Genomic DNA, 72,089 nt, shown 5'->3' with positions numbered 1-72,089 from the left:
TCTTGCTGGCTCTCCTTCCCAGAGCCGAAAGAGTGGATTGTCAGAGACCAGTGAAAGGATGAAGGGACATAGAGCGCCCGCTGGTAAATATTCTGGTTTCTTTCTTTTTCATCGCCGGTCAAACTCAAATTTAATGAGTTTCAGTGATCAGTTTTGTTTTTTTGGGGCCACCAAAAGGAGAAGTCGGGGGGGGAAAGAGCACATAAGGGAGAATGAGTAAGCAAAGACACTACCGTGGAAATAATGAGAGTAAGGCTGTGAACGTTAACATGCGTCTTTTGTTTCTAATCCTCTGTCCTCTCTCACCCTGCCTACGCTTGTGGGATATTTATAATGAGATTAGAAATCTTAGTCTCTTGTTTGTTAGGATGTAAACTTAAGATTTCCTCATGCAATAGATAACTGCTGGATTGCTACAGCTGGATTTCTGCTCAGCCTCAATGCTACAAGGAGACACACAGAGCTAGGGACAGCAAACAGCTTCTTCTCACGGACTCCTAGGTCACATGTGTCTTGGTGCCACTTTCTCGTTCACTGATGAAGGGTCCTAGTTATCAGTAGCACGCTCTTGCGCTTCCGACAGGATCTCACTGAACTCACAGATGGACGGCCTCACGTGGGTGTGGACGGTCACCTGAGGCTTACGCCTGGGCCGCCCAGAGGGGGCACACCCACTTTCCTCCAGAAGGCCACACGTCCCGGTGCCCATTCTAATCGCATGTAAATAACCAGGAGCTGTAGCCAGAACAGGGCTCCTCGAGCTTTTTTGAAAGGCCAGATAGGACATATTTTAGGTTTTGCAGGTAGTATCGTCTCTGTTGGAACTCTTCACCTTTGCCGTTGAAGCACAAAAACAGCACTGGGTAATAGAGAAACAAGTGGGTATGGCTGCGTCCTGATAAAATTTATTTATGGATACTGACATTGGAATTTTATATAACTTTCACATCTCATAAAATATTCTTCTGATTTTTTTCAGCCATTTACAAATGTAAAAACGGTTCTTGGTTTGTAGGTAGTACAGAAACGGGGTGGGCTGGGTTTGACCTGCAGATCGTAAACTGCTGGATGTGAACTAGAACGTTATTCCTTGCTCTGCTAAGGATGCATGCCCTGCAAATTAAGTGGCTTCAAACAGCAACTATTTATTTATCTAGTTTACCATTCATTGTTTGGCAGTTTGGGATGGGCTCAACTGGGTGGTTCTGGTTTTTTGTTTGTAGCTTGCATTTATTTTAGTACCCCGTCGGAAAAGCCAGGCATCTCTTTTGTTGCTGTTGTTGTTTTCGTTTTTAAAAATTTTATTAATTTCTTGGGACGCCTGGGTGGCTCAGTCGGTTAAGCGTCTGCTGTTGGCTCAGGTCATGATCCCAGGGTCCTGGGATCGAGTCCTGCGTCAGGCTCTTTGCTTGGCAGGGAGCCTACTTCTCTCTCTGCTTGCCGCTCCCCCTGCTTGTGCTTGCTTGCTCTCTCTTTCTGACAAAAAAATAAATAAAATCTAAAAAAAATTTATTTCTTTTTAAAATTGTAAATCCAGTGTAGCTAACATACAGCGTTATATTTGTTTCAGATGTATAATATAGTGATTCAACAATTCCACGTATCAGTGGGGTGGTTCTCGACTAGTTTCATGCAAGCATCTGTGGTCAGCTTTTGGTCATCTAGTTGATTCTGCTTGTTGGGGTTCCTGGCTGTTGGCTGAGTGACCAAGTTGACTGGGGAAGTGTCTTTCATCACCCCGCAGGCTAGTCTGTGCTCATTGACATGGTGGTTCTAAGAGCAGCCAAAACATGCAAACTGCATTGTATGAGGACTTTTCAAGGTTCTGTTGATTTCATTTTACTCTTGTCTCAAACAAGTCCCATGGCCAAGTCCAGTGTGGTAGGGGACTAAGGTTTGGATACAGGCAACTGCGACAAATTAGAGTTTATTAGTGCCACAACCTACCACCAAAGGCCTCTGCCCTGATGAATTCTATCTCTCCCACACATGAAATCTGTTCTCTCCCTCCTAAGCGGCCCTAAATTTCATCTAGTCATAACGTCAGGTTCAAAGTCTAGGACTTCCTGATATATAATCATGTCCGGAAGTGACTCTTTGGGTGCAACTTCTCTTGATCCCGTGGCACTAAAAAGATGAGTTGCAACATACAGTGAGAAGAATATGATAATTATAGTAGAGGGAATCATTTGAAAGGGGAAGAATGGGAGACACTTAGCAGTTACTTGACCATAGACATTCTGAAACCTGGCCAGGCATCTGTTGGCAGACTCCCGTACTCCAGGGTCCTCCTCCTCGATGAGGGGGAGACTCTGCTTCCTGGGAGTATCTGTCCAGGGTATTGTTGTCCACAGCTCTCTGGGAGTGGTACCCTAGTCCATTGTTTGTCACAGTTTTGGGCTTGGTCCTCCCAGTTGTCATCCTTACTAGTAAGATACTGCTTGTGTGTGCAGCCGAACAACTTCCTTAGCCTTCTTCCTGCCTGTAGAGGGTTGGGGGCCCGGAGGCTTCTTTTTGTTTTGAGCTGACCTGGTCTCTTTCAATCCAAGATGGTAGTGCCTTTCCCAGTACAGTTAAATCCAACATGTGGAGAGCTTTCTATGACTCTGATTCTGGTCCAGAAACTATATCCACAATTCTTATGGAGACAAGCTGCTTTTTACTTGAGGGTGTCAGTCTGCTGGGGAAAATATCCTTACAGATTTTAAAAGCCGTTTTTTGTTTGCGTGTGTCTACTCTGCATGTCCTTCAACTTTTAGAGTTTCTAACAAAGGGACTTAATCTTTACCCTGAAGCCATTTATTACTTTGACAATTTTTCCTGACTGGGGAGATTGGAGATTAGGCACAGTTTACTCCCTAGCACGTCCAGGATCCTCTGTTTTTGCCCTCAGTTCTGCTTACAAACAGAATTTTTTGAGCTCATCTTTCCTAAGAAACCCATTGACAAGTTTAATTTTCTGTGAGGCACTCTCCCTATCCAAGTCCAGTTTGTTAGTTATAGGTAGCATGTTTACTAATTATTGCAGAACTACCTAACCAATGTCGCTATTTTTCCGGCCTGCCAAAGCAGTTTCCTTGTTGTTTGGTAGCGTCTGCCAACAGTAGGGTCCGTTTTCCCAGGCCTCAGAGTTTCTCTACAGCTTTTCCAGCCTCCACCAGCCATCAATTCCAAAGCCAATGCCTCCTATTTTTGGTTTTTGTTACAGAAACACCCCACTTCTGAGTATCAACTTCTTTCTCAGTTACAGTTGTTGCAAAATGAAGCATCCCAAAACTTAGGGGTTTAAAACAATCATTTGTGTCACTTATGACACATGTGTGTTGGGAAATTTGAGCTGAACTCAGGGCAGAGATTCCGTGGTCTTGGCGGGGCTCACTTATGTGTCTATGGTCTCTGACAATTAGAGAAGAGGCCTGACTTCCGATGTTGGCTCGCTACTGAGAGGGCCACAGGGGACAGGGCCAAATGTCTCTCATGATCAAGCTGGCCAACCTGGGCTTGCTCACATGGCGGTGCTGGCTGGGTCTCCAAGATCAGCCAGAGAAGGCAAGCTCCAATGTGCAAGCCCTTTTAAAGTCTCTCTCTGTCATGTTTGCTGTTGTCACATCGTTTAAAGCAAATCATACGGCCAAGTCCAGACCAGAGTGAATGTGGGAAGGAATTATCCAAAAGCTTACGTTGAGGGAGGTGATGAATTCAGAAAGGTGTGAACAAATCTGGGGCATTACTGCAACAATCTGCCAGCCCTTTGCTAAACAGAGTAGACTATGATCTGACACACAGAAAGCCCGCCAAGTTTCTAGAGGAGTTATTCTAGCAAAAGACCTGCCCGCTTGCCAAAAAACGTCACCAAGTTTGATCAAATTGCAAGTTTTGAGTGACTGGTTATGCAGCTAGCTGATACAAACAGGGGAAATCCAAGTTATGGCTCTAAATTTGGTAAATGGAACTTGCCCAGTATCAGGACTCCCTAGATTTCTGACATGTGCTTTCAGAGCTTGAGCACCAAAAATGCACGTGATGGAAAGAAAAAACGGTTCTGATGGTAGGCAAACACGGGAAAATAACAAAATTTAATATCTAACATTTAGAGGGTGTTGATTATGTGCTGGACACTATGCTAGTAGTTTGTCATGGATTATGCCTTTATCTCTTTTAAAAACAGAGAAATTAGGAAAGAAAACCCCAGAAAAACTAGCATTAAGAGAATCTAAAAATTTATGGTTTAGATCTAGGGAGCTTGATCTGCTCTGTATAATGCAAAAGCATTACATTGTAGTGTTGCTAAGGATGAACGGATCTCTTTTCAAACATTGCTGGTTGGAGGTTGAAGTTTATAGTACAGCGTAGACTTTGGGGTTTTTGGTCACTTGTCCAGTTTCCTAGTTGCATATATATTACTGTTTGGGATCGTTTCATAGTTTCCATCTTTGTCATGATAGCAGCTCACACTGAAGTCTTTTCCCCTGGCCTTTACAAGTAGAACATCCTAGTATAATAATTGGCTCTCAGGAAGAGAGCGTATATTTTGATTTCCTTTGCATAGTTCCCATCTGTTCTTTATTGACCCCAAAGTTCAAAAGAAGGAAAAAAACGCAGAGATTTTTCTAGAATAAAAGATTTGTTTTTCATGGTTATGGCAATTTAGAGTATTTTGGAACACCTGTATACACTTCGTCTAGATTTTCCCTTTATGAATATTTTCTCACATTTGTTTTATGTCTTCATGAATATGTATACATTATCTCAATTGATCTATCATGCTGAATTTTTGGAAAGTAAGTTGCAGACATCATGACTGTTCCTCCCTAAATACTTATAACATATGTCCTCACAGTCTCCTACATTAATTTAATACAGATTAATGATCAATTTTGTAATTGTAATTTAATTTAATATAGTCTAATCATCAAACTCAGGAACTTTAACATTAATACAACACAAATTACCTAATATACAGTCTGTGTTTGGATCTTTCCAGTTGTCCTAATAATGTCCTTTAGAAGAAAACAAATAAAACCTTTTATTTCCTATCCAGGCATCATTTCGAAATCACTCAGTGTTTCGTTATTGTGTCTCTTTAGTCTCCTTTAATCTGGACTAGCCGATCAAGATCTTTGTTTCTTCATGACATTTTGAAAAGAACAGGTCGGTTATTTTGTATGACATCCCTACATTTGTGTTTGTTTCCTCCTGATTAGATTCAGGTTATGCATTTTTGTCAGGAGTACTCACTGCGCTATGTTGTGTCCTCAAACCTGTCATGCCATGTCGCACAGCGTCAGTGGGTCCCATTATCGGTGACACTAACTTTACTGCTTTCTTCAGCAAGTGTCTGCTACTCTCTCTAGAGATACCATTCCCTTTGGTAATTAATAGGTAAACCAAGAGGAGATACTTAGAGTCTGTTCCCCAACTAACTTTCGCCCAGAGGTCATAATGTTTACCAATAATTTTTGCCTAAATTAATTATTACTCTGTTTGCTACCAAATTTTTTTTTTAAATTTTGGTTAAGCAGCAATCTTTACCAGTGATTTTTTGTTTAAGTGTAAAAAGGGGATTATCCTAGGGGATTAATACATCTGTAAACAACTAGAAGGGTGCAATATTATTATAGGTGATTAATCTGGAAAGGCAAAAGCGGAGACCAACCCCTCTGAAGAACAAAGATACTGCAGCAAATGCTCTGTGTTTTTCATCAAGCAGCAGGATGGTAATAAGTGACATATGAAGTAAGATGCGCACATGAACCATTTCCCCTGCATAATCTCACACCGCTTTGCATTTATACACAATCATGCACAGTAATAATCAGGAAAATGTTTGGAATGCACACGCACAAAAAAGCTTGGCACCAATATAACAGAAGAGAAATAGGAAAACAAGGGAACAGGTGAGGCATTTAAGATTAGAAAATGTTTGTGTAAAATTTCTAAAGCAACTGATAAATTATGCTACTCCTAGTACTAGTTTTTCTTTCTCCATATCTGGCTAATTTTATTAATATACTATAGCTTCTGATTATTCTCAGTTGCATCTAGTGAATTTAAAAAAGAACAACCCTGCGATAAAGTATCTATCATGTCTTGCTGAATAAAATGTGTATTTTGTACGACCTGAGATTGAAGGCTTTCTAAGCTTCTTGGAGTTTTAAATCAGACAACCCCCCACTTCCTGCGGACACAGTTGCTTATTTGTCATTTTGAGTTTGATTTATCTCAAGCAGCAGCTAAAACTGTATTAAAATCTTCTGTTAAGCATGTAAAACTCTACATATAGAGAGCCAGTAAGTTAAACATCTCTAATAAAAGACAGCTGCGTTCTCATTGGAAGCTAAAATAGGATAGAAAGAGATTTGTTTCTGTGAAGGATGATATGAAAAGTACGAGAACCTAGGTGTCTTCTCTTTACAAAATGGCGCTGATATATAAGGCAATAAAAATATTTTTAATGATTTTTTTAAAGTGCACATAAAGTAACCAGGGAATCTGTGTATTCAGCTATTGATCAGTTTAGTGATGGGCTGAAAAAATCAGTGAATTCACGAGTGCCCTCTGCTTTATTCATTATTTCGCCACGTTGTATTTTTTCCTTTTTGTTTGTATCTTTGAGAGTAACCCAGAATATGAAGTTATAGAATGTTGATGGTTTAATAATAATTGTTTCCATACAATTTCTGAGATTGTTTTCAGCCTCTCGACATTTTTGTGTTGCTCATTTATGAGTACATTTTTAATTTTTAAAATTATATTAGGTAATTTAAATATGAATATTGAATTTTAGCCTTAAAAATATGTAAAAAAAAAAATGCAACCAAAGAGAATGGCCCATACATACTACAGTCAATATAAGATATCTAATTAGGTGTCTTGTAAATACTTCTTCATATTATACCATAATGTACATGAAAGGAAACATGACTTCCTGTTAAGAAACTTCAGATTAGGACAGCATGGTCTCTGGAATTCTGGTTTCGTTTGCCTGATTATGGTGGTGCACTGAAATTCTAGGATTCATTCATTCATTCATTCATTCATCTAGAGCATTTATTTAGTGCTGGCACATGGAGATTGTTCAATTAACAGTCATTATAATATTTTTCATTTTTTAAAAAAGATTTTATATATTTATTTGATAGAGCACAAGCAGGGGGGAGGCAGAGGGAGAAGCAGGCTCCGGCTGAGCAGGGAGCCAGTTGCAGGGCTCGATCCCAGGACCCTGGGATCATGACCTGAGCCGAAGGCAGACGTTTAACCCACTGAGCCACCCAAGTGCCCTTTAAAAGTGCCCTTTAATGTTTTTTTTTTTTTTTTTTTGAGAGAGAGAGTGGGAGCAGGAAGGGGGGCAGAGTGGGGTGGGAAGTGGCAGAGGGAGAGAGAGAGAGAAAGCATCTCAAGCAGACTCTGCGCTGAATGTGGAGCCTGACTCTGGGCTGGATCTTATGACCCTGAGATCATGACCTGAGCTGAAATCAAGTGTTGGACATTTACCAACTGAGCCACCTGAGGGCCCCTGTTTTTAATGTTTTATTTATCTCCACACATGTCCACACACATATTGCTAACATGGACTCCTCGTAGACTGAGATTTAAATTCTATTTTTATAATATATGCAGTATGGTTTCATGTGTATGTCATGCTTTTAAGAAATCTTTGAGGGTGTTCTATGAGCTGGGCACTGTACCAGGCTCCAGAAATACATCCGCGGATAAGGTGGGTGGATTCTCAGCCTTCACAGAGCTTATATCTTTGTGGCAGAGATAGAAAGGAAGTAAACAACATAATCAGAAATTTTGATGAGTGCCACAAAGGAAAAGTGCCCAGAGTCATTGTTCTTGGCAATTAAGTGTGTGTGCACGTGCCCTTGTGTGTTTGTGTGTCTGTATATGCATGTATGTTTTCTGTATGTGTGTGTGTATGTGTTTAGGTATGTGACACCATAGGTGGAGTGGTCAGGGAAAGTCCTCCTTGGAGGGCATGATACAGTCGTGAAGAATGAGAAGAAATCAAACATGTAGAAAAGGCTTGGGACGTTATTCCAGAAACAGTCTTCAGAGTTTATTATGACTTTTAAGATAATTTTAAATTTGAAAATAACAAAAAGCTCGTCTAGTCCACCCAGGGCCCCCAAAGCTCAAGCTACTTGCCTGAAGTTGCATTAGCCAAGCCCAGAGCTCGGGGATGGCTGCCCTCCTTAAAACAGAGTCAATTAGATACGTAGAGACATAAAAGCAGAAAATGATCATGTGGGGTATTAAGGGAATGGAGTTGGAAGCTTAGAAAAACAGATCTCTTGCATCTTCACATTTTCCATTTCATCTAAACTCAGTGAAGAGTTTAAAATTGAATATAGGTAAGTTGGCTAAAAAACTATAATTCTGAGTCATCAACAGCATATCTGAAAGGAGCAACACAGCCCAGCCTGGCAGCTCCTATTTTTCAGATTAGAAATTAACTGCTATGTTGTCAGGATGAAATGGTATGTTTTATTATTGAAAAGGCAGCTCTATTAGCTACTTTGGGCCACAAGGGCCCATTTATTTAATTACTTCTCTAGGACACTAAGTGGATCCCTAGTGACCAGGCCAAATTATTGCACCTTAAACGGTGAGTGACACATTCACTTTGGTGGATAGTAGGTTTCCCTTCCTTTATTTATTTTTTCACTAAATATAAGAAGAATTAGAGGAATCCATTTCTTTTCACCTCTCCTGAAGATAGTTTTAGAGCCAGAAGCACTTTTTATTCACTTTTATTTATTTTTATTTTTTATGTTTATTATTATTATTTTAAAGATTTATTCATTTATTTTAGAGAGAGAGAGAGAGAGAGTGAGTGGGGTGGGGGGAGAGGCAGACGGAGAGAGAGAATCCAAAGCAGACTCCCTACCGAGTGTGGAGCCCAACACCAGGCTCGATCCCATAACCCCAAGACCATGACTGAAATGACTGAGCCACCCATGCCCCACTAGTAGTATTTTTAAGTAAGCTCAACACTCTACGTGAGGATTGAACTTACAACCCTGAGATCAAGAGTCACATGCTCTACAGGCAGAGCCAGCCAGGTGCCCCCCTTCTTTAAATTCATGTTTAACAAAATAATATAATAGATACAGAAATGAAAAGTAAAATAAATCTTCTAACCAAGGAACACAGGACTTGTTTTAGATTCCTTTAAAAATTTTTCAAAATAGATTTTATTTTATAAAGCAGTTTTAGGTTCACAGTACAACTGGGGGGAAGGTACAGAGATTTCTCATAGATTCTGCCCCTTCCTCCAGGCTCCCCCACGGCCAACGTCTTCTGCCAGAGTCATCCATTTGCTATTGTTGATGAACCTACTTTGACACATGATTGTTACTCTAGGTCCAGAGTTTCAATTAGGGTTCACTCTTGGTACTGTGCAGGCTGGGGGTTTTGGCAAATGTATCATGACATGTACCTACCATTAGAATATACTTAATAGTTTCACTGCCCTAAAATCCTCTGTGCTCTGCCTATTCATCCCTCCCTGACCTTTTTTACTGGTATCCACTGACCTTTTTTACTGCCTCCAGGATTTTGCCTTTCCTACAAATGTCATAGAGTTGGAATCATATAGTACGTAGCCTTTTCAGATTGGCTTCTTTCCCTTAGCACTATACACTTAAGGTAACTCCATTTCTTTTCATGCCTTCATAGGTCATCTCTTTTTAGCATTATCTGTATTCCATTGTCTGGGTATAAAATTCCTTTTTTAGAGCTCAAAGCTTTTTTTTTTTTAAGGATTTTATTTATTTATATTTAGAGCACACAAATGAAGGGGGGACCTTGGGGGGAGAGAAGCGAAGGAGGAGGGAGAGGGGGAGAGAATCTGAAGCAGACTGCACGCCCAGCACTGAGCCCCACGGGGGTTCCATTCCACGACCAGGAGATCATGACCTGAGCTGAAACCAAGAGTTGAATGCTTACCTGACAGCCACCCGGGTGCCCCTAGAGCTCAAAACTTAATAGAGATTTTAAATGAAAAGATTTAAAACCAGAGAAGGAAAAAAAAGTTAAAATTATTATTTGAAGTTATTTTTTACAATACGGCATGAAAGAGTAGTCATATTCTTGTAATTCAATATGTAAGAATATATAAATATAAGTACTGTTTTGTGGAATGTTGTTCCTTTGTTGACAAAGTTAAGGAAATGTTAAAATCTCAATAGAGTCAACGAGGAAAGGACAAATAAAAGTTAAGACATCTAATAATGTAAATATAGGTCATGGGTAAATATCATAGTAGAAAAAAATCTATATCTTGAGGATATTTAGTTGTAGCAGCAGACAGCTTTTCAAGCAGATTTTTTTTTTCAGATTTTTTATGGGTGTGGTTGATATTTAAGCTTTGCTAGCCTAGCATCAAGCACCTCTTACTGATGGATTATGAATTTCATCCTTTAATTTTTGACTTTTTTTTTTTTTAAAGATTTTATTTATTTATTTGACAGAGATAGAGACAGCCAGTGAGAGAGGGAACACAAGCAGGGGGAGTGGGAGAGGAAGAAGCAGGCTCATAGCGGAGGAGCCTGATGTGGGGCTCGATCCCATAACGCCGAGATCATGCCCTGAGCCGAAGGCAGATGCTTAACGACTGAGCCACCCAGGCGCCCCTAATTTTTGACTCTTAATTTAACATGCTATAAAACAGTGATAATTCTAATCCTTTGAAGTGAATTTTCATTGGTACTCACTTTGTTTGGGATAAGAAAAGTTTTTCATAGCATCTTTCTTAAGAGATATGAAAGCTTTTCAGACCTTGCTAATTTCGAGAACTTTCCTAAACGGTAATTTGGAGATATTTATCACAATTCCTACCGGGTGAGTGAAAAAACATATACACAGACTGTAAGCCAAACTCTTGGAAGTTAATTCATAAATCAGCAGGGATAAGTGAAAACAGAAATTCTGTGTTTTCACTCTTGGGGTATCATGTTTTGCCTTATAAACTTTCCCTTGTTGATTTTAGTCATGTAGCAAATTGGCATGATTTGTACTTTATTACGTCATAATGTATAACAACGTAGGTAACCGTATAAATTCTATTTCATTTTCTATCTTTAACCCCACTCCCCAATGGTGGAATGAAGGTGATTAGGTATAGTGCTTATGATTAAGAGGCCTGGTTTGGAAGCACAGACACGGGCTGAAGTCTTGACTCTGAAATTTACTGAGTGTGATCTTGGGAAGATAACTTCAATCTGTCTCATCTGTAAAAAAGAAATGAGAGAGAGAGAGAGAGAGAGAGATACATCTATATCATATAATACCTACATACTAAGAGTTTTTTAATGGCAATAAGACCAAATATTAACTAAGGTAGAAAGTTGTTCTTCTTGTGTTATTGATCATAGGTTCCTCCAGCAATAGGAATTTAAACTTTACCTTAAATTATTTAAATGTGTATTTTCCTGTTATTTTTGGACTGAAAGAAAATTCCTTCTTGAGCTTTTTCTCTCATGTGCAGATTTTTGAGGTTTCATCTGTTTGGGGGAAAAACACCTTTGTGCTTCTAATATTATATTCAAGGAATCTAAGTTTTTGTATTGAAAAGGTGCCTTTGTTTGCTCATGATCATGGAATAATCAACATTTTAACTTGAGTATGTGTAGAAGCATCCAAAGTTTAGAACATACATGTTGTAACTTACATACTTGCTGCTTGATGGGCTCCAGCTAAAATTATGATTCAAGTAAAATGGGCCACAACTGTTAATTATTTTAAATATTGGAGTCAAACAGAAAGCCCTGGTCTTTGTGACAAAAATTGTTATGTTAATTCTGACACCACACTGGGGCTTTTTTTTTTTTTTAAGTTGGAAACAAAGCCTACCTCTGTACCACAAAACGCACTGATGTTCTACTTATAATAATATATGAACCTAAAGGCAGGACTGACACCTTCCACTGTCATTGCCTACAAACGCAGTGACTGCTTCTTGAGCTGGTTTCATCATTCCTCTGTAAATGAGTGCCCTCAGGATGCTGGTCTGTTGTACATTGTCCAAAGGTTCTAGGAAGACACTTCACTGATGTGTTTCTTTAAAATACATCTTAGTTGTTTGATAACATAATTTAGATTTCATTGGTTGGAGAAGAGGAGCAGTCCGTTGTGGGGAGACCTCTTTGGGGACATGACGATTAAAACTGAGATGTAAAATTTGAAAAGAAATTAATCAGTCCAAGAACGAGGAGAAGAGCAATTCAGGCAGAGAGAATAGCATGGTTTATGACCCTGAGGCAGAAAAAGATTGACATATTTAAGGATATGGATAAAAGCCAGAAATACTGGCCTCTTTGACCAGGGCAAGACATGAGCCTGCCTGGTTCATGGTAGGCTATTTGCCTGGGCCTTGAAAAGCCATGATTTGGCTTATATGCGGACCTGCTTGGAAGAGGAAGATTTGTGTGCTTAGAAGACAATTGATACATGCTCTGTTCCATCGCATTTGACTCTGGGATTTCTGCTCGTAAGGGATTTCTTTTCTTTTCTTTTTTTAAAGATTTTATTTATTTATTTGACAGAGAGACAGCCAGCGAGAGGGAACACAAGCAGGGGGAGAGGGAGAGGAAGAAGCAGGCTCCCAGCGGAGGAGCCCAATGTGGGGCTCGATCCCAGAACACTGGGATCACGCCCTGAGCTGAAGGCAGACACTTAACAACTGAGCCACCCAGGCACCCCTCTTAAGGGATTTCTGCTTGGAATCGGACTGGCTTATGTGCCAGTCCCATTATAACAGAATGACTTTGTGATCCTAATAACCACTTCCTGGGGTCCACCAGTGATGCTTTTTTCTTTAGTGGCACAGGAATTTGAGGCACAGAATGAAAAGTTAGAGTACCGTGAAGAGGCCATTGATCCAACTGTTGGCTTCCTTCCTTTTGCATAAAGAACGACAGAAAAAAATCTCTCTTTGGAATAGCAGTTGAACTTGAGAGGAAACTTGTATTCAGTTCTTTGCGGTCTTCTAAATATTGCCAACCAGCCATGGCCTTGAACAGAGGCACAGATGATCTAGGTTGTGAGCATATCTGTGAAATCAAACACTGAACCGTGGAAGCCACATGCCCCCAGGAGGAAGTTAGGGCTCTATTATAGGGCACTCAACTCTTTCACAGTAAGGAAATGTAACTCCCAACCCAAACCCAAATACTGTCATGGAAGTTAGTCATAGATCATAGACTACGAATCCCAGAAAAAAGCTAAAAGATGGCAAAATCCAAATCCCCTCGTTTTGTAGATACGGAGTCCCAGAGAGGTGAAGTGACTATCTATGGATAGACATGAAATGACTTGCTTAAGGTCACACAGATTGTTAGAAATGAGCTAGGTTTAGAAGAAAGTGCCCTAATTTCTTTCTTTCTTTTTTTTTTTTTAAGATTTTATTTATTTATTTGAGAGAGAGCGAGCACACAGGTGCGGGGTGGGGGGGGGAGGCAGAGGGAGAAGCAGGTTCCCTGCTCAGCAGGGAGCCTGACATGGGGATGGATCCCAGGATCTTGAGATCGTGACCTGAGCCGATGGCAGATGCTTAACCAATTGAGCTGCCCAGGTGCCCCTCAAGTGCCCTAATTTCTAATCCAATGCCTTTCTCACTAGGACTTACCCCCAAATAACCAAATTCTTATATCAACATTAAAAAAGAAAAAAAATATTTAATACAGAACAAAAAGATTCGTAAGATTATATCTAACCTCAGGTACATTGTTAAAAAGTTACCATTTTGAATACCTGCAATGCAGTTTGTAGCCACTGATGCCAGGCTCCAAATTTTGAAAGTACTGGCCATATCACAGTGATTGCCATGAGTATTTTCTCATAAAATAGAGGATTGCGTATGTTCTGTGACCAGATCTGTACCTTTCCTACGCACCGCACCCAGTCCTTCACTCCTCTTCACGCTCACTCTTATGCCTCTGGTCTCATCAATTTTCTCCTTTGAGAAGGAAAGAAATTCTGTCATTGTTTATCCTATGATGAATTTTGGACTCGTAATTCAGCCTTTTACTGATTTTAGAGATGTATGAACTCTTGAAATAAAACCCACATCCGGAAACTCCACAGAATCTAATTTCAAGAGAACTGGTTATATGGAAGTGTCTTAGCCTTATGGATCATTATGTGTAAAGAACATGGCCTAACCGTATTTTTCATCCAGCCGTTGTTTTTAAAATTTCGGAAATGGACCGGCCATCGGATATGTTTAGCAAACAAATACATTTAAGGTCAAGGAAGGAAATTGAAGCTGGATGATCTTGTTACACTTAGCAATCCATCTTTAGTCGGATTTAGTCCTATTATGTAGCCATTACATGTGCAGTTTTAATGAAGGGAGGACATCACTCACTTCCCAATTGGGCCCAGCGGGAAGATCTGCCCATTTGTTCCCACGGACCGGAGGGTGTATTTGAGGTACAAGCACTCGACAGTTGAGGGGGTTTGCTTCAAAGTGACTTTGACTCTGAACTTCTTCCTTCTGCTGCTTCTGTCCAGGGCAGGGGTTATTTGGAAGTAGTAAAACAAACACACCAGGAAACATGCTCGTGAATATGGTATTAATTAATATTTTCTAACTTCGTGTGGCAAATCCTGACTTCAGATAAATGCAAATCTCTACGCATCTCAGTGTCTTCAGCATATTTTATGCAAATAGTTGTTAAGAATAAAAATTCTAATTTCAAATGAAGAAAATTCATGACATGCATCTTGCCTTGTGGTTTAATCACTGTGTACCCAGGAAGGTATCGACAGTTGTCCCGTGGAAGCTATTAAAGTTGCTGTCCAAGGTTAAATGAAATTGCAGTTTATCAGAGCAGCATTGAGAAAATAAGGGAATCTGTTCATGGCTCTTGATTAATGCCAAGCGTGATCAACACAAGGGGGTTCATTAAGCTATACATCATGTGGGTAATTTCACATGTCATTGTGCTTGCTGTCTGCTTCGAGTGTGCACGGCCCCGAGTTTCAAAGTTGTATCTCTGATGCCCCCGAGTTCTCCCCGGAAGCATCCCTCTTCTTTTGCTGTACATTTTCCATGATGCATCCTTATTTTCTTTTTTGACATGGTAAGCATTTCATATACATTACTTAATATATTTTGGGACAAAAGTATATCTTGGCTTTTTAATGGGTTTCCTTCACACTATATATAATAAAAACTTATTAGGAAACTCTTTTGAATTTTCTTTTCCCTCAATCATATATATGCCTTGAAGTCTGATGTGACATGGAAAAAGCTTTTGAAACCATTAATTCAATCCATGTTATTTTTTAATATTCTAATATATGTGTTGTAGTTAAAATATCACATGTTTCAGTGGTTTATTTTTCAATGACCTTAATTTTACTGGATGTGATGAAGGCTTTATCTGAAACTATAGGCACTGTGATTTTGGCTTCTAGTTTTACTTAACTTTTTCCTTTGTTACTTTACAAAATTAATGTTGCCAATGTTATTAATATTGAATGGAATTTGACAGCTTATTAAAGAAACAAATTTTGTGAAAGTGAAAAATTATGATTTATCATTCCACATTATTTATTTGTTATCTAATATATGGAATTCAATATAATCATGCTTTATCACTCTCACTTAAAAGTAGACTCTCCCAGTCACTGAAGATTTATGAGATGGAATGAACTAGAGGCCGAGATCTCAGCCTTAACATCAATGGTTGTTGCAAGGAAGGACATAGCAGAGGAAATATGACCACTGTTGAATGCAGTCTTAATATTCAAATTTTTGGGTAGGAATTTAGACAGTAAGTTCCATGTCATGTGTCTTTTAGAATCCTGTGAGTGCATATGCCAATTGGTAAAATGGGGAGGTATAATTAATAATTAATAATAATTAATAAATAATTATAATAAATAATATAATTAATAATAAAATGGGGAGAGTCCTAAAACTTCCTAAAATATCCCAGTATGACAATTGTATACTGATGACCATGGCTTGAACTTGGCTAATGTCCTATTAATTTGGAATCCTTCAGGGTTTGTTTAAAAATGGACTCCCATATGGTATCATAATGCTTTTTAACAGTTAAGACCTAAATACACATATGAAAAAAACTTCCGTCACTGATGTGCAAAATACTGAGCTTTTTTGTTGGGGGTGATAACCTTGGGATCTCCCATTCTTGGGAGAAGATTAGAATGCCATTTAAGAGCTGGAGAAATCAAGTGCTAGCTTTTAAAGATACACCTGAATAATGGAATGTTATTTTCATGTCCATTTTTTTTTTGGGGGGGTGGGTTCCTAATGCAATATCTACACTATCCTCAATGTGAACTGTCTGATTATTTAAACTGGGTGTTTGAAAATGTATTTTAATTGGGTCTAAGATCAAATTAGAATGGTATCTAGTGAATACCGAACATTTTCAAAAGCAACGCAACATAGAGTGTTTTCCTTCCTGGTATGTAAAGTAGGAAGGATGTGTTGTCACTCGCCAGCTTTCGTTCACAAGTCCCAGTCCCTGTGAGATGGTTCTCCCCTAAAAAATACTGCTAAGGTCATTCATATAGTCAAGGTCTTCTCGAACACTTAAAAAAAAAAAGTACTGACTGTTTTCTGCTTCCATTAATTGGCAAGGGTTTATTTACAAGACAATAATTAATTATACCTCTGGGAAGCTCAAGAGTCAACATGAATCAAAGCAGTCTTGGTAAGGAACATGGAAGTCTCACGTAATTAAGCAGGGCACTGGAGACCAATTGTTTATAGAATGATTTTGCTGGAGCTAATTGACACTAATTATTTAATCTGATTTTCTTCTTCCTAGTTACTCTTCTATAGAGTCACTGCTTTCTGCTAATGATGCGCAGGCAGCCCTCAAGGTGCTCTATGCCTCCGCTCAGGGTAGCCAGCCTTCTGTGTAGGAATGTGATATTGCTCAGATCCTTTCCTGGCAGGCTACAGAGTGTTGTATGAACAACCACGTAAGAAATCAACGGATGATCCATGGTGAAATCCTTCTCAGGCAGTCATTTGTATGGATGGCTGTTATCGCTCCCTCATATTAGAATAGTTCAGTTTTTACTCAGATTTGAGTTAAATTCATTAAAAAAAAAAGTCTATGCCGTGAACTCACAGTTTCCACACAATATTTTTATGCATGAGATGAGGTGAAGACTGGAGTATGATTGAAAAGAAAAGCAGAACGTTTATGCAGCTGCTTAAATAAAAAGAAATATTCCAATTGAGTATATGGTGAAACTTAGGGTACCAATTACATGCAAACATGCTGCTTTCTAGACAGGACCTACGCTGATGGGTAAACGAAGGCTTGGGAGGCAGGCTGGCTAACTAGGAAGGGGGCAGCATGAATTGCATTTTCCAGGACCAGTGTCTCTGTGGTTTCTGCTCCTGGGCAGCTCCCTCCTCTGAACATCCTTGTTCCCTGACAGCATTCCAAGTTAAGATAATCAAAGATGGGCATTAATTTCCTGGTTGTATATTTTGATTCATTAGCTTCTGAATCCTCCACCATATTTAGCTGTTGTATTTTGTGCAAGACGCAGGTTCTAACTAACCTTCTGTCTAAGAAATGAGGAGAAATGGAATCTCTGCCCCGTTTGTAGTACTGTGAAGGATTATAGGTTTATTTTTGGATCCCTGTTACCCACATCATCCTCTCTGGGTACACCTCCCATCCACCTTTCTGGTGATGTCCTAATCTAGTCCGTACTGGTCTCTTTCCTAAATCATTCTCTCCTCCCGCTCTATTTTCTTTTCCTGTCATTAAAAGTTACATGTTCTGCAATGTATCCCTCAGTCTCCCCATCCTCTCTTTTCCAGAGTGACAGGTAGCTAAGGGGTCCGTGGTTGAGTTTAACATGCTCATTTCCCCATATCATTGCCTGTTTCGGATTTTATCAATACTTTGTTCATTGTAGAGTACCCTAAAGAACTTAGCATAGTGGGAGGATTTAGACATGAAAAGAAATATTTGGGGATATTGTGACGAGTGTAGCGGCAGCTTGTAGAATTCAGAGTGTGAGGACAGGCAGCCAATCTGAGGGTCAGTTAAAGCACCTAGAAGGTTGTGGAGTAGTCAGTCCCCCCGCCTGCAGCAAAGAATTCAGTCAGCATGGTTGAAATTCATCCCTGAGTTAAGTACCTAAATCAGCCAAAGAGACCTCAAAGGCAGTTCTTTTTTTAGAAAATATTATGAGATACAATAATTGCCCTTATTTTATGCCAGGCATGATTCTAATTGCTTTCCATGCTTACCTCGGTGAATCTTCCCAAAAATCATATGCAGAAAACAATGTTTATGTATTTATTTATCTCCATTCTGCGGGTGAGGAAGCTGAGGAATTGAGGTTATGTAACTGGCCCACGTTCACATGACTGCTGAGTAGTGGAGATGAGCTTCAGCGGAAGTGCTCTGACCCCACAGCTGAGCTCCTAACCCTGGTAACCGAAGGGGGCTGGCTGATGTTTTATTCCTGTGTCTTCGGTCAGCGTGGTTCTCAATCCTGGCTTTTCATTATGATCCCTGGAGGGGCATTTTAAAAGAAAACTTCATCTCTGGGGGGCGGGGCCCGGGAAGGGGCGCTTTTCCCAAGCACCCCCTGTCATTCTGATGTGCAGCCAACCCTTGAATTCCTGTTCCAGGCCCTGAAGTGGGAGCTGTTTTCCACCCACCTCCTGACTGCGCTTTGCCCACAGTTTCTCAAGGTTGTGAAAGCATGCCAACGGTCCTTTGGCAGGAAGCAGTTCCTCAGGTAGCCGTTCTCAGCACCGAAGAGTCAAACTCAATAGATCCCAGGTCTCTACATTTGTAAATAGATCAAATTGTGATAATGGTTGACCCAGACAGTTGCACACAGAGGGCTTCCTGAATGCCTCTTCCGTTCCACCACAGCTGTAATTTCAACATTTCTCCTATAGGTTATCTACATTTTAGATCTGACTGATTGTGTTTTGTTGTTTAGCATACTTTCTATTCCTTGTATTTCCTGTAACTGGTTTTTAAGATTTAGACTCTTGATGACATAAGGACTCCAATTATTTGCAAGCATGCTTCATAAATATTTGTTTTTCCTGTTGCAACGGAGGAGCATACATAATACCTAGTCCTTCTGCTTTTAAGGATGGTGAGAATGATCAGGGAAGTCAAATGTTGCCACTCTGAAACCTGCATTATCAAGTTTCCCATCAACCTTTTACCTAATGGCTTTTCGCCATTGAAGATTGTTGCAAGATCAGTTATCTCATCAGAAGTTGCAAAATGCTCATATCCTAAGTCCACCATTCCTTTTGCAATTACTAGCCATATATCTTCTATAGATAGAACTTTTGCTCATCTGAAATCAATTTGTACGGTAAAATGCTTGTTTTTTTTTGACTATCCATTTTCAGAGTAATGAATTTGGTGTCCTGATAATCTTGAAAGGAAATACGCTTTTTGTTGTTGTTAGCATTATAAACTTACAGCTTTCAATGCACTGTTGTGGTAATTCTTGATAATTACATTGTCCCATGTTCAACTGGAAGAACCACCTCAAGTTGGGACTCTATTAGACACTGTATAGCAATCGGATAGCCTAGGCACATTCTTTGTTATTTCTGCTCTAGCCGCGGAATCAGCCCTGGCTCCCTTTCTGTGGGAAATGGTATTTAAAGGTCCTAATCTGGGCCTTAGGGGTGCTTATTGCTCCTGGCTTATCACTGGCTCTGAATCTTTTTGTTGGGCAGATATGATACAGTTTTAAGAAAGAGAAAAATAAATTATGAACATTCACTCATATTTCCAATCCCAAAACAAAATTACACATTTTTTAAAATTTAATACTCTTGATTTTATATTTGTATCTCTTTTCTCTTAACTGAAAATCTGGCTTCCCAATAGTGTTAACATAATCCACGATCATTTATTTGCTTTGTCCTTCTCTTTTTCTCTCCATTTGTATATGAATATGGATGTTTACATGTGTGTGAATATATATACGATGTTTTTACCAACAGCTCTTTGTAAGAGACTCTTAAACTGAAAGCAGTTTCCTATTTCACTGTGGTTCCTTTTGTCTTTTTGATCTGTACTGCTAGAACTGTATAGTCAAATTCTTTGTTTTAAAGTCATTTGAAATAATCTGGTTATGCCTCCAAATTAATAAATGGCTGTTTGCAATTTTAAAGGATTCCCCTTTTAAAAAATCATTTTAAATTATGTAAAACAGTTACATAGTTCCCGAGTCAAAACCGTAGAACAACTCAGAGCGGTCTGACTTTTGTCTTAGTCCTCTTCTTTTTCTTCCTTTCCCAGGTGGGTAAGTATTTTTGTTTTTTGGGTTATCCTTCCATGGTTTCTTTAGCAAATACACACACACACACACACACACACACACACACACACACACACACACGATAGAGTGCCCCTCTCTTCTTACACAGAGGTAGCCTGTAACGGGCATCTCCTTCCATCTCCTGCTCGTTTACCTAATGATATACCCGGGGCTCCTTTGCTCGCCTACCGTGTTTAGGGGTCTGTCTTATCACTTGTCATAGGTGTATCGTATGGGTTTAGGGGTCTGTCTTGTCATTTGTCATAGGTGTATCGTGTGGGCGGCTACATCAGGTTGCCAGGTCTCCTAGTTCCTTTTTTTTTTCTTTTAAGTTCTCAGTTTATTAATCCTCTCACGAAGACTCTGCAAGCCACCACAGAGAAAGTCACTGCAGAATCTTTACTCCTTCTGTTGTCCTGTCTCCAGCTCACTTCTTGCCAGCACCAACAGTGGCTTTTGCAATCCCCCTGAGTTTCTTCATTCTGTTCTTGCATTCCTTTCACTGTTTTCTTGAGGTCCTTTTCTTCTCATACAGGCCATGTCTTGCAAGTCTATGTTTGGGTTCGTTTTTCTTTGCCCTATGCAAGGAATCCTAAATTATGCCCAAGCCAGTTGTCTTGCCACAACCAAATGGGTTCTGAATTCAAATACAAAGATGATATCTGGTGTGGTCTTGTACATTTTGGCTAGTTTTTCCCAAATTTCTGTTTTAGGTACTGTTGCCTTTCTGGAGTGCAGAACATCAATGACCATTAGTTTCCACTGAAGTGGTTGGCTGGTCATGAGCTTCCTGGTCCAGAGAGTTACTGTGGTGTTCGTGATGGCAGCTGAGTTTCGAGCAGCCGGGGAAGAAAAGGGCTCTCCTAGTCCTTTTTAGTTCCAACATGATTTCTTATAGTCGATTCTCTTAGCCTCTGGAGGACTCCAGTCTTTTTGGCCCACCGCCCCATTTCAGCCCCTGGCCGTGCTTAGCATAGGCAATCACTAAATGTTGGGTGACCATAATACATACAACGATGAGGTCTCTTTCATTTTACTCACAGAGAATCCCTAAAGTTAAGACCCACCTTTTCTTTCTTGATTTGCCCCCTTGTTTTTCAGCCAGGTTGACCTTAAAATAATCTTATCTTTTCCTGCTCTAAATCTGCCTCTTTCTGAATCCACTTTCTCTTTGATCTCCCCTCCTCATGGGCCTAACATATCTGATCCTGCCTCCCCATAGTCCTGGATGGCAATAGATTTCAGGATGTGAAGATTTTTCTATCTTACAGGTTCTCTTACTTCTCCAGAATCACCCCTCTCAGGAACTCATCCATTCTCAGTTACAACAAAGGCTATCTTTAAAAAAAAATTCTTTTTGTTATTTACTTATACTCTACTTCATTCCAGAGGGGATTCTAGGCCCTTAACTGTGACTATATTAGTTATTTAGTGTCTGACCAGAGCATTGGAGAAAGGTTTTCAAGTATGGGCATAAAAACTCCTACGTATATACCAGACAAACCTTTCAGAAGCATTCTGATATTGAAATAAGTGCTAAAATATTGTGTGTGTTATTACTAAATTAAAAAGTCATGTTCAGGGGAAAAAAAGTCACGTTCAATAGCGCAGATAATCATAGCATGTGGCTTCTAAAATTTTACATGCCACTTTATAGGAATGTGATTCCTAAGGTTAATCAGAAGCTCCTGCAGGCTGTCTTTATCTTATCATGGTTACTAATCCATCTGAGTTTGGGAGTGTGAATTATCTCAAAAGCTAAACTTTAACTGAATTCTCCAGTGGATTTATAGAAGACATTCTTGAGAGTAATTGAAATTTATAAAGAAGCTGTTTTTCTTTGGTGGATATAGAGAAATGAAAGGTGAAAATACATTTGCCTTATTTCCCTGGGCAAAGGGAATTTAAGAAATCACCAATTTAAGAATAATTGCTCACATTTTCTCCTAAGTTTTTTATTCTGGATATAAATGTAATACATGCTCAGATTATGAAATATAGATCATACATACAGGTAGCAAAAAGAAAAGAACAAAATCTTTCCCTAAACAACTGTGATAAACACTATTAATATTTTGATATATTTCTTTCCAGGATTTTTCTAAATATAAAACAAATTTCTGTAATTTAAAATGCAGTTGAAATTATATTACATGTAGTCTTTTCTATCCTTCTTTTCTTCACTTTCCATTATGTTTATTCAGCATGTTTAAGCCAAATCATTAAAAATTCTTTGTAATATAATTTTAATACTTTCATAGTATTCCATTGTACAGAAATTGCGAAATTTATGCAATCGTTCCTCTGTCATCTCACAATTTTTTAAAATATAAGCCGTTGTTTACATATTAGGTCATTTCCTCACGCTGTACTCCAGAAGTGAAATTACTGAGGACCAGCCTGCTCAGTGTTTGCTATGTCATCCCTACTCTTCATCAAGATGGTCCAGTCCGTCAGGAAGTAAAGGAGATAGAACTTTTGTCCTGATATCAATCACGATACGTAGAATGCCTGTCAAGAAGAGCTGTCATTAGTTAATGAGAGCATCCCTCAGCATGAGTAGATTTGAGCCCCAGCCCGTCCCAGATGGCTTGGCACGGAACAGTGCAAGGACACTGAGGAGAGGACGGGATCGCTGGGTTCTAGTCTCAGCTTTTCCACAGTCGGCTTGTATGACCTCAGCAGCATTAACACCCCTATGCCTCAGTGCCCTAGTCTACAGAGTGAGGGAAATGTACTATATTTACTAAAGATTCTGCTAGTTCCCAGATTCCCTGATTTTATGTTTGGAAGTTTAAGGTGACCTACACAGGTCCAAAGGCTACTGTCTAAAGATGTGGCCGGTTGGCTTCCTCTTGTCGGTATGCCATCAAAGCCATCCTTTATTAGCAAATGAGGAGAGCACAGCTTGACTTGTACTTTGGCTCAGTCCTACTTGTTCTAGTTCATGCAGCTTATTTGAGGAAGTACCAAGTTACCTGACAGTCCTGTTAGAGTCTGCCTCTTACCCCCTGGCAAAGCCTTTGATTTACATATCACAGTCTTCAAGAAAAGTTCTAGAGGCAATTATCTGGAAGTTTCTGCTCACTCATAACTCAGACCTTTCATCTGCCAATGTAAGGAGACATGCAAATCAGGAGTGTCAACTCTCCACTAAAGCCTACTACTTGTCATCCGTCCTCTGACAAATGACACCTAGTAGAAAAAAGACAAATTTACTTTAAGAAGTTGAAAATGTCCCTTGAAGCCTGAGGTAGAGGAATAAAGTATTAATTTGCCATTGATCTTCAGCCTAAGGTAAGGGTTTACAGAGCGGCAGTTGTAGCCAACTTATCACGTGGCTATGACACTGGGGAACTGCCAACAACATCTCTTCTAAGAACAAGAGCAGTACTCACCAAGCCGTCCACGCTCACCCTCAAATGGAAAGGAATGGCCGCTGACAGAAGGATCTCAGAGCACAGATTGTTACACGGCAGTGGTTCTCAAATTTTAGCATGCATGAGAGCCATGTGTGAAAACAGGAATTGCTGGACCTTATCTCCAGTGCTTGATTTAGTGGGTCTAGGATGGGGCACAAGAATTTGTATTTCTTGCAAATTCCCAGATAGGCTGATAGTGCTGGTCCAAAGACCACACTTTGAGAATCAGTGGCCTCCTGGATTTGAAGCACACTTCATTGTAATTACACTGGTTCTTTCCATTTGAATGGAAGGTGAGGTTGCGATACCGATGTGAGATCCTTTTATAAGGAGAGGTGAAGGGTAGTAGCTACAGGTGGGGCTGTCTACAGAGGCTAACCCACGGAGAGTCCAGGTAGTACAATAGAGAATATGGAAGCTAGAGGGTAACGGCTGAGGGTGTTCCTAGCGGAATTTGGCTGTCAGAGATGAGTAGCTAAGCCTAGAGAAGAAGCCACATGGTAAGAAGCTTAACTGGCAGCAAAATTGTCTCTTTACAGAATAACAATCCAGAGGTCAGTTACACATTGAACTAGTCAATTATCAGCTTCTATCGGTTTACACCTTTCTCGATCAGTAAGGTTACACCTAGTTTTCTCTGAAAATAGGAATAATAGTGATAGATTACTAATAGAGTAGGCTATTATGGAATATTGGCTAATAGGAAACATCTCCTTTTCTTGCATTTTTTTTCCACAGAAGAATTTTTCACATTTAAATGATCTGCATCTTCAAGTACTTGCCACTTACAAAGGGAGTTCGATATACCACAGCTCCCAGGAATCTGGACAGGAAGAACTCTACTTTATAGTTATTGTCTCCTAGAGGCACTCCTTCTTGTCCAAGTTTCAGCCAGAGAATCAATGGGGAGCAAACCAGGATCAATTTTAATTGATTGTTCAGGTTTTTAAATAATTGGCATTCTTCCTTAATGCTTGACAGAATAACAACTAGATTCTGATGCCCTGTAATTTTAACTCCCATTTTAAATGCATATTGCTGTATAGCAACTATTGTACCTACAAACAGCACACTGCCCTCACGGTATGTCAGAGGAAATAGCAGAGCAGAATAAAGGAGAAATGGGGCAAAATTCACACATGGACACAAACACGTGGGCTCCAGCAGTCACGGTTTTGGTCAAGATGTCCATTTCTGAAAACAATGTGTAGGGAACAAACTTTTACAAATGTTAAATTGATATGCTTTCATTTCCTCCTAAACTCACATTTGTGAACTTCTCCAAGATTATGTCAAGAGATTAATCGTTCCAAAACAGGAGAGAACAGGATTAGGAAGAGTCTTGAAAACCAGGTTTGAGGGCGCATGGGTGGCTCAGTCGTTAAGCATCTGCGTTTGGCTCAGGGCGTGATCCCAGAGTCCTGGGATCAAGCCCCATATCAGGCTCCTCCACTGGGAGCCTGCTTCTTCCTCTCCCACTCCCCCTGCCTGTGTTCCCTCTCTCGCTGGCTGTCTCTCTTTCCATCAAATAAATAAATAAAATCTTAAAAAAAAATAACTTAAAAAAAAAAACAGGTTTGGACACTAGCACACATTGGAAATCTAGCAGATGTGGAAGGCAACCCACCTAACGCCTATTCCCCCCTTCTCATCTTGCTAATAGAATCTAGACATTGGGGCAGCCATTGTCCCTAGCCTCAAGGGAGACAGAACATTAGTATTTATATTTATTATATATCATATACATTATTATATATTAATATTTGTAAAAGCTCAGCAGCAGCTATGGATGAGAATACTTGGTTTAAAGTTTGAAATCACTGAATTTTAAAACAAATTGCTTATAATTCCCCTTCACACTTTTTTGATATAAGAATATTTAAAGACAAAATAAGGAAACTATGGGGGCGCCTGGGTGGCACAGTGGTTGAGCGTCTGCCTTTGGCTCAGGGCGTGATCCCGGCGATCTGGGATTGAGCCCCACATCAGGCTCTTCCGCTATGAGCCTGCTTCTTCCTCTCCCACTCCCCCTGCTTGTGTTCCCTCTCTTGCTGGCTGTCTCTATCTCTGTCAAATAAATAAATAAATAAAATCTTTTTTAAAAAATAAGGAAACTATGATTCCCCTGTACTTGTGGTGTATAGAATTAGAAAACATGTGGACCTGCCTAAATATTCATTTTTGAGCCCTGTCATAGCTATTTTCCATACACTCTCATTGAATTCTTACAGCACTGTGGAAAAGTACAATTAATATGCCCATTTTATAGATGAGAATATTGAGGCTAGGCTGGGAGGTAGTCAGTGGAGTCAAATCCAGATGTTTTGGGCTCCAAGCTTCATAATCTTTCCACTCTACTGCTTTTCAAAGGTTTCTCTTGGGGTCCCTGGCTGGCACAGTCAGAAGAACATATGACTCTTGATCTCAGGACTGTGAGTTAGAATTCTACGATGGGTGTAGAGACTAGTTAAATAAATATTAAAAAAAAAAAAAAAACTGTCTCTTTTCATTTACTTCCCAGTAGCTGGTTCCTATTCCTTGCTTATCTAGTACAAATCCAAGACAGTAACTTGGCATTTCTGACTCTCCACTCCAATGCTCTGGCTCCTAAATTTAGGATTCAGTCCAGTCATGACCCAGTCCTTTTGGACTACTTTTTAGGATCCAGACTGTGTCTCTAAGTTCAAGTCCTGCTGCCCACACCCTTCTACTCCTAGGAGCCTTCCAGTGCCGCCAGTCCTGGAGGAACAACAGAGATTGCTTTGAGCTTCTTGATAATGCACTTTTAGAAGATGCTTTCCACTTGTGCAAATATTTGCTGCGAATCCTCAGGAGTTAAATTCCTCTGCACATTATGTCTCAGTCGACTTTGGGATGGTAATGATCAGAATTAGCTATCTACCCTCCGCTGTCTGGATAAAAATCAGGTGTCAATTTTAGTGATACCTTTCTTGTAATGAACTGTAACTGTTTTGTTTTTAAGATTTTATTTATTTATTTTAAAGAAAGCATGCAAGCAGGGGGAGGAGCAGAGGGAGAGGGAGAGAGAGAATCCCAAGCAGACTCTATGCCGAGCGTGGAGCCTGACGAGGGGCTCGATCTCGTGATCCTGAGAACAAGAGTCGGATGTTTAACCACCTAAGCCACTGAGGTGTCCCCGAACTGTAACTGTTAATGCATCTTGCAAGAGAGCCTAAGGTCTGAATTCCTTCTTTCACCACCAGTGGCCAAACAGCCTTAAGTAATTTGTCATCGTTAGTGTTTTGCTTGGCTGTCAACCAAATATTCTTTACCCGTAATCAGTGTATATTTTTTTGGAAGAAAATTCTTGAGCCTATATAAACTGACTTGATTTATTTTGTTTCTGATATTTCTCTTACTTTACTCCTGTTTCAGTCTGTTGCATCTAAGCTGTTGAATTCCATTAAGAAGGCCCATTTTTCCAAATGACCAAAGTAGTTGTGAAAAATATCACTGTTAACTTTCTGAATAATATAGCACCTCAATTCATGTTGGTTCGCACTCACTGAACATGCCATTTTTTTTACTGTGTAAATATGACAGAGGTATATTGATCTCATCTCTTAAGTGCTTAATCAAACTCTATTAATACTGTTGGCCATAAACCATCAGAAAGACGTGGCTTTGAAATGTTTGCATCTATGAATCAAACTTAAATGAAATAATTTATCATAAGACTATTTTTCCAGGGCCTAAGGGGAGTTGATCCTAGATTTTTCGTGCTGTGTTATTAACTTGCATGTTGGCTTTGTCTAATTCTATGAAAAGTATGCTGATTTATTAGAATGCTCATTCTACGGTAAACTGTAATTGGATGCTCTTGAAAGAATGAGTTTCATTGATCTAGTCAATGACCACAGATATTACTGAAGTAAACCTCTTAACAGTGTTGGGGCGTATTTTGGCCATGATCAATGTTTCTGAATCTTCCCTTGTATTTTTGTTGTTGTTGTTGTTTTGTTTTATTTAGCACTATCTACACTGATTTAAATCTGCAGCAACTGTTAAGGGCTAAATTTATCTTGACACAAAGTTTCATTACTTTTCTGGAGCTGCAAACTTTTCTTTGTTTATTATAGATTAAAAATCTTCCCTGACAGCCTTTGAAAATAATCTATTTGTACTTATGTCAATATGCATCAACGGTTGACAGTAAGTGAAAAATTAAAAACATTGCCCTTAAACAATTAAACTGAGTTTCTTTCTTTTTCTCCTTCCTCCTTTCCTCCCTCCCTCCCCTTCCTTCCTTCCTTCCTTCCTTCCTTCCTTCCTTCCTTCCTTCCTTCCTTCCTTCCTAAAGATTGCAAGTGTCTACCTTGGTGGTTTCTAAAGAAATTCTGAATTTTCTAAAAACAAAAGGTCAATTTCAACAGGTTTGAGTCTTTTCTGTATGCCAGTGAGTAGAAATTGACAAGTAATGTGCTAGAGGATTAATAATGAGCCTGATCTTGACACAGCCAGAGAACTAGCTTTTATCATGGGATGTGCTGGCTTTGCAAGTAACTTTCCATCCTATTTAACAAAATGAAACCTGAAGAAAAAAATCAGGAACGGGTTCCAAACTACATGTGAGCTGTTTATCAGTTTTCTGAATTAGACATCATGGAAAATGTAGAATATACAGTTTAGTGATATTTTATTAGAATTACAGGACAAGAGGGGAAAAGAAAAAACCACAGCAGATACATGCACGGTACACTTTGTGGTTAGAGTAGATGTTACTTGAGAATGTTTGATTTTTATGACCCTCATTTTAATGTCTACAATAAAGTTACATTTTTCTCTGGGTGTAAGGAAAATAAGGATACTATGTTTATGTGGCTTTCTTTAAAAATATAGTACAAGCAGGCTATACAAGCACATACTATAAAATTTAGAAAGTAGAGGGGCGCCTGGGTGGCACAGTCGTTAGCGTCTGCCTTCAGCTCAGGGCGTGATCCTGGCTTTCTGGGATCGAGCCCCACATCAGGCTCTTCTGCTGGGAGCCTGCTTCTTCCTCTCCCACTCCCCCTACTTGTGTTCCCTCTCTTGTTGGCTGTCTCTCTTTGTCAAATAAATAAAATCTTAAAAAAAAGAAAGAAAGAAAGTAGCAAAGGGATTTGAGATAAAAAGTAAGCCTTCCCTCAACTACCCAGTAGCCAGCTATGTACCTAATCGCTTCTCTGCAAGTATACTTCTAGAGACACATTCCATGAACTTACAACTATGTGTGTCTTTGTATGTGTGCACGTATACACAAATGATAGCACACTGCATGGTGTTCTCTACCTTGAGTTTGTTTTTAATTTAACAATACTTTTTAAAAAGTTTTCCATATCATTACATGCCGTTGTCTCATACTTTCAAAAAACTGCATAGTAATTCATTCTATGGGTGTACCATAATGTATTTTACCAAACCTCCATTGATGGACATTTAGGTCTTTTCCAATTCCTTGTTGTGCTGAATAACATTGTAACAAATATCCTCTTACATAGATTATTTCTTACACATGCAAGTATATCTGTAGGTTATATTTGTGAGTGGAATTGTTGGGTCAAAGGGCATGTTTAAGGAAAATTTGGGCAAGCATTGCCAGAGTGATGTTTTAATCTTTAACAGTTGGTTCAGCACAGGGTCTGATCCGTCAGAATAGATGTCAGCTGTATGGCAACTGGTCAAGGCTGGATATCAGATGAGAACTCTGTCAAACCCCCTCCAAAGATGTAATTGATTGGTTTCCTTTAAATCATGTTTATGAGAATAGATACCATGCTCTTCCGTTATTATTTCCACTTATAGAAAATCTAAATCTCTAAAAATCTCACTGGTTTTTATATGACCATTATTGCCAAGAAAATGTTACCTGGAGACCACTGCAGTGGTAAATTGCCATATTCAAACTACATATTAAGTGTAGTAAGTATTCATAACAAAGACAAATTCAGCATTGCCTGTCAACGTTAATGCCATGCAGGGGTCCCTGCCCACGTGACTGAGTAGGTGACTAGAGCAAAGGGTCTATCTGCTCACCATTAGAAGGTAAGCTTCACGGGGGCAGAAAGTTGTTTTTTTTCCTACGACATTATCTTCAACACCGAGAGAAATGCCTGGTGGTAGAGAGCAAAATTGTATTTCCCTATTGATTAAATAAATGGACATTGAACTGAGAATCAGGGAGATAGAGACTCTTCCCTACAAGAGCAGTGAAAGCTTGTGGAATATTCACATAGTGACACTTTTCTGCTTGTATATTTTCTGTTTCCTAACTTTTTGAAATTGGTCACTTATTTTTTTTTAATATTTTATTTTTATGTTTTTATTTTGAGAGAAGGAGACAGCAGAGCAAGAGAGAGCACGAGCAGTGGGGAGGGGCAAAGCGAGAGGGAGAAGCAGGCTCCCCACTGAGCAGGGAGCCAGATGTGGAGTTTGATCCTGGGACCCAAGGATCATGACCTGAGCCAAAGGCAGATGCTTAACCGACTGAGCCACCCAGGTGTCCTGAAATTGGTCACTTACTAAAGATATACCCTGAAGTCAAAATTGTTGAAGCAAAGCCTAGATTTCACCATTAGGTCTTTTAATTCAGCTCCTTGAGGAAGAGTATCTATGTTTGAATATTCTTAGACCATGATTATTGCTAAAATTTGCACATTTTATAATGTGGTAATTGTATCTAGCTGGTGGATGTCTTTTGTTTTGGAGGGCTGGGGTGTAGATACTTTCGAATGTAGAATTTAACACCTGAAGTAGTAATTATGTGTACTTAGAAATTACAGGGTAGAAATTGGAAATTGGAATGGAAAAGGCAGGTTATAGAAAATAATATGCAATATATAGATGTATGTGTTGAGTACTGTGGGGACACATAGCAAAAAATGCTTGTGATACCTTAAAACAAAGTTGCTGAGTTTCTTAATTCTCTCCCACCTCCCTTCCACCTCCAATTCATGAGAAACAATGAAATAAAGTCAGGTAGCAAAATGATGCCTCAAACACCACAGTAGTAACGCGGAATTTAATGCTGTCTCATAAATTTAAATTGTCTAGAAAAAGCATGCTCTAGAAATATTGTTTCACAAATAATACAATGTCTTCAAAACAAACAATTATTTGGACTTCTTCAGTCTTTCTCCCACATAAATGTAATACTGTATTATAAACACAGGGACTTGAGATGACTAAAAAAACAGCCCAGAATTTCACATGAATGGAAATTAGCTAAATGTAGTAGTGAGTCTCTACAGAAACTTTATTTATTTATTTATTTATTTATTTATTTATTTATTTTTAATGATTTTTTATTATATTATGTTAGTCACCATACAGTATATCCCCGGTTTCCGATGTAAGGCTCGATGATTCATTAGTTGCGTATAACACCCAGTGCACCATGCAATACGTGCCCTCCTTACTACCCATCACCGGTCTATCCCATTCCCCCACCCCCCTCCCCTCTGAGGCCCTTAGTTTATTTCTCTTAGTCCATAGTCTCTCATGTTTCATTCCCCCTTCTGATTACCCCCCTTTCTTTATCCTTTTCTTCTCCTACTGATCTTCCTAGTTCTTATGTTCCATAGATGAGAGAAATCATATGATAGTTGTTTTTCTCTGCTTGACTTATTTCACTTAGCATTATCTCCTCCAGTGCTGTCCATGTTGCAGCAAATGTTGAGAACTTGTTCTTTTTGATGGCTGAGTAATATTCCATTGTATATATGGACCACAGCTTCTTAATCCATTCATTTGTTGAAGGGCATCTCGGCTCCTTCCACGATTTAGCTATTGTGGACAATGCTGCTATGAACATTGGGGTGCATATGGCCCTTCTCTTTACTACGTCTCTATAGAAACTTTAAAAGAGTGTGAGTGCTATGCAGTTTTCTGGAAAGGCTCTCACTGTAAGCTTCACGAGGAGTGGGTTTATTTGGTTCACCATCATGATCTAGGATCTGACACATAGTAGGTACTCAACAATTATTTGCTGAATGAGTAGGAAGAATGCTCTGTGTGAGGCTCAGGAGGTTCTCAGCAAAAGCAACAAGTGGTCAGCATTTGTTAAAGTGTTGAGCTTCATACAGAAAAGAGTTTGAATGTTGAGTTATTAAATAATGGTCATGAAATCACTCCTGGATCCCATTAAGCCCCAGGCTGAGGGGTGAGCCGTTAATTTTCATAGCTGTACTAAATAGTTACATGGCGTATCAGTCAAGGTGATATATCCCTCTAAATCCCTTGGAAAGCACCCAAGGCCAGAAGCCAGATATCATTATAAACTTGGCTTGGAAAACTGCTCATAAAGTGGGTCCTGGAATTTTTTTTCCCAGTGTAAAGAAAATAATGTAATAACGGGATGGTGTCTCTTCCCCTTTTCCTTTGAAAATGCTTTTAGTATTACGATCTATTCAATCAAGGATTTAGGGGTATTCTAATAATAAATGTTTCTGTGTTTTATATTCAGTACTTACTAAAGTGGATACTTGCTGCGTTGTGTTATCAGATCAAAATCTCTATCAATCAAAGGGGGAGAAGAGAGGAGCTTATTGGGTTTTGTAAAGATCGTTTTATCAGGAAAACTGAAAATTACTAAAGTTTTATTTGAGGGTAGTAAATGGGAAGATTTTCCGTGTAAGGATTGAATGTAGTTAAATAATAATGGAAGAATGTTGAACAGATAAGGCTTCAACAGATAAGGCTTTCGAATTTTACAGAGAGCTTTAGTTATAATATGCAATTAAGCGTATTGGAAAAGCTATTGAAAAGAAAGCATAGTTCCACATTGTTAAAGAAATGAAGCCTGGAAGCAATATTCACAATTAACATCAGGTTAGTTCATCATCCCTTGATTTACAGCGATACAACAATGTAGTGTGGCACACATTTTTCAAAATCCAATTGCTCATCTATTTCAGGGCGAAATGAATTGGAACACTATTAGAACTTCATCTTGGTGGCTGACCTAAAGTGGAAATGCACGCAGCAGTGCTATCAAGCTGACATTACTTCTGGGGACTACATCAGGTTTCTAGGATTGTTTTTCATCATGAGTGTCCCTCATGGCCTTTTTATTCCTGGAAAGGGTGGAATTCCCTTTGAAGTAAAAGTGAGTTCTGCACGTGAGGTAAATGTGAGTCTCACCGTGGATGTGGTAGGATAAGGAGGGATTAGGATGAACGTAAATTACTCTTCCAACCCTTTTCGTGCACCTGTTCTTCCACCCAAAAACATCCTGCTGAAGCCCTTCTCTCCCCTCCCCTCCCCTCCTCCTCGTCCCTGCTCCTGCCCCCCACGCCCCAACCAAATAAAGCTTTTTGGTGAATCCATTTTCCACTTGTTAGTCAAGAGATGATTTAGCAGGTTTCCAAGGATTTTTGCAGAATGTGTTGAGAAAAATATTGAATTTCCCACATACAGTTTCCTTTGGGGCCGTGTGGTCAAGACGCAGCTGTGTTAACTGGTGAACTCTGCTGATGGACTGAAATCTCCTTGGAATACTGCATCCAAACTTGACTTGATCTCCCCAACCTAAGATTCCTGCTTTGTGTGAGTCTAAACTGTGAAAAGTAAAGGAAGAAACACTTAACAACCGGCCTGCTCATGCCTTCATAGATATTTTTTTAATGGCATCCATGCACGCTCCTTTAATAAGCTGAAAGAACTAGATAGGCTCATCATAGCAATTTCTCTTCACAGCTGCTGCACAGATGTAACTTGCTTTGAGAAAACCTAATTTAGGGGTGCCTGGGTGCCTCAGTCAGTTGAGGATCGACTCTTGGTTTCAGCTCAGGTCATGATCTCAAGGCCGTGAGATGGAGCCTCATGTGGGGCTCCATGCTCAACACAGAGTCTGCTTGTCCCCTTCTCTCCCCCTCTGCCCCTCTCACCACTCTCTCTCTCTCTCTCTAAGATAAATAAAATCTTTTAAAAAAAAGCAAGGAAAACCTAATGTATGGAAATCCAAATTTAACCTGAACTTTACAAAAGAATGACCCTTGAGAGTCTATGAGAAACTAATAATCCAAAGAACCTTAACCATTTGCTTAGTTCTGAAGGCTTTTCTATATTTAAAAATGTCTAAGCGTGCTCTGGAAGGCGGGTGGTGGGGGGGGGTTGTTTCAGTTTGTTGAACAGAGTGCTTGTGGCCACAAGTGAATGTGTGGATTTTCCACACACCGATGGGAGTCCAACACTTCTTATAGGATGCCATTGGTCATTCTGGGGGAAATGGCAGTTGTGAGGATTTGAGAATGAGCTAGAAATAAATGCCCTGGGTTGGACCTTGGACCCGAAGGGATTCCACAGACTTGCCTACTATGTAACAAGAGAAATGGTAGTACTTCCTTGATAGGTCAAGGTAGCTCTTAGGAGTCCCGGAAGCTGGAAAGGTGACTCCCTGGGGGTCTTTGCTAAAGGAAGACCCTGAAGCTTAGGATATGATTGATAACATAATGTATGATTTCTCACTCCCTGTGTAAAGCAAAATACACATCACTCTTGAATAATAATATACTGAGCTCCTACTCTGGGCCAAGCACCATGTCAAAACCTTACTGAATTAGTTTCCTCGGGCTGCTATAACCAAATACCACAAACTGGGAGGCTTGAAACAGCAAAATTTATGTTTTTATAGTTCTAGAGGCTAGAAGCCCCAAACCAAGGTGTTGGCAGGGCCGAGTTCCCACCCAAGCCTCTAGGGGCAGATCCTTCCTGGGCCTCTTCCGGCTCCTGGTAGCCGCAGGCATTTTGGTTTGCGGCAGCATAACACCAGTCTCTGCCTCCGTCTTCACAGAGAATTCTTCCGTCTGTGTGTCTTCTCCTCTTATAAGGACACCAATCACATTGGTTAAAGACCCACCTTCATTCATCATCTTAATTTGGTTATATTTGCAAAGACCCTGTTTTTCCAAATTTGGTCACATTTACAGTTACCAGGAGTTAGGACTTCAACATTTATGGGGAACACAGTTCAACTCCCAGCATTTACAGATCCCTGCTTTCATCCTTGCAACAATCCTGGGAAGAAGTCACTGTTATTACCCTCCTTTTGCAGTTGAAGAAACAGACTCAGGGAAATGGTATTACCGCGTGAGGTCACTGAGCTAGATTCGCGCTAGGATTCCATAATTGCTACTGAGGCCTGCTGACTCCTGCACCCACACATTTAATTCTGATGGAAGTGAGTTAATCTTTTTCATCTGTCTATGTGATAATTATAGCTAGAGCTTTATTTAGTAGGAATCAAGAGAAGGGACTTCCATCACCCATTTCTTAATTCTCCTTCAAGATCTTCTTGAACTGCTTGAAGGACATCATGTCATAAACCTTATTGGCAGTGGGGGACAAAGGGGTCATTCCAAAGTATCTGATGGTCACATTCATGTGGTTCGAATAGTCTCATCAATCTCCCAGTTAAAGCTACCAAAATTTTCCTGGCTCAGGTTTCTTATATGCGATTGTGTGTGTGTGTGTGTGTGTGTGTGTACGCACGTGTGTAGTTGAGATCAGAGCAACACAGCTAGAATTTTTTAGATGTTCAGTGGCAATGTGGTGCTACCAAGTATTTTTGGAAGTAGAGAAGTAATTGCTTTTTTTCCCCTCTCTCATGATTTATCCATGTTAACAAAAATAAAGATGGCTTGATGAGTTCAAAGAGAATCAAAATATTATTCACAGAAATTTTCCAGCTGTTTGGAAAAATCATACACTTTTCTTTCTTGGGCAATAGAAAAAACTCCTTGCCAGAGAAATGATTGAGTACATGGTAAAAGGGAGATTTGATTTCCCAGCCTGGTCACAAGTTATTTAACCCCTCCTGACGCCAGTTTCTCATTCATAAAATGTGGAAATGAGTAAAGATAATTAAGATACTTTCTATGTCAAATTATTGCTCTGAAAAGCTTTCATACAGTGTTGACATTTAAAAAAATGTTAGCTACAATTAATCATGAAAGCAAATAAACAATTTAGAATAAACACCCACCATTTTTCTGATTTGCTAATTGTTTGTTGTATTGGCGATGAAAATTTTTGGTTAATAATTATGTATTTAATGTCACTGATGAATGTATATGTAGAGTTTCTATGGCTGTGGGTCCTTTTACTCTTTGAAACACATAGTATAGATAATCTGTTGAAGTATCTCAGATCTAGAAACTTCCATGTACCTGGGGTAGGTTCCCTGATCGGCTGGTCCCACGCAGTGCCCGGGGTGTGGGCTTCTGCCTCAACACTATCCCGCCCCCTCTCTCCTGTAGGATGCTTGCGAGTTGTACCCTGCTTAGGTGGCACGGAGCCCAGCAAAGGCTCAGGGCAGGGTTACAAGTCCTTCTGCTGGGCAATGCCCGATGTATGTGGGCAGCTGGGAGAACGGGTCCATACCCCACAATAGTGAAAACTTCTGGTGAGGACAGGTGCCATTCCCCAAGGAGAGCCTGAGGGAATGGCTGCAGGACGGCATCCACATGGCGCTGAGAGAGCTCGTCCACGCCTCTGGCCATAGAGCTCCGTCCAGGACGGCGGGCCCAGGTAGGCCCCCTCTGAACAACATCCCTTCTCCTCCAGTCCTCCAAATTCGTGCTCTAATTCCCAGTTCCTGCCAAGGTCTGGCTGGAGGAGGATGACCTTTAATAACAAACATACCCATGAAGCCACATAACAAGGGTCCATCGAGGTAGTGCTATGGACTCAATGATTGCCTCCCACCCTGAATTCATAGCGTGAAACCGTATTCCCCAGTGGGATGGTATTTGTAGATGGGCCTTTGGGAGGTAAATAGGTGATGAGAGTAAAGTCCTCCTGCTGGAATTAGTGCCCTTATAAAAAAGGACATGGGAGAGCTTACCTTCTCTCTCTGTCCGCTGCCGGGCATGGAGACAATGAGAAGATGGCAGCTCAGGAACAGGGCTCTCACCATAACCTGAATCTGCAAGACCTTGATTTTGGACCTCCCAGCCTCCAGAAATGTGAGAAATTCATGTTTATTGCTTAAGCAATAAAGTTGATGGCATTTTTTTTACAGAAGCTCTCACTAACATAGGTAGGTATTCCTATGTCCCTTGTGTTAGTAAATGAACAGATGTTAAACTCTGTCCCCTCACCTGTCTAAAGCAGCATCAGTAAAGTACACTTTTACTGACTAGTTTTCTTGCTGTGTAGGGCCCTACGAGGCAGTGAACTGAGATATAAAAGATGTGTTACTTTATTTATTTACTTGTTTGTTTTCTTTCATAATTGAGATTTTATTGAGATGAGGGTTAGTACATAGATATTTCGATTTATACACTTCTGAAAATTTGTGCTGGAAATTTTAGAAGTCCTATAGTTGTGATTCTTTTCTAAAGTTATTCCAGTGACTTTCTAGCTCAAAATTTATAGGCAGCTCTTCTTTAAGAGGATATTGAGTGCCAATATCTTCAAATATTGATTAGCTGTTACATTATAGGTCCCACTAATTCACAATATAATATATACACCACATGCCCCAAATTTCAGTCGTTCACGGCACAGAAAAAAAGTTATTAGAAAAATGGGACCACCATGACCAATGAATGATGGGACAGAGGACACACAGTTCGGCTAGGGAGAGCCAAGACCAAGGAGTGGTTTTCTTTTGGGAACACTTCCTCAAAAACCACATGGGAATAGAATTGGCCTAACATGTTCGAGACATATTAAACGCGCAACTGCGACTCCAAATTGCCTGTCAGTATGCTTTGTGTTACCAGTGTAGAAACTAGCCCTTCTCCAGTCTACAGAGTGTTAAACCAACACTCAAGACAGTCAACCCCTGGAATAATTCAGTATCTCACTGTTTTCTGGTTGTACCAAAACATAAACAGCAGGCAAATGATTTGCCTCTTAATAAAAGCGCTTACACTTAAAAAATAGGATGAGGTTAGATGTCCTCCTTATTAAAAGTGTTTCCACTGAAAAACACCCGCTTGCAAAATAATTGGTAACAATATTCCTCTGGATTGTTCAGGAAGGGAGACAGCACTGATAAGACCTGATAGGTGATATTAATCAGATCTGGCTTCTTTCTCTGCAGCTTTGTCAGGGGCTGGACTCTTCTTTTTACTTCCTCCTTTTTCTGCAGCTTGACCTTGAGTTTCTTGGCTAGACACTTCATCTGTTTTCCCTTTGCTCTCTTCTTCCCTTTTGTTTCACTCTTTTGTCTGAAGATTTAACCTTTCCTGCTGCCATTTTTGGTTTCTTTTCCACTTTTGGAGGAGCAGGTTTAGCTGACAACTTTGCCAACGTCTTGAGTTCCTCCGTCACGGCCCCTTTGGCTGCGCTGACCTTCCTCCTGGGCCTGTGGGCACTGGGGAGGGCACGTGCCAGATGCCTGGTGCCCGGAGCCTCGGTGAAGCTGGGCTGCCTGGAGGCTGCTGCTCTTCCTGCTACCTCGCCCTTTGCCCTCCAGTTTATTTAATAATGCCTGTTCATTCATTCATTTGTCCGGTCAGCATGTTTATTGAGCGATCATTTGCTGTGAATCACAATTCTAGGTGTGCAATGGTAAGGAGCAAACCAAAGGAAATATCTCTTGCTCTCATGGAGCTTACAGTCTCTTTTGTTTAAAAAAAGGCTGTGTCAATGTATAACTGAAAGTTGAATTATGAAACACATTTTCCAGTATTTATTTTTATTTGAACTTTTCACATTCACTAGATTTAAAAGGTATGCCATATTTGTTTATCCCTCTATTTCATCTTTTGTATTTGTGACTATTGTTATTTATTTTTGGATTATGGGATCCTTATAAATAGGGATTTGTTTTTTCTAGCTCTCTTTGGTGGAAGCCTTATTGTAACAAATGTATCTTATTCAACACTAGTTAATGATTTTTTTTTTTTTTTCATTTAGATCCACACAATTTTAGCCTTGGAAGACACCTTAACTGATCATCTAATTTAATCTTCCAATATACAAGTATAGGTGAGACAATGGACGCTCTAGGTGATAGAATTGTTTTGTGTAATAAAAGGTTAGAAAGAGTTGTGGTCATTATTATTGTTGCCAGGTACACATAGCTAATTTTGTCAAAATGGCCTGGAATCTAGTTCTTCTGAATTATTTAATTAAATATATAATCTAGTAACTATTGAAAAATTGGTGTTTAAAGAACTTTAACTTCAGACAGATGTCATGAATTTAAGGTCTGTTATTTCCTACCTGCCCAATCTTTGCTCATTTCTTAATTTCTCTGAGCTTTGTTTTTATCACTGGAGAGAAGAATATACATGGGTGGCTCAGTTGGTTAAGTGTCTGCCTTTGGCTCAGGTCATGATCCTGGGGTCCTGGGATTGAGCCCCATATCAGGCTCCCTGCTCAGTGGTGAGTCTCTCTCACTCTTTCTCTCAAAATAAATAAAATCTTTAAAAAATATGCATTCTTCTGTGGGTTTTTATTAGGCTTAAATAAAATATGACATACAAAGTACTTGCCATATAATAACTCAAAACACAGCTTCTGATTGTAAGGCTGGCCTGTCTTCAATATGGCTGCCAAATCCTGGAGACAGAACATGAAGAGGTGAACAGTACCTGAGGTGGGTTTAATATATTCTCCAGCTCTGTCTTAGAGACAACCAGAAATACCACTTCCATCCTCAAACTAAGAAATCTGGCATTTGCATGTCATAGGGAGGAGGCAGTCTAACCCGGATTCGATAAGAACTCAAATGACTAATTTGAATATTAATGATAAATACTTGGTTTTTTATGTTGTTGCTCCTCAGGAAGGTGAGTTGGATCGTACTGATTACAGGACGATTACTCCTTAAGCCTGCCATCAGCGGTTCATGCAAGCATCTTTCACCACATGACAGAGATCATACTCCTGTCCTCTGGTAGAGCAAAAGGTGAGTGTAATAAGCATTACTTGAAACTATGAAGATAACATTTTTCTTTCTTTTCACTGGGAAGTTTCATTATCTTAGACCTTTAATCTCTGCAATTGTTTGCTGTCTTTTAAATAAACAGTATCTGGGGAAGAGAAGCATAGAAGCTTTTATGTTTAATAGCGCCTGATTACCCAGGCCTTTATTTGGTGGTGGGACTTTGGCTGTGAGGAGTAAGAGGTATACTTGTCAAATGAAATATAAGTTTTATTCTGTTATCTTTTTCTACCCTGATCACTTAACCACGTCAATGGCTATTTCTGAGAAGGGAAGTATTTAAAAAATAAAGATAAGGTCAAATATGCCTGAATAAACAAGGTATATCCATGCAGTGGAATACAAAATGATCTGAGACCTACTTGTGATAGAATACTTGACAAACTATTAACATGCATTAATTTCTCAATTCGAATGTTAGTGAAAAATTTTAATCAAATTGTTATTAATATAAAATTTCAAAATGCTACTATAATTTAGGAAAAATATATTTTAAGAATGGGTGGGAGAGATGCTCATCACGTTCAGTATAGTGGTTCCCATAGGGGATGAAGGGAACTGTAATTGAGAAATGGGACAGAGTCTTCAGTATACTTTTTTTGCATTTAAAAAATATGCAATAAAAAGTACCTTAAAATATGATTGGAAGTAATAGCCCTAGGATAAAAAAAGGGAGGTGTTCAGACTAGACTACTTATTGGTCATTTTTTCTGTTATTTAGACTAGCATTGTCCCATAGAACTTGCTTCAGTGAAGGAAATGTCCTATCTCGACGATGCCCAATCAGGTAGCCACTAGCCACATACAGCTACTAAGCACTTGAGATATGGCTAGTGTGACAGAGGAACAGAATTTAATTTTAATTAATCTCAATTTTAAAGTAATTTAAATTTTAATGTGGCCAGTGGCTACCATATTGGACAGTACAGATCACAAAGAACATTATAAGACTTACATTTGACTTCATTTTGGTAAGACCCTATCTTGTTCTTCATGATGAATGTGGATGTGCATATTTGAAGAAAAAACAATAATCTCTTGCTAATATCAAGTATGGCAAAGGGCAACTGAAAGTTATTGGGATACTGGGGGAGGGTAGAAAAAGAAACCTTCCTGACTGTTTACATTTGTGAAGTAGAATGAGTAGAAAGGTCACCAAACGGTTCCATTGGGTGTCTATAGAAAAGAAAGAATCAAAAGCCCTCCAAGTACTCATGGGGGTGCTTCGGATTTGGTAACAGATTTGATAACTGAAGACTTAATTTCCCCAGTGACTCAACTGATACAGGAGGTTTTATCTTTTCCAGAAAATTAAGAGTAAATTGGCTGGCTCAATAGACTTCCTGACTCTGGTTAGATAAGTATTTGCTGTTTATTAAGTTGTTTATGTAGTGCAATAATACAAGGGATTTAATAAAGATAAGACTTCAGATAAATGTCAACACACTTCCCACTCTGCAGCTGGTCCATTTCAAGCAGTTAAAATAAATTAAAAGATAAAATACCACTCACAAAAAAATTGATCATTGTCCAAGGGAAATGTTTAAAATTGAAAGAAATCTCCCACTTTCGGTGCACCAACGCATATGCATATGTGTACGAAATGACCCTCTCTGTAATCTTTACTGAGAAGGAAAGGGACAGGAAGCTGCGTTTTGTAGGTATTTGCTATAATGAGATAAAATTAAAAAGTACTTACAGTATTAATAACCAGTATTATTTATAGTGCAGTTAATGGAGATCTTTGAATTAGAATAAATACTATTAATTATGTTATTTATCTATCTTTACATACATCAAGGCATAGCTAGTGAAAGCTTACTAGGGTGTATGATGTAGATGCTGTTACTGGAATTTAACATAAAGTGGATCTGAATTTTACCCAACCGTCTCTGTTTACACGGCTTTGAAAAAAAATTATGCTTTTCTTGTAGTTTCTGTAGACATAATCTGACGTGTGAAAAATATAGTACAAAGGGTGATAACAGACATGTATCTTTATGGTGGTCAAATCATTATTTCTGTTGCTTTCCAGGTTAAGGTGGATGAGATCCTTTTCCTCTATTCTCTCAAATTACCTGGGGCAAATCTCTGCCATTTCAGTATGCCCTTGCCAATTTTTGCCATCCAAAGCCTATCTCATATAGGCCTATCTCATATCTCTTGGCATATAGTACTTGTTCAAAAGAGCGTTTAAAACACTGTTCAGTTTAGAAATGGCAGTCGAGTAGGCCTACGGTGAGCTGAATTCTGAGTCACTGAATTTTCTTATTAGACACACAACAGGAGATATTGGATTGAAGCATGAAGCATGAGGCTTATGACATCAAGTTCTTGGTTTGAGCGGGAGAAAATTATTCATCATAGTTCTAGATTACTCTACTTGAAAATTATGTGGAATATTTAATATTTATAGTATTGTACAGCGTGTTTTTCAAATGCTTGACACGCGGAGACACTGGACATGGTCCAGTGTCTGGGATTAGATGTCCACCTGCCCTATCAACGGGGAAGTTGGGCTTTTGAACAAGGGCACTAGATTGTTTAATGACCACAAATTCCTCCTCCCCCTTTGCAGTATAACTTTGCTGTTCCTTCCTTCCAGAAATGGAGTCTTTTTCTCTACACCTTGAATCTGGGCTGATCTTGTGATTTATTTGACTGGCAGAATGTGCCAGAAGTGACATTGTGTGTTCTTGAAAGGATTTGCAGTGTCTGCCTTGCATTCCTGGAATGCTACCCTGAGACCTCCACAGGAACAGACTTGCTTATTGAAAGATGGGAAGCCGTTTGGTGAACTGAGGCTCCCCAGGTAACTTGTCTGTACCGATATTCTTGTCTCTGAGTATCAGACTTGGGAGCAAAGTTAGCTTAGGTCTTCCCATCTTTCTCATCTTCTAGCCGGCTTGGCCACATGAGTGAGCCTGGCAAAATCAGCACAGGAGTTGTTGTTTGATTAAAGCAGTCCACCGAGTTTTGTGGTAATTTGTTGTACAGCAAAGGGTAACTCGAGAAACAGCTTCTCAAGAGAGATTGTTGAGATAGCGTATAGAAAGATAAAGAATAAGGGTGCATTATTTTTCTAGGCCCTTTTGTGTTTGGGAAGGATCTGAATTCCCTGATACAGAGTGACGTGAGTAACTTAGTAGTCAATGACAGATAGTGTAATCAGTACACTGATTACAGTGTTTAAAATTACAAGATCAATGTCCATACATCATTCCCCACTTGTCCATTTTGTTCTTGCAAATGTATTTTGTACAACATATTTTTTTAGTGGTAGAAATTAAAATTCTTTGGGAATTATAAGAATGAAGTCACGTGATGAATGGCAATAAGAGCGATTGGGATTTCCAGGGATTTTATAGGTAGGAATGACCCTTCTCTATATCCTGACTTACACATATATTGTTCCCTTGTGTATTTGTTAACCATGAGAAAGTAAGTGTGCCTGGAATGCTTGGAATACATTTCTGTCTACCCATACTTCTTGTCATTTTTCTGTGTTTTTTTTTTTTTTTTTGTGCTTCTGGTGGTGGTTGTTTCAAATTGCTTTGGTCCTCTAAGCATAAAATGTGAAGTTTTTTCCCAAGTGAAAAAATTTAGAAAAGATTGAAAAAAAAGAAGGTGGAGGAAAGATGAAGAAGTAGTCACAAAAATCACTCTTTAGTGCATCTTGCTAGGAAGCTGCAGGCTACAGAAAGGTTAAAAGTTGACTGGTGAACCATAAGCAGTCTTAAAATATGCTCATATTAATCAATATTTCTCCAAATACCGTAACAGTGCACAATTTCAGGAACAAGAGTAAGTATCTTTTCACCAAGTTGTAGGCAACTGAAAATGCTTCTCGATAAAACATTTTCCAATCTTGGCTCAGAGAAATAATAATCTTATAAAAATATAGTGTTTAGAAGGTTGGAAGAAAGAGCAGAAGATTGCAAAACTAGGCACAAGAAGTCTACCAGCTGTTAGAAAGTTCAAAAAGTCAATAAACGGAGCTAAATACTAGTCTTCTAAAATCATTTTTCAGGTAAGATAAATAGGGTCCTTTTCACCTTAAATTCTCATTTGACAGTATCCCAGCACATGTCTTGGCTATTAATACACTTGGGTAGCCTCAGGGAGACTTTCAAAAAGTGGTTCTTAAGATACTGATATTCTTGTCTCTAGACTCATGAGTCATTTGGACACAAGCGTTGAATTTAAGAGGTACTCACTCCTCACCGTTGAGGAGCTGGTAGAAAAAGCACAATTATTATATTGAAGATTCAATAAACATTCTTTCATTTTCAAAGTAGATTCTCACAACACTATTCTCAAATCTTTCATGACTAGGTCTTCCGTGAGGAAGAAATAACATGTCTTCGATTTGTCCCTAGACCTGTGGTTCTGGTCATCACTGTGTACCCCTCCCCAAATAAAAAGCCAGGGAAGTAAAATACACAGCTGCCACAGGTATGCTGCCGTGGGAGGCAGTAAGAAATCTTGCTCATTAGAACATGGATTCTGTTCATCTTTTTTCACATGAAGATTTCTGTGGCATTGAGATTGTTTTAATGGAATTTGTTGTTAGGAGAATTCACTTTTTAAAGATGGATGTGGGATGTTGACTTTTTTGGGAAATGGCTGAGATGTTCCTCAGTCTTGGTTTAGTTAGGGAAGGTTAGCTGAAACTGAGGCAGGGAGTAGGTTTTCTAAATATCTGGGTCTAATCGTATTTCCTTTTCAAGAGGGGCATAGGTGTGTGTGTGTGAGTGTGAGTGTACTTGCGTGGGTACGCACACTGATGTGCTTGCACGTGGTGAGCTTTACAGAACCAGTTCTTCTGTACTAACTAAACATTACATAATATGTTAGCATTCTATGCCTTGCATGTCCACTGTGGATATGGCGCTCCACGGAGGGTGGCCAAGGAAGCATTCTTAGCTTCCCCTCCTGGATCTTATCGTATACTGGGTTTATGTTGCCTGTTCTTGGTGTTTACATTAAATTACTTGCATCCCAAGAATAGTGTTCCTTCTTAGGAGGTACATATAGTTTTCATCAGTCACTAACTATAGAAGTAACTTGGTAACGTGGAAATGCTGTATCTGTGACCCGTTCATAGGCTGTTGGTGCATCGTTTCCTTTGGCACAAAAAGAATAAGGTAGTGTACAAACCAATATTTAATGAATGAACAGAGAGAACAGAATATCCTGTTAAACTAGTACATAATTTATGCATGTTACTGACAAATGATTTGTCAATTTATGCCAGAGTAGGTAAGAGGGAAATTATTTTTTTAAATCTTTTGAAACAAATAAGAGAAAATTATATTAGGTCTCTAATATTGCCATTAGGAAAAAAATTTTTGGCACACAACCATGGCATTTTAATTAGTTTTTTATTTCCTATTGTAATGACTCTTGTTTTGTGTCCACGGATTTTGTGCTGGCTGGTTAAGTGACTCAAGAAACAGTTTTGTGGTGGTATAATAGTTTTGTTTAATCTATAATATACATAATGTACCAGGCAATGTCCAATTTAATGAAATATACTTTATGGGTGAAAGAACCCATGTAATATCCTAAGGTACCTTAGTCAAATTTATGATGGCCAATTCATGGGCAGGCACAGCATTGCCCAATTAGCAACCTTGGCTTTATGAATCAATTGCATTATGTATTTTTAGATTTCAGTGTCTCTTGTGGTCAATCATCTTTCAACATTGAGTATTCAAATGCAATTTCAAAATGAAGGAGCCAGAATCATTGAATAGCTTAGGTACTTGGCCAGTTGTTTTATGGTGCTGGTTATTGAGAAAGTTAATACGTCTCTGTTGATGGCAATCATAGATTTCTAACAATGCTATCATCAAATTAAATATTATAGAAGTTAGCTAATTTGTTTGAAATATTATTAGGCAGTAATTGTCAGATATATAAACCAAAGAAAAGGAGAATATTTCAATCCAATTGTTTTATTAATCATCTCCTTGTGGGGTTTCCCAAGTATCTATTATATTTGATGAAGAGAATGATGCATTTTATTCAGTAGAAAGCTGAGCTATGCCCACATGTCATTCAACCCAGCTTAACTGTACAAATTAAAAAAAAACTAAGATAAAAGTTAATATAGAAAGAGGGGTAACAGAGACCTTTGAACAGAATAGCTCTGTGTCAATTCAGCAACAACTCTATTATCTAAAACAAGCTTATCTTAGGATCAATTTATCTATTGAACAGTTTAGAACTCAATCCCTTGTTGAGTGGCTTTGTAATTATTTGAGTGTTTTCTCTCTCCATCTCTATGGCCTTCTTAGAGTTAAAAACAGAGAAACATAACTTACTGATTTAGGTAATTCTGCTTAACTTTATGACTTTAATGATAGAATTGTTTTATACAATTATGGGTATCTTATTTTTAAAAATACCTACTGTGCTTTTCAACATATTAGGAGATTTTTAAAGTCCAAAGACCCATTCTTCAAAGTTTAACTTTAACAGGGTCTATTTAAGGTGGGCTACATATTTAGAGAAATTTTCCCAATACAGAGCTTTCAAGAATGCTGAATAAAATTCTTAAATATTATAAATGCACGACTGAACCCCGTTGGAACATAAGGGAAATTCTTGAAAGACCAGAAACAAGGAGAAGTGAGAATGCAGAGCTAAGCAAGCATGGAAACCCTAGAATGTGGGTTACATCTGCAGGGGGACAGGAAGCAAAGTTGCAGCTGGAATAGTGTGGGAGTTTGTTTGGAGACGGGTAAAGAAGGGACATGAAAAAGATGCTCAGAGAGTGACCTGGAACTGCTCCCCACCCCCAAAGGTGAGAGTGTGCAGATAACTTGTCCATGTTGACCTTAGCTCTGGGCAAAGAGCTAATTTAAAAAAAAAAAAATTTTTTTTTTAAATTCTCCTTTGTGGATTGATCCTTAAAGCCAGTTCACCTATGAGTTTGGGTCCAGAATCCATACTAGTGTACTATTACAGAGAAAAACAAAACCAACTTGGACTGATAATAAAGTTGAAAGGAATCCAGGCTGAGCTGGTCCGTGCTCCCTGGAAGAGGCAAATAGGAATACATTTGGAGCAACACCATTTAAATGAAGAGGCTGAAGTGATCAGCTTTGAAGGTGGAAGAAGAGTTCATAAATCAAGGAATGCAGGCAGCCTTTCACTGGAAGAGATAAGAAAATGAATTCTTCCCCAGAGCCTCCAGAAAGAAGGCAGCATTCCTCACACCCTGAGTTTGGCCCCATAACACTTATTTCAGTCTTCTGACTTGCACAACTCTAAGATAATAAATTTTACTGTTTGAAGCCACTAGGATTTTGGTACTTTGTCACGGCACCAATAGGAAACATATATGGTGATTAGATAAATTGGCTTCTGGAGAAGTGGTTTTAAGTAGGGAGCTGATATTAGAACCACCAGAAAACAGGGAAAGGGATTTGTATTGGGATTGCGAAATTGAAGTATCTGTTTAGAACTTGAAATATCTGTTTAGAGCATTGCCTTTAGGAAGTACCACTGATTGTTCTCACTCGCTTGGAGGGCATATTCTTTCCATTTTGTGCATACAGAATACCAGGCTCGAATTTTAAGACTCTGCCAATGTGTGAGACACATGTAGAGTGAAATCCAGAGTTACACAACCGAGAATTGGCTGCCTACTCACAACATGTGATTTTATTTCCTGACAATCAAAATGTTTTAAATTGTTCACCAGAACTTTGATCTTCAGTGTTGAAAAGTGTTTTCCAAAGCAGGTGTAACAAAGGGTATTTAGGGAAACTGAGCCCCAAAATGTGATTTTGTACCTGACTTTTAAAGTACATACCAGTGACACAGAGTAAGACAAAATGCAACAATAAATAAAAGTGTTGCAATATGAGAAGTCATATTTGAGTCCCTGACCCAAGACACCGTAACTCAGTTAGTTGTAGTAGTAAGTGTCTGTCCCCATAACCAGCCACTTTGCCATAAGATACAAGACCACAGATGTACCAAGACGCCTCTCTGGCAATTTTTATACATCGATGCAAAAGTGTGTTAAGCTGCCCTTTTTCAGGTGAAAGTCCTGATGCCTGAGCCTGACTGCTGGCTACACGCATTCTGAATTAAAATTCTCTGTGGTGAAGGCTGGTGAAAAAGTAAATCTCTCTCCCAGTCAATACAATTGCACGCTATGATTCTACCTAAACAATATTTCCACCTATCAGAAGATCACGTAGTATCATTTACTCGTAGTGTTTTCTAAATATTTTTTATTTACGTAGATCTTGAACTTGGGATATATGAACATCTCTGTGTTAAGGGGCACCTGGGTGGCTCCTTTGGTTGAGTGCCCAACTCTTGATTTTGGCTTGGGTTCGGATCTCAGGGTTGTGAGAACCAGCCCTGTGTTAGGTTCCGCACTGGACACGGAGTCTGCTTAAGATTCTCTCTCCCTCTCTCTCTGCCCCTCCCCCACCTCTTAAAAAAAAAAGGAGAAAATGTATAAAGAGAATTTGAGCTATCTCAAGACTTAGTCTATAAAAAATTTGGTTGAAAAAAGCTAATTTCAAAAATCAATATTGCGGAATCCCAAGAATTTGGGTTTTCCATGTAAAATCTGCTTCTGGTTTGTCTTTCTATCCCCATGGAGTATGTACTACAATGCCTGATCATGATGAGCATTCCATATTTGCTCCCAATATACAGCCACTATGCCCACAGTTGCTGGTTTTAATTCGGAGTCTTCTTTGAGATTCCTGAGTAGCTGGCTTATGGGAGTTGCCAGGATGCTTCCTTAGGAAGTCTCAGGAAGACAAGAGTAGGAATATAAATTGGAGAAGAACGGGACATTTCTCACTCCTCTGCCTCTTCACACTCCATTGTTCTATATCCCACGGAGCGGTGGGTTGGAAAGGAATGGTTGACTTGGACCATCTTGTGAGGATGAGTGAGATCACAGCAAGAACAGGGCTGGGGTGGCAAAGTAGCCGAACAGGTATGTGCTGAAACATTAATGCAGCTACAGTTTAAGAAATATGGACAATTATTTCATTCACTACTAGGAACAATACTTAAGTGCAAAAGAACTTTTAATATGAGGCAATATGTTCATGCTAAGACGTCTTAGCAAGCAGTTATGTGCATAATTAGCAATATAATCTTCTCTACCAAAGTAACCTTCCTTCTCTTAAAAATATAATCCAGACCACAGAGCCTGACCCTTCCTTCTATGAGTATTTTAATATTCAGGTGAGCATAATAGAAATGTGAAAAGTGAGGTGCTTGGGTGGGTCAGTCAGTTAAGCATCTGACTCTCCTTTTTTCAAAATATTTTATTTATTTATTTATTTATTTGAGAGAGAGAGAGAGAGAGCGCGCGCGCGCGCGTGCGAGCACGTGCGAGCACGAGCAGGGGGAGGGGCAGAGGGAGAGGCAGACTCCCTGCTGAGTAGGGAGCCTGACCCCAGGACCCTGAGATCATGACTTGAGCAGAAGGCAGACTCTTAACCGACTGAGCCAACTGAGGCACCCAGGGGCCCCAAGCGTCTGACTCTTGGTGTCAGCTCAGGTCATGATCTCATGGGTCCTGAGATCGAGCCCCACGTCAGGCTTCGTGCTCAGTGGGAGGGTCTGCTGAGATTCTCTCTCTACTCTCCCTCTGCCCTTCCCCCCACTCACAGGCACGTGCGCTCTCCCTCTCTCTAAAAATAAATAAATCTTAAAAAAAAAAAAAAAAGAAATGTGAGAAGTAAGGCAATTTCAGGAAAGAGTGAAAAGTGAAATTAAGGAGAAAAGTGCTATCTTTAAGATTAAGAAAATTCCTTACGGCGGTGCCTGGCTGGCTCAGTTGGTAGAGCACGTGAGTCCTGATATTGAAATTCTGAGTTTGAGCCCTGCATTGTATGTAGAGATTACTTAAAAATAAAAATTAAAAAAATATTTAAAAAAATCTTAAAAAAATAATTCCTTACAAGGGACTTTGGAAGAGGAAAACTGTAGCCACATCATAAAAGACCACCCCTTTATTACCCAATTCACTGTGGTCTTTATATCCATCAAACTGTAAAATTGAAGGTTAAAAAAAAGTAGCCAGAAAATTAGTCAAATTAATGAGTGTAATTTTTCTATTATCCAATAACAAAAAATGTGCATCCCACACGTCAATATTTATCCCACATGATTTCCTTGATCAGTAAATTTGCAACAATCTAGAATGATCTAGAAAGTAGTTAGACTGTGTCTCGCTCTTATGCAATTTTTGTATGGCTGTGTGCCTGAGTCAGAAAAGGAAACGGAATTTGTGTCTGTAGGTGTTCCTGAGAGAGGGGCATGGCCTGCTTTCATAGTAAGTGATGCGTGTAAGTAAGTACATAGTAAGTAAGTACATGGAGAAGTAGCTGTATAGTATATTGCTGCTTTTCCCAGCCGGCCCTTGTGGCACTTGGACTCCAGGCATTTTATAATAAAATGTTCATGGAACGTACAGATGTCTGAGTCTTGCAGTCTCTGTGTAATTGTGATATAGGTGAACGTGACTGTGAGGTTCCACCCAACCTTCACGTGAGGGATTAACTCATGAAGATTGCAGTAAAAAGTGCTTACAGGGGCACCTGGGTGGCACAGCGGTTAAGCGTCTGCCTTCGGCTCAGGGCGTGATCCTGGCGTTATGGGATCGAGCCCCACATCAGGCTCCTCTGCTGGGAGCCTGCTTCTTCCTCTCCCACTCCCCCTGCTTGTGTTCCCTCTCTCGCTGGCTGTCTCTATCTCTATCGAATAAATAAATAAAATCTTTAAAAAAAAAAAAGTGCTTACAAAATTAGGCTCTAAGCACTTGGGAATCTTTGTCTCAGGACAACACCTTTGTGGTCTTATTGTCCTGGTGGGCAGGCAGAGTTCCCTTATGTCCATGTCTAGTAGAAATGTCCCTGAAGTTCATTTTAGAATGATTTTTTTTTTCTTATTGGAACCTCCATCATCAGAGTCACAGGCCAGGGCTCCCAAAACCTGAAGCATCTTAGAAACAGCTTTCAGGTCACCCTGGAGCCACTTTTTGAAAGTGTTTTGTCACCTTTTCTGCTTGGGCTCCTTTCCCATCCCATTACCTAGTCGTCTTTCTCTTTTTGAATGCTTTTGGGTTCCTCACAGATTTTCGAGTGTGCTGTCCAAACCAGGATGCTTTCCTCCCTCTGACTAATGGGGAGGAGAGAAGAAGAATTATGTCTGAGCCTTGCCGACTCTACTCCTATTGATTTGTGCTGGTATCATATTGACTTGTATCACAATAGCCCTGAATTGCTGATTCACATTCAGCTTGTGGCTGTCCCCTAGCTCTCTGTCTGCTTTATTTGTCCATACTTGCTTTTCCCTGTTATGTATGTGTTAGAGCTGGTAATTTTTCCAGGGTGTATTACTCTGTACTTGCCCTACTAAATAGTTTTTAGCTGTTCCTCATAATCTAATCAGGTATTATTTTCTTTTTACAGCAAAATATGCATATGTTTTGTAAAGCACTAGTATCTCTCTGGGTTGTCAGCAGACTGATCTGAACACATAGCTGATTTTGCATAGCTTTTTATCAAAACCGCATAATGTCCAATCACACGTACATGTCAAATATCACCGTTCGTAACGTGTTGTACATACGTAGTGCTTGGAGAGTAGATCCTGGATAAATATTTATTGATAGTTAATGACCACAGACTGTTGCACACAGAAAGCCTTCCCAGAGCTTGGAGAAATCACTGATTTTTTTTAAAAAAAAGCATGCATTGGCCTGTCTTTCTTTCCTGTTTACATTTAAACAATAAGGTTGAGAAACTACAAGGCAGAGGGCTTCTGTTGTTCTCAGTGAATAACAGAGATGGTGTTTGGGTAGCATGCTCACAAGGTTGGTGGAAATTAACTTCACACCAGGAACTCCGTATTGAAATAGATTGTTTAAGAATAATTCTTCTCTTTGAGAAGGGTGAGGGATTAATCTGCAGAGATGTTCATGCTAGAGCTGTGCATGTGTTGAAATTTGTCAGGGGGAAGATAAATGGGCCCTTCTTGAAAAGTAAATCGCACCATGGCTAATCCCTTGGGAAAGCTGGAGAATTGTTATGGTAGCAAAAGCAACCTCAGAAAAGGAGGCACCGTCACTGTTTACTTAGGAAGGAGAAAGATGGGAGAAGACATGATTGGAAAATGAGATGAAAGCATACTTGACTTTTGAACTGTGTTTATTAAAATATATGCACAGGATGTAATTATATCTGTGTGTGGATTCTTTGGGGAATCATTTGTGTGGTTTAAAATCAGAGTCGTACTTTGGGGTGATATTAAAAATATTTAATAGCCGTGTGTCCAGGCACTGACCATTCAGAACGGATGTCATGGAGGTACCTGGAGCCGTGTCTTGGAGACCCCAGTCGAGGGCCAGATGTTAACCCTTTCGTTGCTGACTCAAGAGAAGGTGGGAGGAGGAGGGAAAGTCACTTAGGGGGCTCAGAGCAAGTGTGTATTTTCTAACATGTATAGAAGATACTAATATTTTAGCAAATACTGTGACTGCAGTGTATTTTCTAATATGTATAGAAGATACTAATATTTTAGCAAATACTGTGACTACAGTTTACAGGTAAACTGTAAAACTCTCAACCCTCATTCCAACAGAAAATTATCTAGTAGACTGAAAAAGATTTAAATTTCCTCAAAGAGGAAAGTCATGAAATGTCCATGAAATTTGAATATCGGGTAACAACAAATACTTTTTTTAGTGTTAAGTATGTCCCAGGAAATATTTGGGATATATTTATACATTACTTGTTCATCCGATATTCAGATTTCAAACTGGGAGCCCTGTATTCTATGTGGCAACCCTAAGTAGGATATAGTTAGCAGGAAACGCATCAGTATCCTGTGGAAGATGTTAAATGAAAGAGAGGAGAAAGGTATGCTACAGGCGGCCTGGCACACTGGGCACCTGAACATACTTGGCAGAGAGTTGCTTTGGAATTCCAGACATATGGCACGAAATCTTAGCTGTAGAGCTACGGAACCGTAGGATACAAAGGTTGCACATAATAAAATGCTTTTGAAATTATACTGAGAGAAGATAAGGTGGCACTTGGATTTAAAAAGTTGCATTTCCCAACTAGGAGAAGCTAATTCAGTCATCATCAAATAGCATCCATCAAGGGCTGTCTATATGATACTGTGCCAAGTGTTCTCAGAAAACTATCATGGCAGATGGCCTTTGTCAGCCTGTAACGTAGACATCTATACTGAAATGGAATCATAAAGGAAATAACTTGAAGAAATGTTGATCAAGAATCCATAATCTCTCTCATTCACCTGAAATGGGGAGGAGAAAAATTAGTCTGATTTATAGGAGAGGGTTTTATAAATTGTTCTAAAATACAGTTTTATTACATAAAAACCTTGGTATATACAACTGTATTGTAGGTTCAGAAATATATGCCCCTGAGCAGGGCTTTTCAACCTTAGCACTATTGACATTGTGTACGAGTAATTTTTTCTTGTGAGGAGTTTCCTGTGCCTTGTGGGTATTACTGGCATCCCTGGCTTCTTCCCATTAAAGCCAGTTACATGCCCTTTCCTAGTCGTGTCAGTCAAAACTGCCTCTAGACATTGCCAAATATTCCCTGGGGGACAAAATTGCCCTGAGTTGAGAGCTACCATTCCAGGAAACTACGGGAGGGAGATCCCGAGCAATGTGGGTGGGTGGGTGGGTGGAGGTCTCCCTAAACTCACAGATGTGTCCACAAAAGGGTTAGTTTTAAACATCTGCTATGCACACAAAGCCCTCATATTCAGTCACCACCAATGGTATTAAAAATACTGACACCTGGCCCCACCTGAGACTCCGGTTTATGTGGTCTGGAGGAAGGCTTGGGCAGCCTGATGTTTACAAAATGCCTCAGGGGTGCCTGGGTGGCTCTGTGGGTTGGGCGTCTGACTCGGATTCAGCTCAGGTCATGATCTCAAGGACGTGAGATCAAGCCTTGTGTCGGTCTCCGCACTCAGCTCAGAGTCTGCTTAAGAGTCTCTTTCTTCCTCTGCCCTTCCTTCCCCTGCTCTCTCACCACCCCCCCCATAAATAGATCTTTTTAAAAAATGCCTCAGGTGGTTCCGTGTTGAGAATTACGCTATGGAGCAGTGGTCCTCAAACCTTCGTGAGCATCAGAACGACAGGAAAGCCTGTAAACACACATTGCTGGGCCTCTATACTGGCCTCAGAACTTGCGTTTCTCAGGTTCCCAGATGCTGCTGATGTTGCTGGTGTTCGCATCACACTTGGAGAACTGCTAGTTTAGAGACACACTCCCTGCCTCTCTTCACCCTTTCACTTCCACCTCTCAAGGGAAGGAAGTATGGCGAACCAGGACACGCGGGACTGGCCAGCGATAGAGGAGGAGGAAGCCCATGTCTTCCCATCCCTGTTAAGACCTTTTTTGAATCCTTCCCTCTGTAGGCTGGGTACATTCAGGTGTTCTCTGTAGTACAGCAAAGCCATCTGCTCCTACCCCAGTACCTGGTGGTGAGTTTAGCTAAATTCTAGACTGTGTTCCAAGAATCCAACAGTGCTCACATGTCTAAGCATTGTTCTCCAGAGCTTGACCAGGCATGAAGCTATTTGATCTTCATGTGCCAGAATCCCTTATTTATCTCTTAATCGGTTCTGACCTTGGATGGGAAGGAGAATAATTGGTTAGACCTCTCTCTTTACTGAGCATGCCCTAATTCAGTCACTTGGACTTCTGTCTTGTTCTTCAGCATTGGAGAGGGAAGGTGGGACCAGAGGGTACATGTAGAACCTCTTTGCGGTGTCCTCATGCAACTCTTGACAAAACATAATTGTGAGAAGCATAATAAAAGTACATAAAATGTTAGGAAGCATAAATCTTAGGATTTGGTTGTGGCAAGGTTAAGTCTGTAAATGTACATTCACATAGAAACTTGTGAGAACTCCCTGGAATGGCCAATCAATATCAAGGCTGAGTTCACTGTACTCCTCCCTTCTTGACTCTCCTCTTGACTGAGCCAGGTCTGCAAACATCACTTGGTTGCAGCAGTTGGGATTCTGGCTCTTACTTGCGTCTCTAACTCACTCTCTTGTTAATCTGTCTTATATTTTGTTTCCCCACTATTGCTTGCCAGGTGATATTATAATTCCAATTAATCAGGTTAAAAGTTGGCCTGGACGAGGGTCATGAGAACCCACTGAAATTTGTTCACAGAGCACTGCAGTGGTCTTTAAGGGGATTGCCTGCTAAAGTGCTATACATATTAGAGCTACACATAAATATTCATATATTCATTGATGATGGATTGCATGAATAGAATAATGGACAAAGGTGGTTAGGAGAGCTAGTCTATTAGAAAAATTTAAAATACAACCCTACTGTCCTACAAGTAGAACTTGAAAATTGCTATGCCAAGGGTATTTCTTATCCTCAGCCTTGTCATTCTATGCAAATTCTAGAAGACCCAAGGGGAATGCTAACCCTGCCTCTCCACGAGGGAAACTAATTCAGTATAAGTTCTCTTCCTCCACGAGCAATCCCTAAAAGTGAAGCATAAGACATAAACAGCATATTTTAAAAAATAGTAGAGCTGAACATTTATGTGGTTTGAGCAATGTACATAATCATTTATAAACATAGAAGAATCATGGCCAGTAATAATAATTTGAGCCCTAGATTGTTATTTATATGAGTGTTTCCTTCTTTTGCTTGTATTAAATTCCACCTAGGTCTAATTTCTAGAAGTTCCTCTGGACTTCTGAATAGTCAGATAGACCCATCTTGGTAGGAGAAGGAAATTTATGGAGGGATTCAGCCCAAATTCTACCTCTAGTCAAGATCTCCCCAGGTTTCAAGAAAAACAGCTATTCAGCCTTTTCTCCAAGTTCTACCAGAAGTGGGTCCTTCATCCACCCTTGTTATCTGGCTGTAGTCCTTAGTCACCCTTACTGGCAGGTCTCTTTCTTCTGGCTAGCCTGTGGCATTTATATCCATTTTCTCTGCCACATGGTGCGTAATTGCTCACTACGCATACTCTTTCCCCTTCTCTGCCTGACAGGCAGGTCCACCTATTGTTTGTTTCCTGGGATATGGTTTCTACTATTTTTCACAGGTGACTATCAGTCTGAAATCTCCAGAGAGGCAGAACAGTTAGAGGGAGATGAGGGAAAGAGAGAAAGATTTACTGTAAGGAATTGGGTCGTGTGATTATGGAGGCTGAAAAGTGCCAAGTTGGTAAGCTGGAGATCCAGGAGAGCTGATAGTGTGATTAATTCTAGTCCATATCTGAGTCCAAAGGCAGAAGACTAATGTCCTAACTCAAAGATAGTCAAGCAAGAGAAAGAATTCTTGCTTTCTCAGTCCTTTGTTCTATTCAGTGCTCCAAAGAATTGGATGAAGCCCACTGACACTGGGGAGGGCAATCTGCTCCACTTAGACTGTGATTCAAGTGTTAACTTCATCCGGAAGCACCGTCAGAAATACATAGAGAAATAATGTTTAACCAAATATCTGGTCCCATCAAATTGACACATAAAATTAACCATTACAATGACACATCCCAACAATTGAACTAGGATGCTCTTTATCTCTGAATCTCAAATATTTCCATGATCCTTTTTTTTTTTTTTTTAATGTAAGCTCTAGACCCACCACGGGGCTCAAACTCACGAGTCACATGCTCTGCCTACTGAGCCTACCAGGCACCCCTCCTTAGTAGGGAGACTAGCACTGGTCACAGCATGTAATGACAGCTGGACTCAGCCTAGAGGCAAGGAGGTCTGTTTCCCAGCCTTGAGGTGGCAGATCCCTCCTAATATAACTTGCCACCAAATTGTGATGCCACGAAATTGTTCTCTCTGCCGTGAACACAGAAGGAAACGGTTTTTGCTCCTTGCTCCTGGCAGCCGTAGAGACAGCCACTAGTCTGAATTCAATCCTCTGCAAGCCTGAGGATTTCCCTTTTCTTCTGATGGCCTTCAAAGACCTGTATGTTTCAGATCTGGGCCTATGATGCAATTTGGGCACTGTTGCAAATAACAATAATGATCCTGCAGGTTCCCTTTAGTGAATGCCTCCTAAATGCCAGGCCTTTTGCATCATTATCTCACTCAGGGCCCCTACCGTGTTGCATGGTTGATATTTATTTTCTCACTTTCAGAGATGAGAAAAGTGACTCTCAGGTGAATAACTTATGTCAGGCAAGTGAAGGTTCTTTGAAATCATACCCAGTCCCAACTCCAAAGCCTGTGCTTTTTTCATTGCCGGCACAAACCCCAGACTCGGGTAAACACAAAGACACACATTGGGTGGCCTAGTTTAGGCCAGTCCTCTGAAAGGATTCTGGATTATATGGACTATGATGATGGATCTTATTGAATCCTGGGACCTGCTCCAGACTCCAGCCCAGGATTATAATTGGAGAGTCAGTTTCCAGGGATGGAAATGTCTAATTGATGTTGGCATCCTCTACAACATCTGACAAAGTGCACTCTACAAATAGGCGATCAAAAGATATCGATTGATTCATTGATGGGGAAGCGCGCAGGCCTGATGCAGCAAATACTATCTCCTCTGATTCTGCTTGTGCCTCAAGTTAGATGAGTCGTCTTGGCATTTCATTTTTTGGGGGGAATTGGCAAGATATTCAGGGTACTTACATTCCAGTCCTGGTACTGCCAACCTCAGTCTGGCTACATAACGCTCAAAATCTTGGTTTCCTCTTTTTTGAAGGAGAAGGTGGAACTGGACATGCCCCTTTCATCAGAACCACTCTCTAGTTGAATGACACGGTGAGGTTTTAACAGTTGGTAGTAGTTCCCAAGTTACACGGTGACTAAGGGGAAGAAGACAGGAGCTAGTGTCTCCAGCCTGCCACCTCTGGCAGGGCTTAGGTCACCTACAAAATTAGATCAGGATGTTCACAGACCATTGACCTGCTGGTGGATGAAGATTTTTTTTTTTTTTAAAAGATTTTATTTTTATTTATTTGAAGAGATAGAGACAGCCAGCGAGAGAGGGAACACAGGCAGGGGGAGTGGGAGAGGAAGAAGCAGGCTCCCAGCAGAGGAGCCTGATGTGGGGCTCGATCCCATAACGCCAGGATCACGCCCTGAGCCGAAGGCAGACGCTTAACGACTGCGCCACCCAGGCGCCCCTGGTGGATGAAGATTTAAAGAGGAAGTTTTGAGGCCTGAGCTGGAGGCAAAAATGACAACAGGTCAGTTCAAGTCACTGTGCCAATGGGCTAAGCAAGAGGGGCAGGGTTTCTGCTTCAAAGAATGTAGTTGCTGCCACCCCAGATTCCTGCCTTGGAGTTTCCACAAAGCCTTTCACCAGCTATGGCAGCTTCCTTGACAAGGGCCTTGACTGAGCCTTGCAAGTTCAACCCCGGGGCTGTCAGACCTGTGTTTATATTCTCACTCTATCGCTTACCAACAGTGAGGTGTGGGGCCTTAGTTTCTTCATCAGAAGGCGGCGAATAATTATAATTGTAATTATAAAATAAATATTTCCTCCTACCTAGAATTATTGTGAGGATACAATGAGATAATAAATAGTAGGTACTCGGCACCATGCTGGGCTTACCGTAAGCCTATGATACGATGTGTAGCTATGACGAGGGGGTGCTGTGGGGTGGTCACCACTGGTGCCTCTACCTTCTGACAGAAGTCACACAACCAAGGAACCAGAACACTGATTTCTCCCTGTTTCTTCAGCACTTTTGTGCATTGACCTGTTTGAAAACTGGTGCCAAACTCAGGAAGGGGGAGGCATCCTGTGGGGTTTGAGTTTAGGATCTCAACATTAGAATTATTCGTTCCTTCCTTTACCCATCCTTAACGCAGTCGATAAACTTCTCTAATACACCAGCTTTGTGCTACTTACTATACTCAGGAATTAAAAATGAAGATATAGTTGACCCTTGAATAGCATGGTTGTTTGGGGTGCTGACCCCCATGTAGTTTAAATTTGACCCCCCAAAACTTTACTACTAATAGCCTACTGTTGACCAGAAAGATTTCCTAATAACATTAACAGTTGATTAACATACATGTTTTATATATTACATGTATTATATACTGTATTATTATAATAAAGTGAGAGAAAAGAAAATGTTATTAAGGAAATCTTAAGGAAGAGAAAATACATTTACAGTGGTAAAAAAAAAAATCCGTGTATAAGTGGACCTATTCAGTTTAAACCCATGGTATTCAAGGGTCAGTTACATTAACTCTGCCATCTAACTGCTTATTTCTAATTTTTCCGATATCTGGCACAGTGGGTTATTAGTTACTTCTCAAGTGAAGCAATTGATTCCAGGTGTTATGAATTGAGTTGTGTATCCCCAAAAAGATGTGCTGAAGTCCTAACCCCAGTACATCAGAACATGACTTCATTTGTAAATAGAGTCTTTGCAGACTTAACCAGGTTACGATGAGGTCATTACTGTGGGTTCTAATACAACATGGCTTGTCATTACGAAAAGGAGAAATTTGGATGGAGATACACACACACAGGGAGAACGCTGTGTAAAGAGAGGATTGGAGTGATGCATCTAACAAGCCAGGGGTGCCAAAGATCACCAGCAAAGCCCCAGAAGCCAGGAGGAGGCAAGGCAGGATGCCCCTGCAGGGTTGAGAGGAGCACAGCCCTGCCGACAACCTGATTTCAGACTTCTGGTCTCAAGAACTGCGACACAATAATCTCTGTTATTTTAAGCCACTCTGTTTGTGGTACTTTGTCTGGCAGTCCTAGGACACTAATACACTAGGATAGGAGATAGATATGACTAAGGAAAATACAATGATATGTGTGCCTGGATAAAAATATACACAAAGAAATAGGTGCCTATAAAGTCATGTTGCAAAGCTCTAGTGACTGAGGAGAGAAAAGGACTTAAAAGTGAGATAAAATCTAAGTTTGGTCTTCTGGTGGCCTTTGTGTCAAATCTGTCAGGATGAATACTGATTTATGGCTTCATCTCTGATTTAGAGTACCCCAAATACTCTGGCCAGGAATGGTGTCGGTGACACGCACATTGAAAATCAGAAGTGACACCTGAGTCATTTAAAAATATTTAAAGCATAAATATATTTCCAGTTGTTTTATACATATTAAATATTTTCAGTTATTGTCTATTCTCTGTTTTTCAAGCCCTGAAGTTGGTCTAAGTTTGGTTAGAATATTTGAATATCCATATTTCCTCATATTTGCGTACCAGGTTACAAAAAGTAGATCCACACGAAGTCCTTGGACCAATCTTTAAGATGGTCAATATATTTTTGTATGTTCAGACCAGTTCTCCTTGTTGATTCCCTCAAACTGGGGCCCAGGTTGGGTATCCATTATCCTCCCCCCCCATTTACTCTGTCTGTGCCTACTCAGACATCAGTCTGGAAAGATTAAGGGAGGCTTTCTCTGCAGGCTTTGGTAGCCTTGATTTCTGAGTTTTTATAGGCAGGACAAGACCATCTTCTAAACAAATTTCTTACATACCTTGAGGTTTCCCATCTTGCTTTTCTGTACGACTCTGTTTCAGGGTCCACATTCCTATATACGCAGCTCCACAAACTGACGGAGCACAAAAAGTCAGGGACACAGGGACAGAGGATTCAGGATAAGTGAGTATTTTTTTTTTTTAAAGATTTTATTTATTTATTTATTTGACAGAGAGAGAGAGAGAGAGAGAGAGAGACAGCCAGCGAGAGAGGGAACACAAGCAGGGGGAGTGGGAGAGGAAGAAGCAGGCTCCCGGCGGGGGAGCCTGATGTGGGGCTCGATCCCAGAACGCCGGGATCACGCCCTGAGCCGAAGGCAGATGCTTAACGACAGAGCCACCCAGGTGCGCCAGGATAAATGAGTATTCTAAGGAAAATGATTATATGTACAGAAAGTTACACATTGTGACAGGTGAATTTTGCCTTTAGGTTTAACTGGTTTGAAATTGATTTGATTAACTATGACATATGACGAGCATTTTACACACATTGCAAAAATAAATAGTTACTTTGGGGTGGAAATATTTGCCTCAGCATATTTTTTGGGGGGGGATAGAAAGCATGGACTTTATTTTTAAACACATTCTACCATTTTCTCATATGTTTTTCTGTGAGTCTGGGGAAGAAAGTTAACGACACAAGTGCAAGTTATTTTTATTGACTCTTAGGTTATGGTGGAACTAGATGAATAGAGCTTAAAGTCAAGTGTTGCTAGGTATATCCAGGCCACTTGGCACCTCAACAGGTAAGCACTTTTTCTCAGAGAGAACTGCGCTGTATTGATCTTATTCTGCTCCACTGTTGGGCAATCATATGAAATTTTAAGCATCTCTTTAGAATTCCTAGCTTTTTGAGGGCCAATTTCTACTCAAGGTTTTTATAGCTGATCTCTTATGACATCTATCATTCCAAGCATTTGAGCATCCATATTAACACTCGTATGTTTCTCTGCCATGCATTTTTTTTCCATTTGTTTGTCCAAGCTTATCCAGATTGTACATTTCTTAAGGTCAATGAGAGAGAGAGTGTGTGTGTGTGTGTGTGTGTGTGTGTGTGTGAGAGAGAGATTTCCTTTGTCTCTCTGGGCTTTGTCCACAGGGCATGCGCAACTCATGTTGTTATGGTGAAAATAAAGCCCAGAAATAAGCATACAGCTCTCTCTGCCAAAGACCTCGTGTCTTTCCTTCTCTTTCTTCTTGCCCCACACTGACCCAAAGATTCTAGATGCCTGCTCTCATGAAATCTATGAAATTACTTTCTGTCTCACCCTCTTTTCTCTCCGAAGGAATACGTGTTTTGCCTTTTTTATCCCTTGACTCATCACAGAAGCAGAGAAATGCTTGACTCTTTGTGAAGTCACCTCCAGCCCACCACACCAAGTCCTCTCACAGCATTAGCATGTGGGCAGGGCACTAAAGAGAGGAGGGAAGGAGAGGCGTACTGGGGGAAGAAGTTGGAGGGACATTCTGCCTAGTACCCCGAGTGTCCAAATATTATCTCCCAATGAAATCAGCCATGAGACAGAACAGAGTTCTGATTTAGATATGCCACTGCCTCATTGGTGACCCTGAGTTGCTTGCTTGCTATCTTGGAGCTTTAGTTTCCTAATCTGTAAAATGGAAAAAATAATATATCCTGCTTACCTCGTGCATGTATGCGTACAAATGCAAGGTGGAATGATTTTGGGGCAGTGTGGCAATCATGAACCAATCTTTAAGATGGTCAGTATATTTTTGTATGTTCAGACCATTTTTCCTTGTTGACTCCCTCAAACTGTGGCCCAGGATGGGCGTCCTTTACCCCCCATTGAGTCTTCTGGGACTAGGATGGGTCCAGTTCCTCCTGGGAGAAGAAGGGCCATGAAGGATTTAACAGGCATCTGCTCTAAGAGCAGAACACATGTTCATCAAGTCTGCCTTTCATGAAATGATTTGGTAGAATATATTGAAATTAAATAAATAATGTATTATGAAATTTTACCAAATTTGAGAAATAGCTCCTGGGGGGCATCTCTAGGACAATTTCCTGAGGAGGTCAATCTTGTGGAACTTTGTCTGAGGAAAGAACCTATTTGCAGCAACTGTTCGGTTGAACCATACAAAATTACAATATCTGACCTTTTTTGACCCACAAAAATTGGGTCAAAATGACAATTTTGCGTGGTTCGACCTAATTCATCTTAAACTACCACGTTCTGCTGTGGATTGTGGAGTCATACTCTGGTTCCAGGGCTCTGGAGCAGTGATGAGACTAAAATCTGCTGAAGAGAACTTCTAGCTGTTACCAAAAAATTGTTTCCTCCAATTTTGCAAATCTTCCATATGTCTTTCTTTAATTTAAAAACAAAGCCATGAAGTGTAGCTGCTACGTGTCTGGCAGAAATCTGTTTATGCCTGGAATTGGTAAATATCAAGATGCCTCTTAACACTGACTGGCAAAAGCTGCAAAAGTAAAATATGTAAACAAAAAAGAACTCAGTGGCTAGGCGGGTGCGTAATCCAAAGAGTATTAATTTGCATAATAAATAGTTCAATACTCAGGAGATTATAAAATAGCAATTACTGTTGAGTTGCTCTATTAGGGCTTGCTAACAAAAAAGACATTTAAAATGCAATGGTTTGCTTTTTACAAAGAAGTTCTCCTAAAATCTTTATTTTGAAACACGATTTTATTATTTTTTAGAGAGGTTTTACATACTTGGCACACTTCTTCAGTAGAGAAGCAGAAATATCCTAGTCAAAAAAAAAATAATAACAGTGAAAAATAATCTATGGTTAAAAAAAGATAACGAGCCATTAATATTTTTTTATCTGTTAAAATAAAAAGTACCTGCTGGGGAGTATGTTTCCCCGCGGGACAAGAGTAGGGGAGACCAGTGGGGAAGTGTAGATTCAGACCGTTCAGTAGTAGGCGGTACACTCAGGCAGGGGGTCGAAACAGAAGTCATTACGTTTGAAAAAACCACAGCCTACTTATGCTAATAGAAAGGTAGGCTCCTTCTAAAATACCATCTGTGTTTTTTAAAATGACTCAAATGTTCCAGGTATTGTGTATCCAAGTGCAGTTTCCATTTGCTTGACATACTGTAAGCATTTACTATTGGAAAAGAAATAGAGCTTTTTCAGTTAGTGTATTTTTGAAATAAATGTCACCATTTAAATGCCCTTACATAGAATTCTTAATTTTTCAATAACATTGGGTTTAGAGATTTATATGCATACATTAAACCATTTGATTAAATGTGCATGTACATGTATAAACCTGTTTTTAAAAATCTTTGTTTCCTGCTATGAAGAGGATGTGGTGACATCAAGGAAAGGTTCTGTTTACACCCGTTTATCGGGGAAGATCCCTATTAAAATGAAGATCTTGGTATTGGGGTGGCTTGATTTGTTGGGCTAGTGGTTGCCCCAGCAAGGTTGCAGGCTGGAAGGATGAGAAATGAGACCAAAAAAATGAACATTCATTGCACACCTGTTAGGTGCTAGGAATTGTGCTGAACAGTGGAAAGCTCAGTGTTCTACACTGAGATGACATTACACCTCAAAGTTAGAGACATCATTATAGTGCTCTCCAGTAGCCCCAGGGTTTAAAAGCTCCCAGAGTGCTACACAAAGGGACAATTTATTTGTGTGTGGAAGAAGCCTCCTCTAAGTAAGACTCCATAGTTATTCCCCCATCTCATAAGGAGATGAATTTCTAATAAAATTTTATTTTTGTATTTAATAATATTTATCAAATATTTTTGAAATATGCGTATTGTTTTGTTAAATTGTGTACTACCAATACTTAAGAAAAAAAACTCTACCCAGAAGAATGTTTTTTAATACTTAGGACCACATGATAACAGGATATTTTTAAGTTAAAAAATTCAATTTATATGCCTTTTTTTGTGGTTGCAGAGAAGTATGATAACATAATCAATAGAGTGCTTTCAAATATTAAAGACTTATTGTAGTCAGATAAAATTGTGTGAGAAAACAGGAATGGAAACAATTTCTATGAGACAAAGGAATCATATAAAATTTGCAACTATTTGAGAAGACTTGGTTGAATCTCTTTTTCAGTGGATGATGGTGGGTGTAAAATCACTATGGCGTTTATGTCCCATTGAATTCATTGAAAAGAGTGATGTAAAGTTGTATTTTAAAATGTCAATATTACCTCCTTTACAACTATTTTCACTTATGATTAATTTAAGATGTCAACTTGAAATGTATGAGGGACACATAGTTTTTTCAAATTTATGGGCATTTTCTCCCGCCTCCTTGTATGTGTAGCCTCAAAGAAGACACCCCTGAATGCTGGCACTTTAAAAGAAGTTTAGAATTCAGTTTATTTTCTTTTGACTATTAAAAAAAAAAAAAAGTCGCCCAACTTCAATTTTTGGTACATCGCAAGGTAGATTAAAGATATTCGTGATTTCATTCCCCATCGTCCCCACCAATTCCTGTACTTTTTCTCTGTTTGCTCCTTGCCTTCCCATAGCACTTGAAGTCGGTGTCCAGCACAGTGACGGCATTGTCAGTGTTTAAGATCTGTATTTGAGAACTTGAATCAAATGTTTATCTCTTCATGGCCTGAAAACTTTTTTTTTCCTAGGATAACTTATGTGCTGGGAAGCTCAGCTCATGTTACTAAATACGTCTTTTTTTTTTTTTTTTTTAAGATTTTATTTATTTATTCAACAGAGATAGAGACAGCCAGCGAGAGAGGGAACACAAGCAGGGGGAGTGGGAGAGGAAGAAGCAGGCTCATAGCGGAGGAGCCTGATGTGGGGCTCGATCCCAGAACGCCGGGATCACGCCCTGAGCCGAAGGCAGACACTTAACCGCTGTGCCACTCAGGCGCCCCACTACATACGTCTTTGAGAGAGTTCTGAGTGATGTTCCGGTCTCATGTGTTACGCAAACCGAGTGTCCTGTTCTTCTACCGCCACGCATCTTGGCTTTCTCTTGACGATGAGGCATCTCCTTTTCTTTACTAGGATGGGCTTTTCCTCCATTGTCGCCCATGGGGAAAAAGATCTGGAGATGCCACTGGTTTTGTTATGGCTTCTTTGTCTTCCAGATGTCGATAGATCTCAGCCGCTGTCAGAATCATCTTTACGTGATTACATTGACTCTGTATTAGAAGATAACTCGCATTTGGTCTCTGTGTCCTTTTGAAGTTCCAAATGTAGAAGTTTTGATACTTCCAGATCTTCATTCTAGATCCCATTTGCTAACATTTCACATTTCGTTATTTAAAATTACTGTACTTACTAAACTGATAAAAATTAAATATAAATGCGAAGTCATCAGATCCATAAAGTAGTTGCCACGTGTGGTCTAACCTGTTCAGAATTACAGCTCTGCTTTCTTGCCAAAAGGGAAATCTAGGATGCTTGGAGTCATCAGCTAATCATCACTATCCCGTGAAATAGATCTCACTGATTCCATTAGTGATTGAGCACATCCCGTGTCTCATGCAGGAACTCCTGGGTTCTGAATAGGAGGGTGATCCGGTAACATAATACAAAGGGCATAAACAGGAAAGGGCCAGCAGGTGTCAGAGACAAGTTTTCATTTGGCCCTGCTAACAAGCTACTGTTCCCCGCTTTGCCCCGCAGAATACTGTGTGAAGACACACAGCAGTAGACTGAGGCAGGGTTGAGAGTTGTGTGGGTGAGCTGGTGACCTATATGAGATGCTCAAATAGTGAAATCATTTGCACCAGTCGGTAAACCACCACGGGCCCAGCCCCAAGTGCTGCCACCCCACGTCTTTGCCTGAGCTGCCTCTGCTTCTGTCTGGAGCCCTAGACCCACCCAGGGTCCGGGCATTCACTAGTTAGCCCCTGGCAGGGCAGCAGGCCTCACCTCCAGCACCTTGATCAGCCTGTGTTCCGATCGGTCTGCACCTAGACCATCTAGTTGCTACATATTTAAAATATTATCCCTGGTTAAAAGTATCATTTCAGACTCCCGAACTTAATTTTTGGCCCTCTGCCATTTCCTTTCTTTGCAGAAGTATTGGCCCAATTTCTCACAGTTTGAGAAGAGGAATAAACCCTGGGTTGATAGCGTATATTTGATTTATGCACATTTTAGTGCATTTGCTACTTGTTCCTCGGTTCTGTGTTTTATGACGGCGGTGTCACTGTTTCCCTACACCATAATTTCCTGGTGCACTTCACTGCTCCTTCATCGCGCAAGAAACTGTAAGGGTCAGTGATCTTCGGCACCACCACTTCCATTTCCTCATTACAAAAATTGACCTTCTTTCTGTTGTTTGAAAGGGCTCAGGCCACTGTCATTCAGATTTCAGGACTGTTGAACAGTAATAACAGTATAGGGGGAACAGGCAACTACCGCAGCAGCTGGGCATTGTACTCTCTTCCTGGAATCCATTTTGGATTTCTTAGTCTAGCCAGCAGGTGCTGTTTGCTGCCTTTCTCCCGCATTATATTTTACAGTAATTCCCTACTTGTCATTAAATCATTTAGTTGTATTTAAGCGTCGTGCTCTACTCTGTGAATATTTGCCAAGGTTCTTGTGCTTTTTGGCAATTTCACGTTCATCACTCAACTCGGTATGTACAACCAGCATCACAGAAAAATAAACGAGTTAGTAATCCCTGTGAAACTACCGACGGCCTTCTCATTGTCTATGACTTCGGTGACTGGGTGTGTGTGGAAGGGGGACTAACATGAAACATGTTCAGACAAAAAGAAAAGCATGAGCCAAGATTAAACCCAGACCTCTTGTCTTTTCGTGTAGGGTGCTTGGTCTAGTCCTTTTTTCATTGCGTGTCTACTGTCCACGTTCTAGGTGTCTGGTTGCTCTCTGAAGGGGAATTTTATAAATCAGAAGTGCAATACTGAAATTCAAAATGATCATTATTAACTTAAAAACAAGAACGTCTGTTAGGTGAACATTTATCTTAATAGTGCAAATGAGTTTTCTAATAAAATCCGGCATTTGTCCCTTAGACGTATCGTTCCGTTCAATCAGAAGAAGACAACTCACTATTTGTGTCGTTAAAGGAACCTGCCCTATTTCTCCCATTCGGCCAAATGAAAAGCAGAAGCGTGTGGCTTAAGGCTGTTCTTTTAAAAATATGAATTCCTTAGATTTTAGCATCATGGAATCAGGAGCTATGATGTTCTTTGTTTCCATTTTTTAAAAAAAACACTTACTGAGTGTCTGCAGAAGGTAACACAGTAAGAGACCAACTCTCTGCCCTTGAAGGATTTATGGAAGATGTTTATGTTTTGCAATCTCTTTTTCTTTGTTAATTTAAAATCTATTTTGACTGGAGCACATTAGCTTTGAGATTTAATGAAATCAGAAATAATTACGTCTCCATGATAGAATGTTGTACGTTTAAAAGCCAGTGGATGGTGCAGCAGGCTGTGGGCAGCAAGCTGTGATACTAAGTGAAATACAATTCAACCAAAAATTCATGCGGAAAGAATTCCTTCTATAACTTTCTGAGCCTTTAGCTGAAGGCTTAGAAAAAAATGGTGTTCCAACAATCAATTGCAACCTGTATTTGCAGGTAACTAATTTCATTTCAGGTTCTCTTTGTAAAAAATCTTACGGTTTGATGATGAAACAAAACCGAAACGTTTGATCTATGATGTCATAAAAATATGTGAGGTTTTAAAACATAATCTACCAGTTTCTAAACATGTTGCATTAATATATTAGTTCCTTTTTTTATCTAAAAATATTAAATAATGCCTAACAGAGTTTATTTTAATGGCACCCAGTGTAATGACTTGGTCATGATTATTCAAATATTCCCTCTAGCCAAGAAACCTCTTTTATATATGCATTTTCTACAGCTTGTGGGAAAGTGCATGAGAGCTCAGCTTAGGCAATTCTGAGCACCATTAGCATCTCTTATTTGAAATGGGGCTTTAGAATACAAATATATAATAATTTCCCTGCATAAAAAAAAAAAGAGAATTAATTATGCAACCTGAGGAGAGAAATAAGGAGCAAGCAGGTGTAACACCGGCTCAGGAGGAGACAGGCACGTGTTCAAATGTAACCCAAGCCTCTCTGTTATTAAGGAAGAAAAAAGAAGTCAGACATTTCCTATTTCTAGGAGAGCAGTTCCATTTAGCGGGAAAAGGAAATCCAGCACATCTCTGCATCCAGAGTTTGTGCTTGGCCTCCCCCGAGCCCCAGATGACCTTTAGGAGGGGAATGTGGAGTCGCCGGCACAACATGGGGATATTATGGTTTCCCCAAAATGGAGGAATTAACTGCATTAAACCAAAGGCACTTAAAAAATGGAAATACAGATTAATTTTTTTTTCCTGTCATGCATGCCCAGAAATTTAAAGTAAGAGGAAGAAACACTTTGGGTCATATTATCAATTCTCTTGACATAGCGACTTTTGTCTAGAGCTAGGAATAAACCGTAAGAAATATCTTCTGTTTTCTATTTCCGCTGGATGGAAAGAGCACCCAACCCCCACCAGCCACAGAGGTTAGAAAGTTGCCTTATTTTTATGTCCATTCTAAAAAGAACAATCACCACCCCCGCCCTTCTTTTAGAACTGCTCATACCTTCCTTACCCAAAGAGGACATTGCCCAGGGGAAAGAATTTAGTCAGTTTGCTTTCTTATCACACAAACTCGAGTACTTGGTTCTTCATATTTGCTAGCTCTGACCAAAAGTATGTATTCATTGCCATAAAACAGCGATTCTCAAATCTTTGTTAATGTGTAAATTGAAGAGAACAAAAGACCTTATGCCATCCTGTCCTTTACCACTATTAAAATATTTCTCTAGGATGGAAAAGAATAATACTGCCTCTGATGGCGCATGCCCATAGATGAGGTGATTCCTGTTTTTTGCCAATAATGATGGCAACATTAGTAGTACAAGGGCTCTCATAGAAGACAGTCTAAAGTCAAGTCATACTTAACCACCACTGTTCCAAAATAAATATTTTGCATTTGTAGATTCAACCCTTGGGTCACTGGCACGCTGCATGATTTTGTAGGAAAGCAATGCCACTTTAAATAAAAACCTCCCCCTGCAAAACCAACAAAAAAAATCAGAAATGCTACCTTCGGATGGATCCATCCAAGCGTGACTACAATTGGAGTAAACACTGATAATTTGAATATTCAAAGAAGGGAAAAGGAGCAGATGAAGGGAACATTCATGAGTGATTTGGGGGGGTGCACGTGCATCATGTCATCTTATTTAATCACCCCAACAAACTTAATGAAGTTTCAGACAAGAAGCTGAATGTTCGAGTTATTCAGAATGTTGCCCCAGGAAGTGGCAGTTGAATCCATTTCCGTTTATATATAATTGCCTCCCCCTCCCCAACAGCGTGCTTATCTGGTACCTCTGGGGGAGGGGGCACTGGAAATAAGCAGAAAATGCAGGATTGCCATATCAAAGGTATTTAGAAAATGACAAAAAATGAAAAATTGAAAACACTTTTCTCCCTTTCCCACCTTTAAAAAAAAAAAGGCAAGAATCCCAGGTTTACCCTCCCAGAGCTGATGAGCCCTCTGTCCAATAACTTGCACCTTTGTGAATGTGATTCCTTCATCCCGTGAACACAGACAAACATTTCTAGCCAATCTAATGTTGTGCTGGGGGAAATAAAAACAACCGGTTCCCTGCCTTTCAGGGCTCGTGGTCAGTCTGATGAAGGCAACAGGCACAGGCAGGAGGAATTCCATCATAGCGACTGTGAGACAGATCAAAATCACAGAGCCACGTGCTTTGGGTGAATGCAGAAAGCATGGGGGGGGCGGCTCGTGCTCATCGCTCAGTGACCTGGCGGCTGTCCCACCTCGGCACGGCTTCACTGGGTAACTTGGGCACCATCCACTGTTTGCACACCTCGTTTTAATTTCAACTTTATTCTTCCTCTCATTCATATGTCACAGGAATATTGCACAAATTGAGGAGCTGTCTGTAAGTGCTTTGAGCCTCTTTGAAGGAACAAATACAAAAAGTGGCATCTTATGACAGAACCCTACTTTGGGGGGGCGCTGGGGTGGCTCAGTCGGTTGCGTCTCTGCCTTTGGTTCAGGTCATGATTCCAGGGTCCTGGGATCGAGCCCCGCGTTGTTGGTCTCTCTGCTCAGCTGGGAGTCTGCTTCTCCCTCCCCCTGCTTGTGCGCGAGCTCTCTCTCTCTCTCTGAAATAAATATTTTTTTTTAAAAAAAGAACCCTACTTTGGGAACGTGTGAGAAAGAAGGAGGGATGCTCTACAATTATAATTATGAGGTCCTAGGAAGCGCATGCTTTCCTTTTATATGTAAATAATAAGGAAAACAGTCTCCTTTAAGAGAATCCAGCAAAGTGGATTTGTGGTTTGGATTCAGATTTTCATGGAAAATGCAAATGAGAAATCCATTGTATGAACAGGTCAAAAACAAGCAATTGTTTTTCTCCTCCTAAACCAGAGTTTAGAATAGATCCCTTTTCATTGTTTTGTCCTGAGGGAAACTGGTTCGAGCTGAACCAGACCTGAAGCGCCACTAGTTCCAAAATAGAATTTTCTCATTAATCGATTCAACCCTTACTCTGTAGACTTGCTCTCATGGGCCACTGGGAAACTGTCCAGTTGATATCTGGAGAAGTCTGAGCTGTTGAGCATATTAATGACATTGCTTTCTACTTTGAGATGTGAGAGCAGAAATATGGGCGTCAGGCAAAGGGTCAGCTTTCCTACTGAGAAAACTGGATTGGAAAATGTCCCTCGCCCCCAAAGGCAAAAGAGGCTTCTTCATCCTCTCCTTTCATTACTACCCAAACAGGCCCACGAACAAACCAGTAAACAAATAAAAACACTGGGGAGTAGAGGGCTTTGGTTCACAAAATGCAAATTTCCCTCCTGTCAGAGTATATAATTCTGTGTTTCTGCCCCGTGCTCATTTGCACCCCGCCCCGAAGGAGAGGCTGCTGACTTGATTGAGAAAGCTGGAAAGAGGTTCACTTGCACACAGGTGGCCTGTGCTCCCTTTGGCAGTTTTGCTGGGAACTTGCCTGGTAGCAGGTTGTGCCCATTCCCCTCTCTTTGCTTGTTAAGCCCACGGGGGAAGGTGCGTGCCACCCACGTTCTCCAGGCTCGCCTTAATGCCCATAAAGCTGCTGCTTTCAGCCCTGATGGCCTCGTCTGTCTTCCAAATGGTTCCCAACTTGAAGAAACCAAGAGTGAGTAACTGGCGCTTCCTTCAAAAATTCCAGCAGCCTCCAGGAGACACCAAGGCCACATTCCACCGGGCAGAGAAGTTCCCAGATACGTCAGAAATGGGAAAATGTCAGTTAACCTCATAACAATTCTTAAGCCCTGTGACCGATCAAAGCTAGTCTTTGCCCTACATGCTGTTTCCCTCTTGAAAATGCTCTCCACGGATGTCCCAAGAGAATTGTAGTGAAGGCCCAGCACCTCAACCCTCTGGCTTTCAACCCCAAAAGAAGAGCAGGTAGGTTTTGGTAAAGGCCCAGTTCCAAGCACCTCCCCAAATCGCCTTCATCTTTTCTCTCACCAGATTCCATTATTTGCCCGTGTCTTTTGAATAGGGTAACCCAATACACTGTAAGAAATCCAGAAAAAGCCTTGGTCTGGAAGCCGTGACAGGACATACCGTAACTACAGTTGGCAGCCAGCACTCAGCTCCCAACTCGCCACAAAGAACATATGAACTCTTTGTGCCTGACACTTTACACAATATGCTCCCTGGCTTTAAGAAAACATTATTTCATGTTCTTGCTCTAATCAGTCTTGTCTGCCAGCCTCAAGCACGGAGAGGTTCATTGTCACATGCGGCTGTCATGTGTCCCATCTCCCGGCTCCCTCTGCCTTCAATATCTTTGTGGTATTTAGTGAAAGTAATTTTCAGTTGGAAATCTTCTGCCCTTTCAGTAACAGCAAGTATAGCACTTCATCAATGGCCAAAGAATTCTGA

At 40.1% G+C, this 72,089-nt stretch overlaps 2 pseudogenes; both read right to left on the bottom strand.

Moving 5' to 3' along the window:
* Positions 1–20,821: 20,821 nt before the first annotated feature.
* LOC123788684 (small ribosomal subunit protein eS24 pseudogene) lies at positions 20,822–21,090 on the bottom strand (annotated as a pseudogene).
* A 16,672-nt stretch (positions 21,091–37,762) lies between these two features.
* Positions 37,763–65,156, bottom strand: LOC123788683 (non-histone chromosomal protein HMG-14 pseudogene; annotated as a pseudogene).
* Positions 65,157–72,089: the final 6,933 nt, after the last annotated feature.

This window comes from Ursus americanus, chromosome 3, assembly GCF_024610735.1.
Source record: "Ursus americanus isolate L20-20 chromosome 3, mUrsAme1.1.p, whole genome shotgun sequence".
Lineage (NCBI taxonomy): Eukaryota > Metazoa > Chordata > Mammalia > Carnivora > Ursidae > Ursus > Ursus americanus.
This window is presented reverse-complemented; position numbering and strand designations above follow the sequence as displayed.